This window comes from Nicotiana tomentosiformis, chromosome 4 (genome assembly GCF_000390325.3).
Source record: "Nicotiana tomentosiformis chromosome 4, ASM39032v3, whole genome shotgun sequence".
NCBI classification, from domain to species: Eukaryota; Viridiplantae; Streptophyta; class Magnoliopsida; order Solanales; family Solanaceae; genus Nicotiana; species Nicotiana tomentosiformis.
The window spans coordinates 20,720,203-20,781,150 of NC_090815.1; the positions used below are offsets into that span (position 1 = coordinate 20,720,203).

General features: G+C 37.4%; 3 protein-coding genes and 1 non-coding gene across 6 annotated transcripts; all 4 read right to left on the reverse strand.

Annotated features, from left to right (window-relative positions):
* Positions 1 to 13,585: 13,585 nt before the first annotated feature.
* On the reverse strand, positions 13,586 to 47,976 carry LOC104109292 (ADP-ribosylation factor GTPase-activating protein AGD4-like). 3 transcript variants are annotated; one of them, XM_009618548.4, is made up of 19 exons: positions 47,758 to 47,975; positions 47,595 to 47,671; positions 46,817 to 46,912; positions 45,459 to 45,529; positions 43,348 to 43,410; positions 42,025 to 42,069; positions 41,807 to 41,872; positions 40,832 to 40,879; positions 40,636 to 40,731; positions 40,514 to 40,555; positions 28,090 to 28,305; positions 27,778 to 27,906; positions 21,327 to 21,539; positions 20,695 to 20,778; positions 20,347 to 20,619; positions 17,723 to 17,844; positions 17,287 to 17,374; positions 15,318 to 15,763; positions 13,586 to 14,049 (listed from the first exon to the last, which is right to left on the reverse strand). In XM_009618548.4, the coding sequence occupies exons 2-19, from the start codon at positions 47,644 to 47,646 to the stop codon at positions 13,935 to 13,937; spliced, it is 2,265 nt and encodes a 754-aa protein (XP_009616843.1). In that variant the 5' UTR covers positions 47,647 to 47,671; positions 47,758 to 47,975; the 3' UTR covers positions 13,586 to 13,934. The 3 variants fall into 3 exon arrangements, with proteins under 3 accessions (XP_009616843.1, XP_009616841.1, XP_009616842.1); XM_009618546.4 differs by having other exon boundaries at positions 46,817 to 46,917; XM_009618547.4 differs by lacking the exon at positions 41,807 to 41,872 and having other exon boundaries at positions 46,817 to 46,917; positions 47,758 to 47,976.
* LOC117279842 (small nucleolar RNA R71) lies at positions 32,552 to 32,654 on the reverse strand. The gene has a single exon (XR_004510269.1). It is a non-coding gene; the product is annotated as a small nucleolar RNA R71 (small nucleolar RNA).
* A 1,957-nt stretch (positions 47,977 to 49,933) lies between the features above and the next one.
* LOC104109291 (inactive leucine-rich repeat receptor-like serine/threonine-protein kinase At1g60630) lies at positions 49,934 to 56,572 on the reverse strand. Its single transcript, XM_009618545.4, has 2 exons — positions 53,989 to 56,572; positions 49,934 to 50,896 (listed from the first exon to the last, which is right to left on the reverse strand). The coding sequence occupies exons 1-2, from the start codon at positions 55,364 to 55,366 to the stop codon at positions 50,238 to 50,240; spliced, it is 2,037 nt and encodes a 678-aa protein (XP_009616840.1). The 5' UTR covers positions 55,367 to 56,572; the 3' UTR covers positions 49,934 to 50,237.
* A 3,752-nt stretch (positions 56,573 to 60,324) lies between these two features.
* Positions 60,325 to 60,645, reverse strand: LOC138909346 (uncharacterized). The gene has a single exon (XM_070200540.1). It carries the CDS (start codon positions 60,643 to 60,645, stop codon positions 60,325 to 60,327), a length of 321 nt encoding a protein of 106 aa, XP_070056641.1.
* Between the last annotated feature and the right edge of the window lie 303 nt (positions 60,646 to 60,948).

The following is a 60,948-nucleotide window of genomic DNA, read 5'->3' on the forward strand; positions in this document are numbered from 1 at the left end:
ACTCTAACTACCTCTGTTGCCGCAAGTTAAGATCCTTCTATTTGAACAGATGATGTAAACTCTGGTGGTCGGTGTAGACCTCATAAGGGACACCGTACAAATAGTGCCGCCAAATCTTCAAGGCATGAACAATAGCTGCTAACTGAAAGTCGTGGATAGAATAGTTCTTTTTGTGCACCTTCAACTGTCTAGACACGTAGGCAATCACCTTACCGTCCTGCATCAACACTGCGCCGAGACCAATGCGTGACGCATCACAATACACAGTATAAGGCCCCGAACCTGAAGGCAACACCAACACCGGGGTTGTGGTCAAAGCTGTCTTGAGCTTTTGAAAGCTCTCCTCACACTCCTCGGTCCACCTGAACGGAGAACCCTTATGGGTCAATATGGTCATAGGTGCCACAATAGACGAGAAACCCTCTACAAATCGACGGTAATACCCCGCCAAATCTAGAAAACTCCGGATCTCCGTAGCTGAAGACGATCTGGGCCAACTCTGCACCGCTTCAATCTTCTTCGGATCCACCTTGATCCCCTCACTTGATGCTACATGACCCAAAAATGCCACTTAATCTAGCCAAAATTCGCACTTTGAAAATTTTGCATATAACTTATTTTCTCTCAAGGTCTGAAGCACAGCCCTCAGGTGCTGCTCATAATCCTCCCGGCTCCGGGAGCACACCAGAATGTCGTCAATAAACACAATGACGAATAAGTCAAGATAGGCCTGAAATACACTATTCATCAAGTGCATGAATGCTACTAGGGCGTTGGTCATCCCAAAAGACATCATAAGAACTCATAATGTCCATACCGAGTCCTGAAGGCAGTCTTTGAGATATCTGGCTCCCGAATCTTCATCTAATGATAGCCTGAACGCAAGTCAATCTTAGATAACACTTTAGCACCATGTAGTTGATCAAATGGTTCATCAATAAGTGGCAATGGATACATGTTCTTCGTTGTAACCTTGTTCAACTGGTGATAATCAATACACATGCGCATAGAACCATCCTTCTTCTTTACAGACAAGACTGGAGCACCCCAAGGTGACACACTAGGCTGAATGAAGCCCTTATCAAGCAACTCTTGCAACTTCTCCTTAAACTCTTTAAACTCTGTTGGGGCCATACGATAGGGTGGAATAGAAATGGGCTGAGTGCACGGTAACAAATTAATACCAAAGTCGATATTTCTGTCGGGCGACATGCCCGGAAAATTTGTCGGGAATACATCTGGATAATCCCTCACTACAGGAACTGACTCAACGGTAGGAGTATACACACTGATATCTCTCACGTATGCCAGATATGCATCACACTGGCCAAAATGCTATACTTTTAGCACATTACTCACCCTATATTTTGTTGTTCTGATGAGTTATTGTGCAACATTTGAGCTAAATTGGATTGTTTTATGTGTAGGAACATCGAAAGGAATTGTCAAACGAAAGTTGTACAAAAAGAGGACAAAAATACAAGAAAAGAGCACAAAAGCATCAAGTATCCAAACAGTGCTATAGACCAGGCTTTGCAAGGTCTATAGCCAGGTTGACCGTGCTATAGACCAGGCTTTGCGAGGTCTATAGCCAGGTCAACCGCGCTATAGACCAGGCTTCACGAATTCTATAGCCATGTTGACCGTGCTATAGACCAGACTTCGCGAGGTTTCGACCGCGCTATAGACCAGGCTTCGCGAGGTTTATAGCACGGAAATTAAAAATTGCGGGTTAAAAAGACCCCAACCCGGATTTGGATCGGGGATTGACATAAATACACTCCAAACGAGTTATTCTAGGGTTGGACATGATTTTGGAGAAGAAAAAGGCTGCCAATAACTGTGGAGCAAGAATCAAACGAGTTTTTCCTTCCTTTATCTCTTTACTTTGTAGTTTCATGTCTTTTAACATTATGTTGATTGTTGTTGTATTTATGAGTAGCTAAACTCTTTAATCTAAGATTTGATGGAATCTATTGGAGGATGATTTTCTACTGCGTTTAATATAGATTTACCTTTGATTTTTCTCTACTTGTTCAACTATATTTTTATTATTGTTAATTGAAGAGCTCTCAATTAATTGGTCCTATTTAGTGTGTATATTGCTCGAGAGAGAGAGAGAGTACACATTTAGGGAGTTGTTGAACAACACCACTCCTAACGTAGTTGAGAGATCGATACAGATGAGTTTAAAGGCGGGATTAGAGATAACGAAGTCTTGGTGTGATCGTAATGAGCAGTAAATTAATGCGAGCTAGCATAGTTCGAGAGAATACGTCAAGTAAATTGTGGTAGTTGCTCGAGAGATAGCTACGACAATCAAAGTACTCACGATTGGTATAGAATATTCAGGCAAATTCATAGAAAACGTAGCGGGAAAGATTATAGCAATAGGGGAAATCATAACCTTAGACTCTTCCAAATCTTGTCTACAATATTTGCTTTGTTAGTGATAAATTACTGAATTTTTTAAGTAATTTGATCTTAGTCAGTAAACTCTCAAATTGTTATATAATATTTCTGAAGGTTGATTACTTGAATTCGTGCAAAACTATTAGTTGTAATTAGCATATTATTGTTCTGTGGGATTCGACTACGGACTTGTAAACCGGATCATATTTGCAACGACCGCTAGACCTCTTAGGAGGCATAGTTGGGCGTGATCACACACCCATTATCAACCATCTGTCATGACCCAAAATCCGACTAGTCATGATGGCACCTAACTCAACCCGCTAGGTAAGCCAATTAACCACTAACCAATTCCAATAACAATTAATTAAGTAAAGAAATATCTGAATCTAGTACATTCCCCAAGAACTGGTAGTACAAATCATGAGCTTCTAAGAATAGAGTTTACAAAGCGGAAATGAAATAAATACATAATCTGTTTGAATAGTACATAAACATAGTTTTATGGACCTAGAGCTACCACGAACAAGGGGCAGCTACAACCGGGACGCAGGTACATCTTCAATCCAGCTCACATCGAACATAGCAACATCAGTAGCCAACATCTGCATGCAAGGTGCAGAAGTGTAGTATGAGTACAACCGACCCCATGTACTCAATAAGTAACTTACCTAACCTTAGGTTGAAAGTAGTGACGAGCTAACAGAAAGGTCGGGTCCAACACCAATATTTCACAACAGTTCATAGCAGCATAGTACAAGTAACAAAATAAGTATCTCAAAATAAAAAAAGCTCAGTCCGTTCATAGTTCCATAAAAAAAATAGGCATTTCTTTTCAAGTACCTCAGTGAAAATCCAAATCTTTTACCGAAAAAGCCAAAATACGAGTAAGTTTGAAAACTGTGATTTTTTCCAAAACTCCTTTCAACAAATAGTAAGATGTCTCATTTTCAGATAGCATGAGGAAAGTACTTCTCTATGCCTACATGTTAAGATACAGGTAAAATCATAAATGTCCCCAAAACTGGGTAACATAAGGAAATACACCTCTATACATGTATCTCAAGTACGCATGTCAAATGCAATGCATCTCGATGATGAACTCATGTACTCACACTCTCAGTGTACTCAATATCACTGTCTCGCATTCTCTCTTACTATGCTCAGCACACTCAATCACTCAGCATTGTACAATACCCGTTGCGGCGTATAACCCGATTCATATTTATAGTCGACTGCGCTCACTGGGGTGTGTAGACTCCTAGAGGGACTCTTTTTAGCCCGAGCGATATATCGCTGCGGCGTGTAGCCCGATCCCATAAAATGTAATCCATATAACATGCTACGGCGTGCAACCCGATCCCAAAATATCAATATAACATGCTGCGGCATGAAACCAATCCCAAAATATCAATATAACATGTTGCGACGTGTAGGCCGATCCCAAAATATCAATCTCACTCAGGCCCTCGGCCTCACTCAGTCATCACTCTCCAATCTCACTCACGGGCTCACAATGCCATGAAACTAGCCCGACAACAAAGATATTATGTATCAATAAATAACTGAGACTGAGATATGATATGAATGCATAAATATGACTGAGTACGAAATATCAATGAGATCAGTGAAATAACAGCAAAAAACGACCACTATGGGTCCTAGTAATATCGTCATAAAGCCTAAACATGGTATCTAGCATGATTGACATCTTAATTATTTTATCACATGGTGAAAATACGAACATTAACAAAGTAGGATCACTATACAGTGCCATGGAAATAGCAGAGTCCCAATTCACATGGTGCACGCACACACGCCCGTCACCTAGCATGTGCGTCACCTCAACACAAATCACATAACACGTATTTTGGGATTTCATACCCTCATCATCAAGATTAGAAGAGTTACTTATCTCGAACAAGTCAATACCAATGCCGAGCAAGCCAAGCGATGCTCCAAAGATGCCATCCCGTGCATTCCGACCTCCGAACGGCTAGAAACTAACCAAAAGCAACTCAAATACATCAAACAATGCTAAAGGAACCAATCCCGGTCGAAAAAGATCAAATCTTGAATCAAAAGCCCGAAATCAGCCAAAAGCCCAACCCGAGCCCGCACCTCGGAACCAAAATATTTTACAAAATCCAACAACCCATTCAATTACGAGTCCAACCATACTAGTTTCACTCAAATCCGACTCCAATTCGATATTCAAAACTCAAAAATTCATATTATGAAACTTTAGTCCAAAACCCCCAATTTCCTCTTTACAATTCACAATCCAATTACCAAAAAATGAAGGTAGATTCATGAAATATAACCAAAACCGAGTAGAGAACACTTACCCCAATTCATAAGGTCAAAATTGCCTCAAGAATCGCCTCAATCCAAGCTTGGAAATGTTAAAATAAAGCCAAAATCGCGAACCCTTGTATTTAACATTCTGCCCAGCACTTTCGCACCTGTGCCACATTAGCCACTTCTGCAGCGTCGTATTTGCGACCAAAAACACGCTTCTGCGGAGAAGCACTGGAGGTCTGCCTTTGCACCTGCGGTAAAATACCCGTATCTGCGCACTCGCAGGTGCGCACCCACTTGTCGCTTCTGCGCTTCCAACCGCTTCTGCACTCAACTCATCGCATTTGCGCCTTCGCAGATGTGAAGCAATCTCCGCTTCTGCGGAACCTTGCTCCCAGCAATATCTCCGCTCCTTCGACCCCTTCGTCGCTTTTGCGACCCTCGCACTTGCGCAAACCAGCCGCATGTGCGGTCACACCATAACCAGCAATAGCAACATTGAAGAAAATGATCCGAAATCAATCTGAAACACGCCCGAGCCCCTCAGGACCCCACCCGAATATACCAACAAGTCCAATAATAGATCTACGCCTCAAATCACGCATAACGATACCGAAATGACGAATCGCGTCTCAAGTCAAAATCTATGAACTTTGAACTTTCAAATTCAATAACTCGTATCGAAACATAGCAAATCAATCCGGAATGACTTCAAATTTTGCGCTCAAGTCCCAAATAACATAACGAAGCTATTTCAATTCCCGAAATCACAATCCGAATCCGATATAAAAAAAGTCCACTCCCGGTCAAACTTTCCAAAATTTTAACTTCCGCCATTTCAAGCCAAATTTCACTACGGATCTCCAAATCAGAGTCCGGACGCACTTCTAAGTCTGATATCACCCAACGGAGCTAGTGAAACAATCAAAACTCCGTCCCGGTTTCAAATTGACTAAAGGTCAAACTTGGTCAACTCTCCCAATTTAAAGCTTCGACTATGAAATCCATTCTTCTAATTCGATTCTGAATAACCTGAAAATCAAAACCAATGATTCACATATGTCATAATGCATCATATGGAGCTACTCATGCCCGTAAACTACCGAGCAAAGTGAAAATACTCAAAACGACTGGTTGGGTCGTTACACCATCCGCTGAGCCTTTAGATATGAAATAATCATGCTAGGAACGTAATTTAAAGTACCTCTCCACTCTAACAACGGCAGACCTGGCATAGACAACGTCACCATCTTGGCATGACAATCAAGGATAGTATGATAGGGAGACAACCAGTCCATCCCTAAAATAACATCAAAATCTACCATACTGAGCAACAATAAATCGGCTCTGATCTCAAAACCACTAAGAATAACCAAACACGACCGATACACATAGTCAACAACAATAGAATATCCCACAGGTGTGGACACATAGACAGGAGAACATAAAGAATCACGGGATATACCCAAATACGGTGCAAATTAAGATAACACATAGGAATAAGTGGAGCTTGGATCAAATAAGACCGATGCATCTCTATGACAGACCGAAACAATACTTGTGATGACTGGGTCGAAAGCAACTGCCTCCGTCCTAGCAGGAAGAGCATAATATCTGGCATGGCCTCCCCTTCTAGGGCAACCTCTGCCTGCCCGACCTCCACCTCTAGCTGGTTGTGTAGATGGGGTGGCAGCTGGTACGACGACTATGGACTGAGAAGCCTGAGGACTCGGCGGAATACGCGGAGCCTGAGTAGTCTATGGAGGTGCACCCCTCCTGAATCTGGGCAATCCCTCACCATATGACGAGTGTCACCACACTCAAAATAAGCTCTCGGAGGACGTGGCTGTTGTGGCTGGTTCGGGCCTGATCGGTTGGATTGACCGCTGAAAGCACCCCGTACAGAAGGTGCACTAGATAATGGCAGTGCATAGTAGGGATACTAAGGCCTAGGAGTGGCAAGAATACCGCTGGAAGATGGAAGTGCTGAATGAACAAGGCGACTCACATAGCCCCTACCATGACGAGTTGCAGCTGGGACACGGGTACCACTACATATGCCAGACTCTCGAGACCTCTTGGCCTCCCTCTACTCTCTCTCCTGGGTCAGCATACCATCTAATCTCCTAATGATCCCCACTACATGCTGGTATGCGATGTTCATCTCCAACTCACGGGGCCTTGCTAAATCTGATACTGGGTTGAGCCCCTCGATAAATCGACGGACCCGCTCTATAACAATAGCAACCAAGGCTGGTGCATACCTAGCCAAATCACTGAACCGGACCGCATTCTCCGTCAGTGTCATAGAAACCTGGCGACAACTGCTCAAACTCTGTGCGCCATGCATCTCTGAGACTTTGGGAACACATTCCCTCAAGAACATATCTGAGAACTGAGTCTAAGTGAGTGAAGTTGCCTCAGCCGGACTACCCAACTCATATGCTCGCCACCACTTATAGGCCGCTCCCTTAAGCTGGAACGCACTGAAAGTAACCCCACTAGACTCCGCAATACCCATAGTACGGAGGATACAGTGGCACTCCTCAAGAAAACTCTGGGCATCCTGTGATGCTAAGCCACTAAAAGTAGGAGGGTAAGACTTCTTGTACCTCTCGAGCCTGAGTTGCTCCCCCTCAGAAGTTGCTTCCCTAACCTCGGGTTGAACTAGGGCTACTGGTTGTAATGGTATGACCTTTAGGACCTGATCAACCTAAACTCGCTGCTCTGGGGTACGGGCGGCGGGAGTCTGCGCTCCTCCCTCGGCCTGAGATGTGGAAGGAGCAAGTGGAATCAACCCTGCTTGAGCTAAAGTGCCGAACATGCTCAGGAACTGGGTGACAGTCTCCTAGAGAGATGGTGTAGTAACAACCATCTCAAGTGCCTGCCCTCCAACTGGAGCTACTTGTGGCTCCTTTGTAGCAGCTTGTGTTGGTGCTCTAGCTGCACCACGTGGACGGCCTCGGCCTCTACACCGGCCCCGGCCTCTCGCGGCTCTAGCAATGGGTACGGGTGTCTGGTCATCTGATCTAGTTGTGCGTGCCCTCACCATCTATGAGAGAATAGAAAGACAGAAATTTAGAATCCGCAGTCAAAGATTTCGCACAATAAGGAATCAAAGAAGTGAAGCTTTTCCTAACAGTTACATAGCCTCCCAAAGATAAGTACAGACGTCTCTATACCGATCCGCGAGACTCTACTAAACATGTTTGTGACTCACAACACCTATGAACCTAGAGCTATGATACCAACTTGTCACAACCCCAAATCCCCTCCGTAGGATGTCGTGATGGCACCTAGTCTCTAAGATTAGGTAAGCCTAACAAAATATGAGGAATAACGGAATAATAACTTAAATATCAAAACATCAACAACTATATGAAATGAAATCTATAACTCAACATGTAAATCTCCCAAAACCCGGTGTAAGTACAAGTCACAAGCTCTAAATACGGTACTGAATAATCCCACACATCATTGTTTATAAAGATGTAAAGAAATAAGAAAAGAACAGGATAGAAGGGGTCTCTGAGGCCTGCGGACGCGGGCAAATGTACCTTGAAGTCTCCAATAAGCAAGCCACACAATGCTCTGACACCGAGGCTGATAGAATGTACCTGGATCTGCACAAAATATGTGCAGAAGCTTAGTATGAGTACACCACAATGGTGCCTAGTAAGTGTCAGGCCTAACCTCGGTAGAGTAGTGACAGAGTCAGATCAAGGCCCTACTGGAGATAATAAGAAACAAGACATAAGATATAATGATATAATGAAAATGACAGGAAAGTGAACAATAAAGAATTTACGGGAAATAACAACACAGAATCAAGGAAAGTCAATACAACATGAAAGGAAAACAAGAATTTTACATGTTAAGGAAATAAGAACCAAACAATACAGCAAATAAAGAAGATCAACAAGGGTACTCCCGAGGCACCGCCTCGTAGTCCCAAATCGTAAAAATAAATCAGTCTTTTCTTATATCACCGCGAGAGCCTTTATATGTGATTTTGAAAATCATTTTCCCAAAATAGCATCACGCGGTTTAGCCCACTTTATCACAACGCATTGTTTCTAGTAGTTCTCCTACTAGCCATGCGTATCAAACCCAACTTATCTCACAGCATGTGTTTCCATACCCAGACCTTATACCACCACATGCATATCAATAATCACAACGACACGGCAGAAATCTCGTGCAAACAATAACAACTGCAAGGCAGAAACCTCGTGCAAACAACCAAACAATCACCTCAACAATAACACGAAAGTCAAAACACAACAACTAAATAAATGATATTTCATAACTTACACCCTGCTTCAAAAGAACCACGGCCTTACAATTCAACACCAAACTCAACAACAAGATATTTCAAGGATAGCAATTTCAAGTAAAGAATTCCATAGTTAAGTAATGAATACGGAAATCAAGAAAAGCAAGTAATTCAATTAAACATGTGATACAAGTTGCAAATAGGAGATAAGACAAGTAGACATGTGAAATTAGGCTACACATGATGGCTACAACATGTTAAAGTAACTCAATTAAGGCATGAAAAAGGAAACTACGTAGCTAAAATCGGGATTTCCAATATTTAGCCCGTGTACGCACTCGTTACCTTGCATACACAACCTTCACATTTCACAAATTATCGCCACAGTATCAAATTCTAAGGAGAATTTCCCACACACAAGGTTAGACAAGTCACTTACCTCAAACCACGCTCAATCAATCAATTAGAAGGCTTTTTCCTCGATTTTCCAACTCCGAACGGCTCGAACCTAGCTAAAATAATTTCATACTATAAATATAACCATAGGAAACTAATTTAAATAATGAAATAATGATCTTAGCTAAGAATTAAAAATTCGCTCCAAGATTCGACCCGGGTCCGCATCTCGAAACCCGGCCAAAATTATAAAATCTGAACGCCCATTCGATATCGAGTCTAACCATACAAGAATTACACAAATCTGATACCACAATCTCGCTCAAATCCTCAAAATTCAGCCTAAGTTTCCTCCATTTTTCCCAATTCTTCTACCCAAATCCCTAATTAAATGACGAAATCAAAGATAGATTAGTGAAATTTAATCAAAAACGAGTTAAGAACTCTTACTCCAACAATCCCTCTGAAAACCCCTCGAAAAATCGCCTTAAACCGAGCTCTCAAAGTCCAAATTGTGAAATAAGAAAATAAACCCTCATTTTGAAATTTTAGTCTGCTGCCCAGTGATTTACACATCGCGATCGCGGAAATTCCTTCTTACACATCGCGATCGCGGAAATCCCTTCTCGATCGCGTAACACAATTTCTGCCTAGCTCAAATTTACTCACCGCGACCGCGTGAAAGCAATCGGGAACGCGATTAACAAGCTGCCTCAACTCTGCGATCGCATCCTAGTCCACGCCATCGCGTAGCACGAACTGCTTCAGCCCCAGCGTCGCCATTCCTTCTTCACGAACACGGCTTCCTACATGCATTCGCGATTCACTGTAAACCAACCTTCCGCGATTGCATACACAACCTCGCGATCGCATAGAGCAAAATCCCTCCAGTGCCACACTACTCTTCGCGATCGCGTTATTCCACTCGCGATCGCGCATAAGGAAACTAAAAGCACCAAATTCAGCAATCTTCAATGTTCCGAAAAGCGTCGAACATGGTCCGAATTACACCCGAGGCCCCCGGGACCTCAACCAAACATATCAACAAGTCCTAAAATATCATACGAGCACGCTCGAATCGTCAATTCACATCAAACAATGCTAAAATCACGAATCGCGCCCCAATTCAAGCCTAATGAACTTATAAAGTTTTAACTTCTACATTCGATGCCGAACCCTATCAAATCAAGTCCGAGTGACCTCAAATTTTGCACACAAGTCATAAACGACATTACATACCTACTCCAACTTTCGGAATTAGAATCTGACCCCGATATCAAAAAGTCCACTCTCCGTCAAACTTTCCAAAACCTTCCAACTTTCCAACTTTCGCCAATTAACGCTGAAATGACCTACAGACCTCCAAATCAACATTCGGACATGCTTCTAAGACCAAAATCACCCCACGGAGCTATTGGAACCGTCAAAACTCCATTCCGGAGTCGTCTTCACACAAGTCAAACTACGGTCAACTCCTACGACTTAAACTTCCAATTTAGGGACTATGTGTCCCATTTCACTCCGAAACTCTCCCGAACCCGACACCAAGCTCCCCGGCAAGTCACATAATCGTAAAAATGAAGTAGAGGGAGCAATAATTAGGGTATTGGGGCTAATACTCTCAAAACAACTGACCGCATCGTTATAATATATTTATATATTTAAAGAAGAGTCGATATACAAATAAAATGATTACGCAAACAAAATACAACTACACTAGAGAGCAACAAGAGTATATGAAGAGAAGTCTAGGAGTACCCTATTTTTTGGATGAAACATTTTATCATGGTTCCTTTGGGAATACATCGCAACTTAGACCATTTAAAAATTGCATTCACGAGGAAACTGAAAAAGAACTTTATGTAATAACTTTGTATTTAATTTAAAATTTATGGTCAACAACTGTATTAACAATAATGAAAAAGATAAACAAAACATCATAATCTCTGAATAAGGAAAGCCATTTTCTAAAGGCAGCATTATCGAGTATTGATTCTGAGGCCTAAGATATACCCTATAATCCCTAACCTTTCTTGTAGGGCGGCAAGAACAGGTTCAAAGTGAATATTTAATACAAGGCCCCTCTTTGCAAATCAGAATATTTGTATATTATGTTATATTTTTTTGATTTTCCATTCATTTTCGATCCCCGGTATTCGCATTGGAACATACTAAGTCCCTGTTTGGCCATAAAAAAATATCGGATTAGCCATGAAATTTTTAAATTTCACTTGAAGTTGAATTTCAGATTTTTTCAGAAATTTTAAAAACTCCAAAAAACTATTTTTCAAAATTTTCACTTCAAATCACTCACAAAAATTTAAAAATAGCTCCATAATGTATTTATGTTCAAATACAACTTTCATCTTCAAATACTATTTTCATTTGAAAAAGAATTCTACTTTTTTTCGGAATTTCACAATTCTTATGTCCATTTGCAATGGAATATAATCCAATAGAATACCCAAATATACAACTATAGTAAATCCATACACATAATATTACTATATATAGATAGGTGGGGGAGGTAGCTACTTTTTTGGAGTAACATCTTATCATGTTCCTTTTGGAATACATTCCAAAATTTAAAAATTACATCCACGAGTGGAGCTAAAAGAGAACTTTATGGGAAATGCTTTGTGTTATATACTAATAAATATTTGAAGTCAAATAATTAATTAATATTTTAAAAAAGATGGGAGACAAAAACATCAGAATCTTATAGTAATACAGAAAGCCAATGTCTAAACTAAGCTTTATTTGGTTTTGATTTGAGGGCCCTAAATATATCATTTCGGACGGCAAAAGGCACAAAGTCTTGCATGATTTTATCTAGATCCCTTCTTAATTTTATTTTTGTCTTAATATCTAACACTATGGTAGTTCTTTTGTTCCATATTATTGAGTTAGGTGCATCTTGTCATCACTAATTGGACCATGACTTCTAGTCTTAATCGCTCTTACCTCCCAATCTGAAATTTGAATCTACGACCTAAAATAACTTTTGATCTACTAATCAAGCTCAACTACACCTCTAAATGGGCAAGAACCTATGTCGATGAGACTTAACAATTTATATATTTACAAAGAGAATTACTTTTATGACGAAGATTTTCTTTACTTGTATGATTAAAATGATTCGATTGATGATTTAGGATCTTCTGTATATAATCCTGCATAGTCTTGAACGTTATCAATTAACTTATGCAAGCAAAGTTCCTATTTTAATTGCTTCCATCCCGATTTGGATTTTTTGTTTCACGTTTCGAATGTAGAACTTGGTCATGTTTCTGCAAAAGAAATTTTTAATCGTTTGCACATCGTTTGAGTAAAAAATGAAATATCACATATACATAATGCAATCGAGTTGCGGGTTGTAACTCGTAGTGTTCCTCGGTCGGTACGGTATTTAGACATTTTAATTCGGTATTCGGTTTCTTAAAATGTTATACCAATACCGTACCTAATTAAAGTGAGTATAATTCGATTTTTCTCCTTTCAATTTCAGTTTATTCGGTTCAGTAACTTCACTTTATTCGATTTGAATACTAACTAGTGCATAGAGTCGGACGATAATATTCTTAATTAAAGTACTCGAAACTACAAAACTAAAAAAAGTTTGTTGACAAAAGTTATATCCAAAACCAGCAACCAACCCAGAGAGAAAATTGTACATAAAAGAATAAATTTGATCAATAGAAATGTCTTATTACTTGCTTAGAATTAATTGATAAACTTAGAGAATAAAGGAAAGTAAAATTTTAGATTTCTTATAATTATGTTATAACTAATAATATGTGTATTGTATAATATAATATATATTTCGGTACGGTATCGGTATTTTGGTATTTTATTTTAAAATACCAAATACCATACCTAATACCAATTATTTTTTAAAACTTCAACCAAATACCATACCGAATACCAAATATCAAAATTTTCGGTTTCGGTACGGTAATTCGATATTTACCAAATTATGCACAGCTCTACTAACTCGTGCCTGTTGATTGAAGTGCTACAAAAGTCGATGAGCATTTTATTGTCCACATAACTTAATAAATTAAATAAGATATGCAAAACAAAGTGCTTGTGTATTATTTAAACAACGTAATTATTTGAACTTAAAAGGAAAAAAATCAGAACAGGAGGGTTTAGAATTGATAGAAAACATTAGATGAAGATAGTAGCAGAACTTTCCAGTTCCTAAGAAATTGTAAAACTTCAGATTGACATACTTTACCAAAGAGAATCTGATGAAAAAACAAACTTCCAGTTCCTCTCAGGAAGGTTTACAGCTTTTTACTCTTAATATCTAGAATGGTTGTTTCAAAAACTAACAATGTGAAAAAAGGATCTGTGAACACTGCACTGGTTCTTGTTTTTTTCAGGAACTTCACCAAACATCGACAACGTAAACCGGAGAGAGGGAGAGACAAATTGAATTTCAAATAGTAGAGGAGAAAATAGTAAGCATTTATAGAAAAACATGCTTTACAATTTAAAGAAGTTGGAAGCTGAGGAGCTGCCAATTAAAAAAAAAATGCCCATTTCACTCACTCTTGGTAAGCAGGATAAATAACTCCTCATCTTTGATTCCACCCATCTCCATGGCCCTTTCCAGCACACTGAGTCCACCGTAATCCTTGATCGATGCACGGGCACCTCTGAAAACATACATGCCAGGCAAAGCATAAATATGAGACTCGGAAAAATTTAAGAGTTCGATATTTGGTTTACAAAGCATAAGCTCAACATCAAGTCATCAACCCCTTTGAAATTGGGAGCCACGAGTACTAGCAGTAACAAAAGAGAGTTAGTAGAGAATGTAAAATATCAAAAACTTTATGTCCTTTGGATGTGAACTTTCCCCCAGAGTATGAACTTATAGAAGTCGCTAAAGTACAACACAATTTCTTGAAATAAACCACTATGTGAAAAGCTACTTGGTATAGGCTGAGCTGGAAATACGCATGTCACTTCTGAGCTCCAATGAGGTCAACTTATCATGCTGTTATGACATAACATAGGCACTAGTACAGGATAATTTATTAGTTGGATACTTGAATTTTTCTAAGCTCAGAATAGTCAAAGTAGTAGATTTTTGTTAAAGTGCACATAAATTGCTCAATATGAACTTACTTACAATCAGAACTTTTCCTCCTAACCTTAAGATTACTGTGTCCCCCCTTATACCAAAGGAATGGTCATTCTTTATGTCAAGAGGCTAGATAGTGAAACATTATATGCATATAACCTAAATTTTCATGCTTATCAGCCATATCCTATCACCTGCATCTAGTGTGTTACTCACACATGTCTATCCTTGATATAAAGGCTATGGCAACTCTGACGCCTCGACATGCACCATGTCTAACAGCCATAGCCCAGTCCAACTAACATAGATGATTAGGAAGTCTATTTTCCAAAGAAGACTAGGATGTTAGAAAACTAGTGCTACGAAGTCGGTTGGCTGAAAGTAGTTGAACCAGAAAGCACCGTCAATCTTGCGTGCATTCGCCAATACTTTGTTTAGGTTCAAGACAACTTTACCACATTATGTCCAAGAAGGTACACAAGTTATTAGCATTAGATCTGAATTTAAAATGATATGTTCACGCATAGATGAATACAGCATAAGTATTATGGTTCCTTTTTAAAAACCAAGAGCAAAGGAACAAATGATGGAGGTAAGCATATAGTAACTAAAAGCAAGAAAGAGTATAATCTTGAATTCAGTTTAATGTGGAACCATGGAAGTCATCTTGTCATGAATTCAAATAATTTTAGCCAACTGTAAGAAAGAACTACAGATCTAAATGCTGAGAAAATGTAACCAAATTAAATATTGGGAGAACTAATAGAAATATATGTTGCTGAGAGGTCAGATTATCAACCATGCTACGTAAAAATGACTCTGAATTAAATATATCACCTTCTAAGCAAAAATTTTGCCAAGTGGTGTCTCCCCATGCAGATACAATGTTGTAGAGGAGTCCTTCCATGAAAATCACGCCTATTTATATCTGCACCAAATTGCAGAAGAAGCTCAAGCATCACTGGACTGTCACCGTTGCATGCTAGATGTAACAAAGAACATCCTTGACGGCAAAGCTTGATGTCCTGACAGCCTGCTGGGTTTTGATGTTTCTTTTTGGAATCATCAAAGCCTAGTTTTGAATCATTTTCATGGATTTCATGGTATATTTTAGCACCTTTGACCTCATCATAGGTAGTGTTGATTATATTCACATCTGACATTACAATAATTCGATAGACTTCCTTCACGTTATTACTCCTAACTGCTTCCCAGATGCCGGTGGCACGATTGTTGTTGTAAGGTGCAAGAGCTTCTTTATTCACAACCTGCTTTTCAACATACTGGACAACATGAAGCAAGTTAATATAGCAAATATTCATAGAAACTTTGCATACATTCTCATTTCTAGCAGCGATTGTTTTTTTTTTTTTTTTGATGTAGTAGTTAATAAAATAGGCATCAAGAAGATGCAAGAAGTACAACAGTGGGGTAAAGAGTCAGCTTTGATACAAAAAATGTTTAGCTAAAGCAAATAAGCTGACAAAATCCAAATTGTTAAGAGCTTTGATTTTTGATGATATACATTTTCTATATGGTTAATTGTAACTTGACTCAGATTTATCTCCATTAATTTTTACTCTAGTACAAGTATTTGTACTATAAAGACTAATATACTTTATATATGAACTGTCCGTGACGGAATTCTTATGATTGATCATCTTAGTTTGGTTAATGATACTAACTTAAAGAATTTCTGTTACAAATACTTCTAGTAACTTAACAAATTACTGTTACAAATATTTCTAGTAACAGTATCAAGCACAATGACATGAAATTTCCACTCTAGTTCAATCATTTGATGTGTTATGCAAAAAATAACACAGATGGATATGAACTACTAAATTCATTTCAAGTTTTAATGGTGAACTAAACAAAAATGTAATAGAGCAAAAACAATTAAACGAATATTTGGCCTGTGCTGGAAAGTGGGCCTAATGTCGGAGGACAGCCTTGTTCAGATAGATGATGTATGTCCAGGAACCTACATTCAGGGAAATGGAACAACGGTGGCACAGCATATAGCAGATCCAGGCTAAAGATTTGCAGCTACACTGAAGATATTGACGTGGAAAAGGATAGCAAAAGAACTAAAATGAGAATAGGAATGATGCTTATGGATTCAGAGCTAAAAATGAAATAGGCAGATCCCTCTTTAAGGAAGATAGAATAAGGTCTGAAAGATAAACTACAAACAAAGTAATAGCTGAGGAGATCAAGAAAAAGTATACAAGACGTGGTGGAACCAAATAGAAAAAACTTATAGAAGGCAATATTTTTTAAATTTTTTAAATTTATTTTTTTTAACTTTAAAATTATTTTAAAAACTAAAAAAATATAGAAGGCAATATTCTTCTTTTCTTTTTTAAAAAGGTAAGATTTATAGAAGGCAGTCTTCTTGACAAAATTAGAATTGAATACGAAGAACTTATAGCTATAATGGAAATATCAAGATTAATTTGGAAACAATCTAATGAATTTTCAGAATCTTATGAAGAAGATAACTGGGGAAGGTAGTTATTTGACTCAAGGCTACCTAGGTTGTTTCAAGAGGGTCATCACAAGTCTAAGGAGGTGTTGGATCCCATTTTATAGTTCATAGGGATTGGAGGGGCAAATGAATCTCCCAAAAGGGGTTTTGGGCATAACTCAAGCACCTAAACACATACTAAGGTATTTTTCACATGACTTCCTTTGAGATTATATCAAATCTCAGTAACTGTAAACAGAATTTTCAGGCTTAGCACAAGGGAAAAAATGTATGACATGGAGAAGGAAAGTCCTTAAAACATGCAAGAAAGTATACCTTTGCCAAAATGTACTTCTCCTTTTCATGAAAGCCATCTTTCGGGCTTGGCTTGGAAACAGATTGAATAGCATCAACATTTGTTGATCTGAACAAATTGATCATTCAACACGAGTTATACTAGTAAAACATAGTTTACAAATCATTAGAGCTAAATGCATGTAATATAATCCTGGCACGTGGGGACATTATCTACTTGTTTCTTACATTTGTTATCAAAAGATGAATTGTCCGACAATGTACTGAAATAGTAGATAGGGACATAGATAGTTCTGTTATCTGTAAAGCGGGAATTTTATGATCTTTCACATCTCTTAACATTTCTTTTCTTGACTGACTGGAGGACCTTTCACATTAAATCTGAACTCGAAGATCTACAGAAATTTATACCATGCAAGAATGCCTTTCTTGTATGTTATCAACTAAAGGAACATACCTGCCACTTGGAAGTAGAAGCAGCTCCTCCCACACCGAGTTACAGTAAGAATTACCCAATGTGCGAAAAAGATCCAAAATGGTAGGCTCCCAAACCCTGACATCTAACGTGATGGACCTGACCTGTAAATAATAAGTATCTCAAGAATAAATACAGGCCCATAGATCTTTCAATTTTTTTTGCAGCGACAGCAAAAACGGTATTAACTCAAAATACATTTCCAGAAAAGATTCAATAGCTACTAACAACAACAATAACAACCCAGTAAAATCCCACAAGTGGGGTCTGGGGAGGGTAGAGTGTACGCAGACCTTACCCCTACCCCGAGGGAGTAGAGAAGCTGTTTCCGGAAGACCTTCGGTTCAAGAAGACGAAAAGAGAGACAATATATCAGTACTATCGACAAAAAACAAAATAAATGATGACAGCAACATAAGAATCAGAGAATAGATGCAAAACACTAACAATAATCCGTAGATAAGGTCCGGCACAAAGAAAAATAGTAGAATAGTGTGAACACAACATGACCACTAGCAGTCTAAGACAAAGCCCTATCAGACTAGCCTCACACTTGTACAAAGAAGAACAATGTTCAACTACCTCCTAACCTACAACCCCAATGCTCGACTTTCACACCTTCCTATCAAGGGCCATGTTCTCGAAAATCTGAAGTCACGCCATGTCCTGTCTGATCACCTCTCCCCAATACTTCTTAGGCCGCCCTCTACCTCTCCTCGTACCCTTCAAAACCAACCGCTCACACCTCCTTACCGGGGCATCTGGGCTTCTCCTCCGTACGTGCCCGAACCATCTGAGCCTCGTTTCCCGCATCTTGTCATCCATAGGAGCTACGCCCACCTTCTTCCGAATAACTTCGTTCCTAATCTTATCCATCCTAGTATGCCCGCACATCCACCTCAACATCCTCATTTCTGGTACCTTCATCTTCTGGATGTGTGATTGCTTAATTAACCAACACTCAGCCCCATACAACATGGCCGGTCTAACCACCGCCCTATAAAACTTACCTTTGAGTGACAGAGGCACTTTCTTGTCACACAGTACTCCATATGCTAGTCTCCATTAGATCCACCTCACCCCTATACGGTGCGTAACATGCTCGTCTATCTCCTCATCCCCAGGATAACCGACCCAAGGTACTTGAAACTGCCACGCTTGAGGATGACCTGTGATTCAAGCCTCACTTCCGTGCACGCTTCCCTCGGCTCCGCGCCGAACTTGCACTCTAGGTATTCCGTCTTAGTTCTGCTCAACTTGAAACCCTTAGACTCAAGGGTCTGTCTCCAAACCCCCAACCTCTCGTTAACGCTGCCTCGCGTCTCATCGATCATATCAATGTCATCAGCGAATAACATACACCATGGCACTTCCCATTGAATGTGGCGTGTCAGTGCGTCCATAACCAATGCAAATAAGAACGGGCTGAGCGCAAATTCTTGATGTAACCCCATAACAACCGGAAAATGCTCTAAGTTGCCTCCCACTGTCCTAACCCGAGTCTTAGCTCCATCATACATGTCCTTAATCGCCCTAAAGGCAACCGGCACACCTTTAGCCTCCAAGTATCTCCAAAGAACCTCTCTAGGGATCTTGTCATACGCTTTCTCCATGTCAATAAACACCATGTGCAAATCCTTTTTGTTTCCCTATACTGCTCCACCAACCTCCTAATAAGGTAAATAGCTTCCCTAGTCGAACGACCCGGCGTGAACCCGAAATGGTTGTCGGATATAGACATCGTCCCCCTCACCCTCACTTATACCACCCTCTCCCAGACTTTCATAGTATGACTTAGTAATTTGATACCCCTATAATTGTTACAACTCTAGATATCACCTTTGTTCTTGTACAGTGGAACCACCATGCTCCACCTCCACTCATCCGGCATCCTCTTCGTCCTGAAAATAACATTGAACAGCCCAGTCAACCACTCCAAGTCTGCTCTACCCTACACTCCTCCAAAATTCTACCGGGATTTCGTCCGGCCTGATTGCTCTACCCCTACTCATCTTACGCATAGCCCCCACGACCTCCCTGACCTTAATGCGCCTGCAGTACCTAAAGTCTCGGTGCCTCTCGGAGTGCCCCAATTCACCTAGCATAATGTCCCGATCCCCCTCTTCATTCAGGAATTTATGAAAGTAAGTATGTCATCTCCTCTTAATATGCTCCTCTCCCATCAATACTCTACCGTCCTCGTCTTTGACCCCCCTCACCTGGTCCAGATCTCGAGCCTTCCTCTCTTTCGCCTTGGCCAGTCGGAATAACTTCTTCTCCCGGCCTTTGTCCCCCAGATCCTCGTACAGACGGCCAAATGCCGCAGTCTTAGCCTCCGTGACCGCCAACTTCGCCTCCTTCCTAGCTACCTTATACCTCTATATGTTCGCTCTCCTCTCATTCAATAGCTACTAACCTCCGGAACTAACAATGGATCATCATGAAAGTAATGCAAAAAATTATATTCGCAGATATACATGCATGTGGACCAGTAGAAAATTGAACAAACACCATGAACTAAAGTGGTCTATTTTTTGTTGCAAAAATAAGACGGATATTTGTACACAAAAGGAACAAAAGAAATTTCAGTATTGACAAATATGTACCTTTGAGATATGAACACCAAGGTTCCGATGAATTCCCGAGCATTCTATGCAAATTAAGATACCAAGATTTAGAGATGCCCAATCAGGTTCTAAAGCACCACAGTCAGCACACGTGTCATTTCCAGGAACTTCTCTGAGAATCCTAGAAACAGAATCGGCCTGATTGACTCTCATGGTAGCTAGTGCATTTTCGCCACTAACAGCCCCTTGAACATTTAAAGAAGCAGCATAGGTACCGTTGCTACTATCAACGTCATTTTTACTAGGATCAAACTGCAAAAACAAGACGACGCTCAAGATGACTTCAGAAAATTATTTTGTACAGAAAACTAGATTTCAAGATTCAACCTTATGTAGATGAGAATTCAAAAGGGACGCAATCACTCCGGTGATTTTATTCATCCAGTCAACTCTTTCAGCTTCACTTTCAGCCTGCCAGTGAAAATAAAGGGCAATTGTTATACATAATGGATCAGCCCTTGTTAAAGTGTTGTAGAATCTGGTAACACATTAGTGCAACTACAGAAGAGCTTGCACCGTTCATGGTTCTTTCTGCTGAAGCAAATAAAGAAGCCAATTGTGACTATTGTTCAGCCCATTACTATAAAGTGCCAAAGCATAAGACTTGACAAACGCACAGTTGACAGATCTTTTATTTACTTGATGAAGATTAAAACAAAATATACTGTGCATAAGCTTAAAAAATGGTAACCTGAATCAATTTGACTAAAAGATAGATAGCCAAATGAAACAATTACACTATATCGTCAAAAAGTTGTAGCATTCCTCCATTCAGTAATCAGATACAGATCTAATGCATCAAAACAATAGTAGACTTAAAACTCAAACTTCCTAATAAAACAGTTTAAAATATTGAGTTACTCTAACTCTTTCTTCTTTGAAATGTTCTTCCCTTCTAGCATTGACATATTACTATCAATTTAGCATTGAGAACAAAGATCGACTATTCTATGCTTTACCTGCAATGTATAAGTTTTTAACGGCGAAATAATTCTGAAGCAAAGCCTCAGGTCTGTGTCCTCCGCATCAGGTTTTATAGTAGAAGTATGAAGATCAACAGTACGACAGCCTAAATTCTCCTCTCCAAGGGATGACGACCTATACCTTGTCCGGAATCTGCCAAATACACTACTATTGTTATCAACGCCGGAGGGATGAGATGACGGGGAGCTCTGCCAATAAGATAAAATTTGAAGGAGTAAGCAAAAGAATGTCCTGGAAATAACTTTACGGCTAAAATACTCTAGCACTTAGTTAAAAAACATCCACCACAGTTGAGGAAAGTGTAATTTTTACATTAACCATAGGTGCTTTCCAAAGTGCTTCGGATACCATAAAGTACCATTAGTTTGTATAAGTTTTGTTCCAAATTTTCTTTTCAAAAAGCTAAAGTTTAGAGCTTTTAAGTACTTTCCAGTTTTGAACAAAGAAGGTAATTTTAAACCAAAAATTAGGTACCAGATATTTTTCCTTTTTGATCAAGTAATAAGATTTTATTAAGAAAGGGCATAAATACACGCATACAAGAAGTATAGCAAAAACTAGAAAATCTTACAGCGCGCCAGATCTTTTTTATTATCATTGTTTCAAAGAAAACTTTGCCCCGCTATGATGGAATCACATCAAAGACTTCAAAGTTAAAAGATGCTCTTTTGACTGAGGTGGCAAAGGGTTGCCTTTCAGATATAGAAAATGAGCACAATGTAAACCTACTATAGACAGTCATTAGTAGACCACATCTATATCAGCAAATATAGACATATTTCAGTCGTTCTGTCTCGTCAAAGTAGATTCATGTTGATTTTCCAATTCTACACAAACATCAGCTTTTGAAACAAATAATATTCTTAGCAATCCAAGGAGTTCACACAGAAGTAAGCCTACTCATGAAGATGTTAGAGAAAGTCGTAAAGAATCAGCAACATTACATTTGGCCTTAAGGTTTTTCTCCCACATAATTCATAAATTTCTACCAAATGATTGTACTTTACCAGTTTACCTTATTATACTAATTGTGAGAAAGCACGGGAGAAAATATATTATTGATATTAGATACTCAGTACAATACAAGAGATCCTTATTTATAACTATACTCTACAAGAACATATTACTCCTATTCCAATGTGGGACAGGACTATATTATGTACATATCTGTAAACTAACACTCCCCCTCATGCCGGTGCATACAAATCATATGTACCGAGCTTGTTACATATATAACCAATACGAGAATCAGTGAGGGAATTGGAGAAAATATCTGCAAGCTGATCATTCGACCTCACAAACTTTGTAGCAATCTCTCCTAAAAGTATCTTTTCTCTGACGAAGTTACAATCAATCTCAATGTGTTTAGTTCTCTCACGGAACACCGGATTTGATGCAATATGAAGGGCAGCTTGATTATCGCACACAAGTTCCATCCGACTGATTTCACCAAATTTCAACGCCTTGAGCAATTGTTTGGTCCAGACTAACTCACATGTTGTCATAGCCATTGCTCGATATTCTGCTTCTGCACTAGACCGAGCAACTACATTGTGTTTCTTGCTCTTCCAAAGACACCAAATTTTCTCCTACTAAAACACAATATTCAGACGTAGAACGTCTATCAGAAGGTGATCCTGCCCAATCAGCATCTGAGTATCCAACGATCTGCTCATGACCTCGATCCCTAAACAGTAGCCCTTTGCCTGGAGCCGATTTTATATACCGAATAATGCGGACAACTGCATCCCAATGACTATCACAGGGAGAATTCATAAACTGACTTACAACACTCACAGGATAAGAAATGTCGGGTCTAGTCACTGTGAGATAATTTAATTTACCAACCAGCCGCCTATAGCTTGCAGGATCGCTAAGCGGCTCACCTTGTCCTGGCAGAAGTTTAGAATTCGGATCCATCGGAGTGTCAACAGCTCTGCAACCTATCATCATTATCTCCTCAAGAATGTCTAAAGCATATTTTCTTTGAGAAATAACAATAACTGAGCTAGACTGAGCAACCTCAATACCTAAAAAGTACTTCAATCTGCCTAGATCCTTAGTTTGGAAGTGCTGGAAGAGATGCTGCTTTATATTGGTAATATCATCCTGATCATTACCAGTAATAACAATATCATCAACATAGACAACTAGATAAATACAGAGACGAGAAGCAGAGTGCCGATAAAACACAGAGTGATCAGCTTCACTACGAGTCATGCCAAACTCCTGGATAACCATGTTGAACTTACCAATCCAGGCTCGAGGAGATTGCTTTAGACCATAAAGTGACTGACGCAAGCGACATACAAGGTCACGAGACTCCCCCTGAGCAACAAAACCAGGTGGTTGCTCCATATAAACCTCATCCTCAAGATCACAGTGAAGAAAGGCATTCTTAATGTCCAGCTAATAAAGAGGCCAATGACAAACTGCAGCCATGGATAGAAAAAGGCGGACTGATGCGACTTTAGCCACGGGAGAGAAGGTATCACTGTAATCGAGCCCAAATATCTGAGTATATATTTTGGCAACAAGACGGGCCTTAAGTCGATCAACCTGGCCATCGGGACCAACTTTGACTGCATAAACCCAACGACAACCACCAGTAGATTTACCTGAAGGAAGAGGAACAAGCTCCCAAGTACCACTTGAATGTAAAGCAGACATCTCATCACTCATAACATGTCGCCATCCTGGATGAGACAACGCTTCACCTGTAGACTTAGGAATGGAAATCAAGGACAAAGAAGATATAAAAGCATAATTGGGAGATGACAGACGATGATAACTTAAACCGACATAATGGGGATTAGAATTAAGTGTGGTCCGTATACCTTTTCGAAGTGCAATCGGTGTACTAGGAAGAGACAAGTCTGCAGTAGGAGCAGGGTCAGGTGCAGGACGAGAACCAGTTGGGCCTGATGTACGGTGCGGACGACTATGATAAGTCAAGAGTGGTGTTCCTGTGGCTGAGGATCTAGGAGGAACAATACTAGACTCCTCAACGGTTGGTATGGGTGAAACTTTTGTGGTCAAAGGTGGAGGAAGAGCTATAGTAAACTCCTCAATAAGACCTCGGATATATCATGGTAGTTAGCAGAGGTAAATAAAAGGTTTAGACTCAAAAAATGTGACGTCAGCTGACATAAGGTACCTACGAAGATTAGGGAATAACAACGATATCCCTTCTGAACATGAGAATAACCAAGGAAGACACACTTGAGAGCACGAGGAGCTAACTTATCTTTCCCAGGGGCTAAATTATGAACAAAACACGTGCTCCCAAAAACACGAGGTGGAAGAGAGTATAAGGGTGACTGGGGAAACAATACTGAATGCGGAATCTGATCCTTGATGGGAGATGAAGGCATCTGATTAATCAAATAACAAGCTGTGAGAACTGCATCACCCCAAAAACATAACGGAACACGAGATTCAATTACAAGTGTGCGAGCAGTCTCAATAAGGTGCCTATTCTTTCTCTCTGCAACCCCATTTTGCTGAGGGGTATAAGGACAAGATGTCTGATGAATAATTACTTGAGAAGTCATAAACAGCTGAAACTGAGAAGATAAATATTCCAAGTCATTATCACTGCGAAAAATGCGAATAGAAACACCAAATTGGTTTTTGATTTCAGCACAGAAACTCTGGAATATATAAAATAACTCAGAACGATCTTTCATTAAGAAAAGCCAAGTACATCTTGAATAATCATCAATAAAACTAACAAAATAACGAAATCCCAAGGTTGAACTGACTCTACTAGGACCCCATATATCAGAATGAACTAAGGAGAAAACAGACTCTGCATGACTCTCGACACTACACGGAAATGAGGCTCGGGTATGTATCCCAAGCTGACACGACTCACAATCTAATGTAGACAAACTAGATAAACTAGGCACCATCTTTTGAAATTTCGATAAACTCGGTTGTCCTAAACGTATGTGGATTAGGTCTGGAGGATTTGTAACTAGACATGATGTGGAAGGACTGAGTGAGTTAAGGTAGTAAAGGCCTTCTAATTCACGTCCTGTACCAATTGTCTGTCCCGTGCTGCGGTCCTGCATAATAAAAGAATCGTCAATAAAATATATGCCACAATGGAGGACACGAGTCAAACGACTAACAGATGCAAAACTAAAAGGACAACCAGGGACATAAAGAACGGAATCTAGGGTGATAGAAGACAAGAGATTAGCTTGTCCAACTCCTTTTGCCTTAGTTTGACATCCATTGACTAAAGTAACAGTGGGAAGAGACTGTGAATATACAATATTCGACAAAAGTGATATATTACCAGAGATGTGATCAGAAGCGCCCGAGTCTATGACCCATGGTCCAAGAGTACTAGACTGGGAAACACAAGCAAAAGAATTACCAGCAACAAAAGTATCAGTCTGAGCAACCGAGGCTACTTGTGGAGATGTCTGCTTACATGCTCGATACTGAAGGAGCTCATCATTTAGTTTGACATCCATTGGCTAAAGTAACAGTGGGAAGAGACTGCGAATATACAATATTCGACAAAAGTGATATATTACCAGAGATGTGATCAGAAGCGCCTGAGTCCATGACCCATGGTCCAAGAGTACTAGATTGGGAAACACAAGCAAAAGAATTACCAGCAACAAAAGTATCAGTCTGAACAACCGAGGCTACTTGTGGAGATGTCTGCTTACATGCTCGATACTGAAGGAGCTCATTATATTTTTCTTTAGATAAAGAAAATCCCCGGTTACCTGTAGTCTCGGTCTGAGCAATGTAAGCATTTTTGGGTGGACGACCATGTAAGGAATAGCACATTTCACGGGTGTGTCCAAGTTTGTGATAATAAGAACACTTGAGTCTAGATCTTCCAAAACGACCTCCTCCTCGTCTATTCTCCATAGTTTGAGACGCCCGAACATCCACTGTCTGGGATGCGAGAACAGAGGAATCAAGTATCTGTGATGAGATCACTGGGTGACTTAGTGCTGCAGCAAGGCGGAGTAATCGAGAGAATAATTCATCAACTGTGGGGACAGTCGGACTAGCCAAAATCTGGTCGCGTACTGAATCAAGATCATTAGGAAGTCCAACGAGGGTAAGAACTAGAAACATCTTCTGTCGCTGCTCTTGTTGTTTTTCAACGCTAGCAGAAACTGGCATCAACTTCTCAAATTCCTCCATGACTGCATGTACTTGACCCAAGTAAGTAGACATATCTAATTCCTGCTTCTTTAAGTTTGTCATCCGCGATATCACATCATAGAAGCGAGATATGTCATTAGTGTATAAGGTACGAGCCTTTGCCCAAACCAAATAACATGTCTGGAATGGACGAAACAAGAGCATCAACTTGGAATCAATAGATCGCCACAAGATGCTACATAACTGAGCATCGATCTTTGCCCAAAGTGTTATCGCATTTTCATCTCCTTCGCTAGACTGTTTGATTAGATGATCTTGAACACTTTGACCTTTACACCACAACTCGACAGATGAAGCCCAAACTAAGTAGTTTGAACTTCCCATTAAAGGTACCGAGGTAATCATAACACTAGAGCTTCCAGAACTCATGTTTCTAGACCCAAAAACATCAAATCCCAAAGACATCGTTGCAAATTATTACCAAATAAGAGAAAAATCAACTGTAATCCACTGAAACAGAATAAGGGAATATTGTAGTCGTCGGAATCTTACTGTAGCTGCCGCAAAAACTCAAAGTGTTTGGAATGAAACGAAAACAGTAAGGGTAGGATCGGAATTACCAGGCGACCCAACTGTTCTGAAGGAATTTTTTCAAAAAATGGCTGGAAATGGTCGTAAGCGCCGGCGCGTGAGCTTCTGGTGGCGCGTGGGTGCGCGTGAGGAGGCTGCTGCCAGAGATTTTCACTGGGGTTTGGTCGCCGGACAATGACGACTCTTGTGGTAGTGTTGGATTTTGCACAACACTGACGGAGACAAAGAAGACGCAAACAGCCTTGAAAAAAACTAAAAAGAGTCGCAGGAAAAAGATTTTCGGTGACTTATTTCTCTTCCCGGAGTCGCTGGAATTTATGCACAGCGATAAATCTCTCACGATTGCTCTGATACCATGTGAGAAAGCACGGGAGAAAATATATTATTGATATTAGATATTCAATGCAATACAAGAGGTCCTTATTTATAGCTATACTCTACAAGGACATATTACTCCTATTCCAATGTGGGACAAGACTACATTATGTACATATCTGTAAACTAACACTAATCATTGCACTTAAGATTCAATTATACGACCTTGATTTTCATGTCAACTGAGAATCAGAAAAGTAACACTAAACAAGTAGGACTGATTCACACAAGGCGTCTAAGAAAAACTTAGAAAAAGAAAAATAAAGCAGAATAAAGGCATGAAAATGACTTATATTAGGAAGGTGAAAAAATTAAGAATACCATCTGTGCACCCTTGAGCCTGTAATAATATAAATTGCCAAGACTGTCAAGTACGAAAAACCGTCTCTTCCAATCTGCCCTCAAACTGGAAGATCTTTTCAAAAGATATCCCTGCTTAATAGTTTGGACCTGGAAGAATGTAAGAAAAAGTATCCAGAGTTTAATGTCTAGTATTTACAATAAAATTAATCTACAAAATCAGGAGACATTTCAGGGATTCCTATACTTAAATCTAGTGCTATATTTATTGTAGAGCTCTCCACCCCTACACTGACAAATAACAGACAGAAATGACATTGATATATTACTTACCGCTCCTTCTGCACTGGACTGCATAATTGCTTCTATATTTTTGTCTGAATTCATACCAACACCATTTGAGGCTATAGAACTAGTTGAAGTACCAAGGTTACTGGATCCCCGCATATGATTAAGCTCAGCTTGTGTCCTGAACTCTTGGATTCTTTTGGCAAGTTTGTCTTGTTCTATGCAGGCCTGTTCCTTCGACTGCTGAGCATATGTCAAAACCTGATTTGAGGAGTTAATATTAGCACCAAAAATATGCAAAAAGAAGAAAGATATCACACACAAACTGCAAATTTTTAATCATTTTGACTGTTGTCAATGTCAATAATCAAGCAAGCTGCAAATCATCCATTTTATGTTTATAAATGCAGCAAAAGAGGCAGTGCAAGACATATAGATCTGAATGTAATCAGTGGAGGTGGCAAATGAGCAGGTTGGGCTACATTGTGTAGTTGAAGAAGGTTAGGTAGCCAACGGGTCATAAGCAACCCATCCAATGCTGGTCCGCTGCGGTTTAGGCCAAAACTGGTCGAGTAACCTGTAGTATTTGAAATTCATCCTAAATAAGTTTTCACTAATATATACTTTTTATATATGCTCAGTTTATGCCTTTCACTGAGGTACTAGTGAAGTATCATTTATACCAGAGACTATACATTTTCTCCTTCAAGAAACTTTGCAGTGATTAAAGAGATTTTCAAAACAAAAAAGCAAAAGAAATGAGAAGCAAAGCAAATAAACACCAGCTCCTCAACAAGCCCAATGCTTACATTATGCTTGGCTTTGTCAACTTTGGCTGGTAGGGTGGATCTCCCAAGAAGGGTGTCATGATTGACATCGTTAGTAATCAGCATGTGACTGATCCCCTCTCTCTCCGTGTAAAAAAAGGTATTTCTAAAATGAAATAGCCATCTCTCTCCTTATCAAAAAATAAACACCAACTATATCTCAATCCCTACAAACAAGTTAGGGTCTGCTATATGAATCCTCTCTGACCACGTTACTCCGTTTAAACTCATCTCATGCCAATATTATGCAAATACAAATAAAAAGCATTAGAAGTTCTGTATATTTTCGAAACTTATAAACCTCCGGAAGGCTAACCCACTCCTAGAAAGCATATGACCGATGATAAAAGTGCTAATATCTAAAACATATACTCAACTAATATGTATCGCCTACATATATCTTTTTTCCCATTATGCCATATCTTTTGCTAAGTCTGAATAGATTCCCAAAAATTGTAGGTCTTTCGAGACAACTTTCTTCCATGTGATTTTGGATGTACCTCGTTCTCTTTTAATACCTTCATTTACCATGGTTTCACACCTACGGACTGTGCGAAGTGGTCTAACTTTGCTCTTCGTTAATATTTGGGGCCAAATGAGCCCTTGCGGTTAGCAAAAGGGTTCATCTACGACCCCTTTTTTTTGTTGCTAACAGAGCATTATTGAGCTAAAACTAGATTTTAAATACAATGATTAGCACTTGAGGCTGCTACATAGCTATCTTTAAAGGCACTATTTTTAACCAGCCCCAACCCCTCCTCTATTTTACCCACCCTTGACACCAACAACCACCACCTCTCCACAGGGTTACCACCATCACTGTCCCTTTCAGAAATAATAGAGAAGGAGAATATGGTAGATGGTGGACGGTGAAGGTTGTTGCCTTTTGGATGAAGGAGGTTATTTCGAGGGTGGATAAAAAGGGGGAGGGGAATACCAGTGGAGACAAAAAACAAAATACAGTAGGTGATTTCTTCCCGTTTGTTCAAGCATTGCTGGACAGAGTTACCTGGTACCTGTTGTTGGTGGGAGGTAGCAGGTATCCCGCGAAATTAGTCGAGGTGCACGCAAACTGGTCCCGACACCACGATATTTAGAAGAAAAAAGAAGGGGGGTTGTTAAAAAATCAGGGGCTTAAATGATAGGACACATGGCATCTTCCGGTGCTAATCATGATAATTAGAGATAAGTTGATCTCAAAGCTTCCGCCGTTAGCAAATAAGGGCATTGGTAAGCTCTTTTGCTAACGACAGGGGCTTCTACCGCAACTATTAATTGAGGGAAAAGTTAGAATATTTTGCATAGTTCAAGCACAAATTTGGTCCATTGCCCTAAAAAATAGCCATCTTTCTAGTAATTCTCAATTGCAGCTTTTAAATGAGGTAGAAATACCTTAAAATAAGCAAGCACATTAGCACAAAACCCAAGATGCTCTTAAAAGACATGAATCAGCTATTCTATGCAAAGATTAATCTCCTTAAATATAATTTGCGCATATTTCAATTGATGGTAGGCTAGAAACCCGTGTTTTAGCCATAAGATTGCACTCTAATTACTGCATTTTACGTTGTTTGAGCTTAAACGAAAGTAATTTACACTTATTATGTATTTTGTGCCTTGTAGGAAACGATTCCGAGCTATTAAGGTAATTTGGAGCTAAATCGAACAAGTTGGAGCTTTGAAGTCTGAGTAGAAGCCCAAGCAATTAAGCCGGGATCACGTTCAGGAGGTCGAGAGCCAAGTCCGGATGTAAAAAAAATGACGAAACGAATTTACTCTGTAAAAATTGCACAGTCGCGCCGCATGGGGCGCCGCGAGGCGTGCAATGCAAAATATGCCAAGATTGTATTTTTGCAAAGTGTTCTGCAATTTTCCACAAGCGCGCGGGGTGCGGCGCGGTAGTATAAAATTGTTAGAGTGTTTTCCTATTTCAGCTAAAAAAGGATAGTTTCGTCCGGATTTATTTTTTTGGGGAGGCTTAAATACACCAGAAAACAACATTTTCGGGACTTTTGGACACATTTTCGACCTAAGGAGGCTTGGGAAGAACACAAGCAAAAGGATTTCATCATTCCTTCTTCACTCAAAATCCTGGTTTGGATTGAATTTATGTTTTCCTATACTTTAATTATATTTGTGAAGAACTTCGCCATGTCTATGGAGTAGTTCCTTTTATGCTTTGATGGATTTGGTGTATTGATGATTGTTTGTGGATTATAACTCTATTTTTATGTATTTGAATCGTTTTAGAAGATTTAATTGTTGCATCAATATTTACTAGTTCATGTAATCGAGAGAGGCATAACTTGTGATATCTTTGCATTATATAGTTGGTTGAGTTCATAGATTCTTCTAAGTAATCGAAAGAGGCTAGTTGAATCATTGATTAAACCTAGTTAGAAAAATAATCGAAAGAAGTTTTCCTAAAGACCGATCTGTTATGCATTCTTGCACATTTTCACAGTGCTTAAATTGGTTCATCTCGTGAGGTTAAGACTTAATCGAGAGAGGAGTTTTTGCTGAACGTTTGAACTAATAATAGAGTAAATTCGAGAGACTCACTTGAATATTATAAGTGAATTATCTAGAGTTAGATCCCGAACAATTATCTTGCACCTATCCTGTCAAAACCCTATCCTCTCCCACTGACAACCTTAGTTTCTTACTCCTTGTCTCGATAATCATTAGTCAATAGCCTTAGATTCTTAGTTAATTTCACTTCTTAGTCATATAAATCTCAATTGTTGATCCTCCTCGATAGCAATCAAGCTAGAAACTACGAGAATACTGTTTAAATTCAATCCATGTGGATACGATATTATACTATACTATCTTTGATTAGCGAGCACAATTTAAGTGTGTGTTTTGCGCTCGTCAAATTTTGGTGTCGTTGCCGGCGATTGGCAATCAATAGTGTTTGAAATAGTTTGTAGTACTAATTCAGGAAACTTTTTTTTTTTTTTTCTTCACGGGTATATCTTCCTTGTGCAGGCAACAGGTTAAGTTTGTGGTGTATGACTCGATTTTCTTCAAAAGAAGTAATACCCTACAACCCGGAATTGGAAAAACACCTGCGGCAACTTAGGAAAGAGAAAGAGTGCACCGAAAAGTTCTTGGGGCAACCTTCAACCCAAGAACACATGGCTAATAACGGCGACGACGAGGTAGATGTAGCTGCAAGAGAGGAAGCACAACAAGAACAACAAGAAGTTGCACGGAGAATTGCTGATGAGACTGTCGAACATAACGGGGGTCGAAGATTCAATCTAAATCGACCTTTGGTTGAAGACCAATTCGAGAATGCGGTACCCAGGCCTGGTAGAGCGTTGGGTGATTATGCCAGACCAGTCTACAATCAAGGATTATCAAGTGTTAGACCACCTACAATTGCAGCAAACAATTTCGAGTTGAAGCAAATCCTTGCTTCAAACCATTCAGAACTACTGTGTCTTCAGAGGGAAGATGAACGAAGATCCAAACATGCATCTAATGGACTTTGAGGAGATTATGAATACCTTTCAATACAATGGGGTATCATGCAATGCAGTGTACTTAAGGGCATTTCCCTTTTCACTTAAAGATGATGCTAAGCAGTGGCTTCGAAGCTTGCCCAATGGATCGATTAGAACATGGGAGGAGATGACCAGAAAATTCCTGGATACTCCTCCGCTAAGACAGGTAAGTTTAGAAGAGAAATCCTTACTTCTTCTAGAAAGATATTGAAACTGTTTTTGAAGCATGTGAGAGGTTTAAGGAGATAGTTAGAAAGTATCAACATAACGGAATTGAACTCTGGATGCAACTCCAGGACTTTTGGGAAGGATTGACACCGACCTCGCGTAAAACATTGAGCAATGCAGTTGGAGGCCCTTTGATGAAGAAAACTCCAGAGCAGATAGTTATAATTCTTGATGAGCTATCTGAAGATGCTAATCAGTGGCCCTCTGAGAATGCTGAAAGAAGAAGATCGACTGGTGTTCACCAAGTTGATGCTAATACATATGTGCAAGTGCAGCTTGATACTATGGCTAAAGAAATACGAAAGCTAACCTCAGCCACGATGCAAAATGAGCATCACGTAGCTTGTGATATATGTGGAAGAGGACACCCTACTCATGAATGTCAAACCTCAACTGAGGAAGTGAATGTTGTAGGAAACTATAATTTTAATACAATGGGTCAGAGGCACCCCGGTTTTTCATGGAGTTCACCTGGGGGTACTGCAAATGCATAGCAACAAAACAACCCCAGATTCCAGGGACAAGGAGCTCCAGGTTTCAAAATCAGGTTTCAAAATCAGCAGAGGCAGCAGTACCAACCTCTACAGTCTAATCAGTCTAGCATGGAAGAACTAACAAAGGCCTTCATTATCAAGACATATGAGAGGCTTGACGCCCATGGTGCAGCTATCAAAGAACTGGGCATATCTTTTCGAAACCTAGAAAGACAGGTTGGGAAACTAGCTACTCTAATTTCTGAGAGGGTCCTAGGAACGCTCCCGGCTAATACAGAAAGAAATTCCAAAGAAACAGTGAATGTTGTAACTTTGAGAAGTGGGCAAGTGTTGAAAGATCTCACCCCAATCCAAAAAGATATGAGACTTGAAAAAGAAAGTGGGGAGCAGCTGAAAAGTGATGTTGATAAGAAGAAGAAAGGCCAGATGGGAGCTGAGAAAAGAAGAAGGAAAAAAACTCGAGAAGGGAGGAACCTGAGGTGAGCAAGCATATGCATGCTCTACCTCTTTCCCAAAAGCTAAGTAGAGAAAAGTTGGACAAGCAGTTTGAGAGATTTTTGGATGTGCTGAAACAAATTCATGTAAACTTACCATTCACAAGTGCTCTCACAGATGCCTGCTTATGATAAATTCTTGAAAGAGATCCTTACGAAGAAGAGGAAAATAGAGGAGACCTCAGTGGTAAAGCTCACAAAGCATTACAGCGCGATATTGCAAAATAAACTCCCACAAAAGTATGGAGATCCAGGGAGTTTTACTATGTCTTGCTCTTTAGGAACTATTAATTTTGATAAATCCTTATGTGATTTTGGTGCTTCAATTAACTTAATGCCTCTATCTATCTACAAGAAACTGGAGAAGGAGATTGGAGAGATAAGGTCTGGACCCATATCTTTGCAGCTGGCAAACCAAAAGACTATAACACTCGAGGGGATAGTGGAAGATGTGTTAGTTCGGGTGGATAAGTTCGTATTTCCTGTGGATTTTATAGTGGTAAATATGGAAGAAAATAAGGAAGTCCCCCTCATCCTAGGAATACCATTCTTAGCGACGGGTAGAGCTATATTAGATATACAAGAGAGAAAACTCATGCTTAGAGTGGGTGATAAAACTGTGAATTTTAAGATGGATGTAGCAAAGGGGGAACAAAAGGACAAACCAGATGCGAGTGTTGAATGGAAAGTAAAGAGCGCGAAAGAGAAGGCTGCGGTGAGCGAGAAAGATAAGTGTGGGATGTACCCAAAGAAGGCCGCGAAGAAGCTGTCCGTATGGATGTGTGCATTAGTTCGGGCGCGAGGGATGAAGCCCAACTTCGACTCAGACCCCGACTACATGTTCAGGGAAGTTTCCTTCACTTTATGCTTTTTAATTGTGTGCCATGGGGACATGCCACGATTTAAAGTGTGGGGTGGGGAATGTATATGTGTGTTTGTAATCGTCTCTTTTGATTGGAAATTTTGACTTTTCCCGACAATGGATTTCCTCGGCTGTCTTCTTGAGGGATTTTTCTTAGGTAGTGTAATAAATCCCCCTTGGTTTTTCTTCGTGCCGCGGTTCTTTTTCAAGGGTTTTGTTTGAACCGGGTGTAGTTATTTTTTATTTTTTTTAGGAGTAGGAAACCTTGTGCTATGATTTGAAATAAAAGCAATATCTCTTGACTTTATTATGCCTAGAGAATAATAAGTGTTTTAGTTGTGACGCTTAGGCCCAGTTTTGACTCTTGTATAAGTACCTTAAATTGTATGATCTTAACTTTGCTTAACTGATTTGACTAGGGTGTCTTGATGAGTCTGATCCTGAGTGAGTTATGTGCCATGTGTGTGTGAGGTTTTGTGTATTCTGTGCATTGAATTTGATGTCTAGAACTTGCCCCGTGTGTTTGCAAAGCGAAATAGAAGTTGTATTCAGTCTTGGAAATGATATAGGCGTCTCTTTGTTGAGCCAGTTATATGCTTTTAACCACCTAATTGTTATGCATCTTAGTTAACCCCTTCGAGCCTGTAATCCTGTTTCTTTGGCAACCACATTACAAGCCTTACCCATTTGTTTGAATTGACCATCTATTTGAACCTTTCACCTCTCGTGAGCACTTGAATTGGTTATGAACTTTGTAAAAGTTAAAGTGTGGGGTGTTGGTTTGGTTTTTGAGTGGAACTATTGAAATAATGAGAAAGGTGCACTGTTTTGAAAAAGTAAGAGACACTTGAATTAAAAAAGAAAATGAAAAAAAAAACTAGTTGTATTGTTGTGAAAAAAAATATTCATTGATAGTGGTAATTCTTGATGTATTTGTGCTTAAAGAAGTTGGGAGTTGACGTATATTTATGTGAAGGTGGAGTTATGTGTTGACATAAGTGTGGGGTTTAAATTGTGAAATTGTTGTATTAAAGTGCTTAAGGAGGTGTAGTCACTATTCCATATATATACTACACGTCCCGCAGCATGCATTTCAACCAAAATAAAGTCCTACTTGATCTTGGCAAGCTTATGGTACATTCTTTGTGGCACATGAATTTCATTTCTGAGAGAGTTAATCTTTTCTATCATGAGTTCCTATTTGTTTTTGAATTTTATTGTGTAATTTTATTATGTGTGGAACTACTCTTTATTGTTTGTGTGACGGCACATAATTTACGAAGGTAAGGTAAAGTCTTTGACCTCTGAGTTAGAGTAAGTGAGCAGGTTGTGAAAATTGCATGGTGCTTATGAGTCGAGTTTTGAGGCTAGGATGTCATGATATGGTGCTTAGTCTATTTTAAATATTCTTGGCATGATGCGTTAGGGAAGTTGTCTGATAAGAAAGTCGTCTCTATGCGAAGTGCAGTTTGATTGCTCGAGGACGAGCAATGGTTTAAGTGTGGGGTGTTGATGGTAGGCTAGAAACCCATGTTTTAGCCATAAGATTGCACTCTAATTACTAAATTTTACGTGTTTGAGCTTAAACGATAGTGATTTACACTTATTATGTGTTTTGCGCCTCGTAGGAAACGATTTCGAGCTATTAAGGTAATTTGGAGCTAAATCGAACAAGTTGGAGCTTTAAAGTCTGAGTAGAAGCCCAAGTAATTAAGCCGGGATCACGTTCAGGGGGTCGAGAACCAAGTCCGGATGTAAAAAAATGACGAAACGAATTTACTATGTAAAAATTCACGGCGCGACAGTGCAAAATATGCCCAGATTGTATTTTGCAAAGTGTTCTACAATTTTCCACAAGCGCGCCGCATGGCGCGGCGCGGTAGTACAAAATTGCTAGTGTTTTCCTATTTCAGATAAAAAAGGGTAGTTTCGTCCGGATTTATTTTGGGAAGGCTTAAATACACCAAAAAACACCATTTTCGGGATTTTGGACACATTTTCGACCTAAGGAGGCTTGGGAAGAACACAAGCAAAAGGATTTCATCATTCCTTCTTCACTTAAGATCCTGGTTTGGATTGAATTTATGTTTTCCTATACTTTAGTTATACTAGTATCTATGAACGTGCGTTGCACGTTAATAATGACACGTGATGATTTAAATATTTATTTATATGAAAGAACAATAAAATTTAATTAATAAGAGAAATTTTATGTATTATTATACAACAACCATCCAAATGCCGAAAAATATTATTACATTAGAATAATACATGAATTTAAAATAAAAGGACATCATCAAAATTTAAACAAATGATCAATTTTGTCATGTTAGTTAAATAATTATGTATTATAGTTTAAAAATATTTAATGTGATGGTATCTTAAAGAACACTTCTTTGTGGACAATATTTTTTTGAGTATGTTTCCTCCTAATGCTTTGATTGCTCTGCCTTAACCAAAACTCTTGTTGTCGATCTTGATATCCCTCTTGAAAGTGCAACATACAGTTGTTCGTACAAGAAAATATATTGCGGTAAATATAGTCCAATATTTATGATGTTTGTCCTTGTGCTTTGTTTATTATATTTGCAAAACATAAACATACTAAAAAATATTTTCACACAAATTTAAAAGGAAATTCCTTAGTTTCGGAAGACGAAAGTTGAATTCAGGGATAAGAATATACTTAGAAGCACATTGACCAGTATCATAATTTTTGTATGTATGACGTTATTGTCAAAACTTCTATATACCATCTGTGTGATATTACATAAGCTATTTGGCGTATTTAAGTTTTCAGTAGCATGACAGGCATATTTTTCTTCAAAATCAATCTATATACAATGGAAGATCAACTTAGTCTATTATATATACGGTGACACTAACATACGTAAGAAATAATAAACTTGACAACAAACATGTATGGTAGAAGGTTGTTTGGTATTAAAGTATTTAAATATTCTTCTTGGTAGTAATTATTGGTATCATTTTCTGCTAAGTCAAAAACAGGAAAACATTTTGTTCTTACTATAAAATTTTGCAAACAACCTTTTATTTAGTTGATCAACATATTCATTTCTGCTAGCTAAAATGTCTTTTTAATTCTATCATGCGATTTGCACAAATTACGGTTTAATCTAATGATAGAAATATTTCTCTTATTAAATGCACTACTATTACCATTGGGATTGATAACCAAGTGTTCAGGAATAACCAAATCATCTTTTATTGGATGCTCTTATTCGTTTCTGACACAAAGCAAGAAAACACTGAATACTGGATCTGTTCTTACTTTATATTTCTTGTCAGTTGAATCTTTTTCATTTGAGGCCAGAAGTATAACTTTGGCAAGCTGCCTTTTACAGTCTCTGCTTTTGTCGATTTTGGAACTACTGGTAGTACTTGACACAAATTACCTCCCAAACTATTAATTTTTCACCAAACGGTTCATTAATATCCAATATATCTCTAGAACTCCGTTTGCCACTTAGCCATAAGTGCTTCATCCCATATTATCAATTTTGCTTTTCTTATAAATTTAGCACCATTGCTCTGCTTTGATATATTTGTGATGGTTATTTAAGTTACTTGAAGAGGTATATCAAATCTAAAGTGGGTGGCCTCACAATAAAATCATTGTTGGTACACCACTTGCTATTATTGCTAACAGCGCCATGCCTCTTGATATGATATTTGCAAGTAATGCATGACATAGAAATATTATTTCGATTCCGCCGGATGCATCTACAAAGAATAATCCTGTTATAGCAAAGTCGACTCTTTATAATATAGTATTGAAAGCTTATTCTTGTTTAATATTTAGCTTTGATTGTACTTCCTCAGACACTTGTATAACATTTTGATTCTTAATAATATATTAACCTTTTTTACTTTATGTTCTAACGCTCTTTTTAAGGAATAAATTTATGTACCCTAAGATTCTTTTTGCTTGAATAAGAATTTTATTCATGTGATGAATTTAAAAAAATAATTGAATTGGATTCTCTTGCTAAATAATTAATTAAAAGATTTAATTATTTAATTTTAACATAAAAAATAATTTCTTCTATGTTGATTTAGATCTTAATATTAGTTCATCTCTTGTTTTGAATATTTAGTCTTAATTATAATTTTATCCACCATAAATTTTAAGTAAAAGATTGATATGACATTTCACGTTTAGATCTTTATGTCTGTAGAATAATTAGTGGTATTGAGTCTTACCAACCATTATTTTCTCTCTTTCTCACACATTTATATTCTTAAATATTTTCTTAGTTGTAGTTTAATAATTGGGTATTTTTAAATATTACACGAAAAGTTGATAAAAAAATATTATTTGAGTAGGAAAATAGTTCAAATATAATATAAAAATATATTATCATGGGCGTATCTTTTTTTCTCAATGTCAACTCTTTATGCAGTCCATTTAATATTATTTATTTTTTTTGGTATTGGACATTATGGAGTGGTAACGTATTGCCAATACGGAATATTCTGATGAAATTGATTTTATTAAACCTTCCCACATATTTTAATAAGAATTTAATAGACAAATTTTATTAATTTTAAAGTATTAAATATTAAAAATTAGCATATAAGGTATTGTAGTCCAAAAAATAAGTTATTGCGGTTATGTCCTTTCCGTATGAGTTCTCCCGTTTAATATTTGTGGGCTATTCTGGTATATTAATATTGTATTTATAATTTTATAATAATATAGGCTCTCCTTTTTCTAAATGGATTTGGACAATATAATACATTCTTAAATTAAATTAGTAATAGGACATTATAATACGTTTTCAAATTAAATTAGTAATAAGAATTTTTAAGAAGTATATCCTAGAAGTAATAGGATTACATGAATAAATATATTTACTTGTTCAATTTTATATGAATTAGACAACCGAAAAGTAATTATACTAATAGGATTCCTAAAGGTAATCATGTAGGATTCCTAACGTGTAGTATTATGTTCTAAAACTAATAGGATTATAAGGCTAATATCTAGAATTCCGATTATGTCCTTTTATTATGAGTTATTATGCTTAATATTATAAGGTTATTTTTGTAAACCGACATTGTATTCATGCTTTTATAATAATATAGATTTGTGAAGAACTTCGCCATGTCTATGGGGTAGTTCCTTTTATGCTTTGATGGATTTGGTGTATTGATGATTGTTTGTGGATTATAACTCTATTTTTATGTATTTGAATCGTTTTAGAAGATTTAATTATTGCATCTATATTTACTAGTTCATGTAATCGAGAGAGGCATAACTTGTGATATCTTTGCATTATATTGTTGGTTGAGTTCATAGATTCTTCTAAGTAATCGAAAGAGGCTAGTTAAATCATTGATTAAACCTAGTTAGGAAAATAATCGAAAGAGGTTTTCCTAAAGACCGATCCACTACGCATTCTTGCACATTTTCACAGTGCTTAAATTGGTTCATCTCGTGAGGTTAAGACTTAATCGAGAGAGGAGTTTTTGCTGAACGTTTGAACTAATAATAGAGTAAATTCGAGAGACTCACTTGAATATTATAAGTGAATTATCTAGAGTTAGATCCCGAACAATTATCTTGCACCTATCCTGTCAAAACCCTATCCTCTCCCACTGACAACCTTAGTTGCTTACTCCTTGCCTCGATAGTCATTAGTCAATAGCCTTAGATTCTTAGTTAATTTCACTTCTTAGTCATATAAATCTCAATTGTCGATCCTCCTCGATAGCAATCAAACTAGAAACTACGAGAATACTGTTTAAATCCAATCCCTGTGGATACGATATTATACTATATTATCTTTTATTAGCGAGCACAATTTAAATGTGTGTTTTGAGCTCGTCAGCAATCAGAAAACAGAAAACAATGAAAGAGTTCTCAAGAAAGAAGTAAGGAACAAGAATCAAATTGCAGCATAAGAGGACCAGTAGTCTGCCACATCCAAAATAATAAAAATGACAGCATCCTGATGTGATACTACCTCTTCCCAGTCAATGTCCTCTATCACAATATAAGGAAAAAGTAACTTATATAATGGGGTACCTGATGGATGAACGGCTCCATTTGGCTTAATAAGTCATAACCCTACATGAAACAAGTACTGAAATTTGTTAGTTTGATGACGGAAACATAACTGCATTAAAGAGAACATCAAAAAGACATACCAGCTTGAAGTATCTCAGATGTGCATCCATAATAGCACTAAAGGATTCTAAGAACTCGTACTTCTTTTTGGCTTCAACATTCGTGAGAGCATTTACCTGAAATCCTTGAGGGCACCAAGGCTATAAACTAGAACCTAGAGGCAAGAAACTTTTGCTAAATCAGTGTAGAAAAAATTCTTGTATGCATTATACATACTAGATTGAAACGGCTTCTCTCAAAAGTGGACTTCGAGTTATGTAGGTCCTGTCACAGAACAAGTTAACGATCCTCAGTGTATTTAACTAAGCATGGTAAAATGTCCATTCCCAGTTTTGACTCTTAACTAGGTCGATCATTTTTCTTGTCAGATAAGTGCTAATAGAAAACACAGAGGGAATATATGTTCCATAAAATCCTGAATAGGATATCATTAGCACAAAAACAGCAATGGGATACACGTTAAATGCTTCAATATTAATTTATCACAATTTGTTCCCTGGACTTGGGAGCAAAGTAAATATATGTAAAGCCTCTGAGAAATGCTTCATGAAAAAGGCTACCAATAAGTTGCCTCGGCGAGCTTTACCTGAACACGTAGAACTTTTTCCTTTCGTGCAGGTCATTTAACAACCAATAAAAAGGGGAACAAAGAATGGGCTACAATGTGTTTCCCCAAAGCTTGAGGTTTAGTTTCTTATCCCATTCCCTAGTTTAATATCCCACATATAGCATTATCAGTAGCAATAAGGATGATGTGTTTACCCAAAGCATGACCGAATGAGTTTCTCATCCAGTTCTCTTGTTATACCCCAATATCTACAAATAAATAAATGGTAGCAATTTGGATCGTCCATGATCGAAAATCAGAAAATGAGGATGAATTTTCTTATAGTTTCTTCCCAAAGCATCACCTTTCCATCTCTATTTTTTTTCTTCAAGGTAAAAAAGCATGCAAATGATTCCTCAGAGGTGTTCTATAGAAAAAGACCTATTGCCAACGAAGTTTGGAGATTCTCTGGGACACAATTTTATTTGGACAAATAGTGATCAGGCTGCCAAGCACCTTTGGTTGGTAACTTTAGCAACATGTATTAATTGTCATTGGGTTATACATTATCAAGTTAGAGAGAAAGAGAGAGACATGAGGATGAACAATCCACAAAGAGAACCTTTTTCAGAGAAAGGGCTTACTTCTTCTATTTCAGCAACAACTTCATCCCGTGCATTCTTCTTCAGAGAAGCAAACCTTTCACGTGTCTGGCAGTTTAGCAACTCAAGAATGAAATTAATAACAAAGTGAAGTGGAAGTGTTATCTTCCCATCGAGCCAGCATAGGATTTTGTATATGAAATCTTCTAAGCATTTAAAAGGCAGTTTTCCACCTGTTTTAATTCAGACATCTCCATTACCTGGTCATAAGTGGATGCAGCTTTATCAAACCGGCGACGAGATTCCTGCAAAATTAGAGACGAGTAATCTGCATCATTAACACTTAAGTACAAAAACTTTTATGTCAAAACCCACTCACAGGCATCCATGTGACAGACTGACACCTAAAGTTGCGCTGGCCATGTTCAACAAACAGATGGTTAAATGACTAGCAGAAGTTCATGGATGCCAAAACAATTGTCCCAATTGCAGGATTTGGCAACATAGAATAATTCCTAATTTACATAGTCATTCCAAAGAGGAGTTGATCTCAAAACTTTTTACCCCCCCCCCCCCCACAAACACACACACACACCAAAAAAAAAAAAAAAAGAGGGAAAAGAAACCATCACTTTTGGGTTAAATAAATAAAGGATTAACTAGTACTCCCTCCATTTCAATTTATGTGAACCTATTTAACTAGGCACGGAGTTTAAGGAAAAAAGATAAAACTTTTGAACTTGTGGTGTAAAATGAGGCACATATATTTTGTGTGGCTATAAATCATTGCATAAAGGTAAATTGTTTCCAAATATGGAAAGAGGTCATTCTCTTTGGCACGGACTAAAAAGGTAATAGGTTCACATAACTTGAAACGGAGGGAGTATTGAATATTGGAAACAGAATTAGAGGGTAACCTTGGGCAGGAATAAAGAAGAAACGAATAGGTTTACATATCAAGTTATAAACAACATAAAGCCTCTCTATTATACATATCAGTTATGTCTAGAACTACAAAGATATTGTGCCTGTTCAATGTAATAGCAGCAGTAATAATAACTTGCTGGAATTTGAATCTGCTAAAGAACATGACTTATCCTGGCACTATAAGGATTGTTGTTGCAGTTGTGGTTATTGTTGTAGCTGTTGTATCAGAGCTTTGATGGCAAATTACTCGCTACAGTAAAGTCTCGAAGAAGAAATTTCCTTGCCTCCCAAGTTTTTGTCTAATGCTAAATCTGCCTGAGGTGTTCTTGTTGAGTGTTGCTCATAAATAGGGGTATCTCGTATCTTTTAGATTATCAAGTAATCAATACATCTCTTCCCTTCTCTTATTTTCTCACACTTACTAACACCCGTAGGATTTTAGGGCCACATATGGGATTGAATGTCACATAAAACAGAAAATAACAGAAACAATTCATCAGATATATACTTATCCTATGTAATTGAGGCAATTTTCTCGCTAATATATCAAATAGTAGGCAAAACGTAACATCTAAAAGTAGGAATATTATAAAAGCTCTTTAATTCTATAAAGCAAACATATAGAAAGTTTCATCTACAGTGCCAAATGTGGTTACCTTTACATCCTGCAAATCAACAGACAAAAATTGGCTCACGCGATCCACGAGCACATGTTCTACCTGCAAAAGTTATAGCTTGTCTTACTTTTTCAATCAAGTATATCTGAACAAATATTGACAAATCTTTCACATAAAATGAAGCGATATAATCAGACAAGCTTAGCTCATCCAATTACAGGAGGTCCCAAGAACTTCATTCTGCAGTGTCAGAGAGAGCTCATAATAGCTTGTTCTAAAATTGCAAGTCCACACTATCTACTTATGATTCTCCACTTTCATGGCATTTAAACGAAACAAAATTAATGGCGATCTCAGAAATATCAAATTTGGATTAGTTTAAATAGTTATACTTGTAATTATAGAAAACTCAATTGTGTATTAGGTTGGTGTAGAAAACGCCACTTCCACGGCAACTACAGAAAGATTTGGTGTTTGATGAGAATGGTTGTTCTTCCACTCAGGATGATGTTTCTATGCGCGTGGATCTGAAGAGAACAACTTCAGAGCTTTACTGACAAATATTGACAAATCTTTCACATAAATGGAGTGACATAATCAGACAAGCTTAGCTCATCCAATTATAGGAGGTCCCAAGAACTTCATTCAGTGCCAGAGAAAGCTCATAATAGCTTGTTCTAAAATTGCAAGTCCAAGCTATCTACTTATGATTCTCCATTTCCACGGCATTTAAACGGGAAAAAAACTATTGGCGATCTCAGAAATATCAAATTTGGATTAGTTTAAAAAGTTATACTTGTACTTATAGAAAACTCAATTGTGTATTAGGTTGGTGTAGAAAACTCCACTCCCACGGCAACTACAGAAAGAATTGGTGTTTGATGAGAATGGTTCTTGTTCCACTCAAGGTGATGTTTCTATGCGCGTGGACCTGAAGAGAACAACTTCAGAACTTAACTGACATTTTTCTTTTTTCTCTTTTTGATAACTGATGGCATAATACTTAAAGAACAGAAGCAAGTAGGTGTTAAATGTATACAAACAAGAAAATGTATCACTTCCCTTTTTCCTATGTACCAAGCCAGTGACATCCATCAAAACATATGTAGCATTCAGGTTTTGAATTACACCAAAGTTAATAGAGCATGGAATTGGACTTCAGCCAGTGTAGAGCCTTAAATACCATAATCTCACTTGAACTTCAGCAAGTGCAGAGTCTCAATCTTCCTTCAGAGCACTTATGATTTATCTTTCTCCGCATTCCCTACCAAATTCATGCTGGACTCCATATCTTCTGATGTATTTATGAGCATTCCTTCCTCTCCAACAGAATAGAGTGTCTTTTTAGTGTGTTCCGCCACTCAGTGGAATGCATATAAAAAGAGATTATAGGATATTCCAACTCTCTTCAACAGTTGGGACATGTTTTACACAAAATAACATGCCCTTTTCCAGATTATTCTGAGGGAGACAAGCTTGTGATCCAACCAAAACTTTTAAGGGCTGCTCTGATCTTCTAGAGCATTTGGCAAGACCACTGAGTTGAGCTGTTCCCAAGATTCAACAATGTGTTATAGCAGGCCTTCACTGTGAGTCTGTGAGGATTCCCCTTTTATCACAGTTCATCAAAGAACCTTCTTTTTTTTTCAAGTTTCCCTATGATAATAGCCAGTCATTCTCCCAATCCTAATGATTCCTCACGAATCTGAAGTCCCAACCATTAGTAGATCTGCATCCAGCTACGGTTGCTTCAGGATATGATGCAAAGTTGTATAAATTTGGTATCCCTCAAGGGTTTATGTCTCAGCCATGCATCATATTAGAATCTTATCTTTATACCATCACCCACCCTGAATTGTATTTTGAGATGGAACCCATCCCACTGATAACTTATTACCTCCATGATCCCAATCCATGAGTTGTTGACACAGGTTTAGTTCACCAAAATTGTTTGATTAACTATTATAGGTGTATTCAAGTAAAACGGAACAGAGCACACACAAAGCAACAGGCTTTGATAGAAGAGTACAATGTTTCTAACTAAAGGCTCAAGAGTAAATTACAGCGAAAATTACAAAAGAAACAGCAATGGTGCATTCCAATTTGTTACCAAATAGAGAACTACTCTACTATACGATGCATCCACTTACTTGAGATCGGATAAGTTCCTTGTATGTAGCAAGCTCACGCAACGCAGTGATGAACTTCGTAATGATTGGACCTGACATATGGATGCATTTAAGAGTGAAAATAATCTTAACGTTTGATTCGAGTTAACAATGAAGCTTCACAATGTGATCATGGAGAAAACATTATCAATTACATTACGTAATCGTACTTTGGAAATACAAATGGAGTAACAACAGACGAAGTGTCCACGTCAACTCCATCAAGTGACACCCAGAACTACAGCATGAAATTTCACATATGAGCATGCATAGTATGAAAAATAGAACTACAAACACTTTTTCTTTAATCAAGACTTCACGGAATTCTGATACATTAACAATTGGAGTTAGAACTTAGGAAGACCAACAAGCAACAGGGAATTGATTTTCTTTTCTTTTTTTCTAATAACAGAGAAATCTCTGAGAGCCAATGGCACATGATTCAAAACTTGGTGGATAATGGTAAATTGATTATAACTTCCAACAATATAATGAACCATCACTAAATGGTGGTTTCGCTTCAAATTATGTTATATTCCAGCAATAACACGCAACACAATCTTTGGAGCCTGTTAGATCCAACATACTTTTTTTCTTCATTTTGTTAATAGCTGTACATACTTTTTTTCTTCATTTTGTTAATAGCTGTAATTTTTAATGACCAAAAAAAAAAACTAAATGCCCATCACATACCAACTAGCCTACAAAACTACAAGCCATCTGAAACCCATCCAATCATCTATTTGAGCTGGCAAGTCTTCCATCCCACACAGCACCCAGGGAAAGAAACCAAAGAGTTGCCTTCTCAACAACATCCATGTAATATTATAGCACTAGGTGACCACTTTCAGGCTTTAAGTACTCTGACATCAATAGTGACTCAGGAGCTCCCTAACAGAATGAGAGATGGCCCAGAAAGCAATTAAGAATGCAGTGAATCCCTTTAGCTAAAATGCCCCCTTCAGGAAGAAGAAAATTTGGTTTTCACATAGTTTTAGGACATGCAAGACCAGCTTATATAACTGGTATTTCTCCATATAGAGATCAGGCTTCCTTGCAGTGCTAATATACAGATAAGAAGTCAGCTGTTTGGGGCCACAGAATTCAAGAGCCTTGGCAGGGATATATTTTTGCATTCACGTGAAGTCTCAACCAAACTTAATGCGAACCTCAGGGTGATCATTTATATGAGAATTCTGAAATCCAGCAACATTGAAGAGAAAAAAAACACCTTCTTCAAGAAAATAAACCGCATGCACAATGCAGTAATTGACAGTTGCAAATAAAATTAGCAAAAATGAGTAACTTTGTAATAGGTTGAATCAGAAAAATTAACTAACCTCCAAGGGACACACTGAGAGGGTCGTCTAGACCACCACCAAATGCCTCTAATGATTCGGCAAAGATGATATCCCCATTGTGCGCTTCTCCAAGAACTTCCCTGAGATAACAAAGTATCAATAATAGCCTCTACCTAAACCAATAAATGCTAATGAATAAATCAAAACTTTCAGACAGAACAAGAGAATAAAAATTTCGCAGAGCAACAAACTCGGCAACAGCATATTTACACATACATTTCTATTCTCTGTACCTTGTGTGCATCTGTGAGAGAGAGAAAGAGAGAGACAGAGAGAGAGAGAGATGACTGTTCAAAAACCTCTGGTTTCTAGAGAACCACTGCCTACGCTTGATGACTACAGTTACTTGGTACCTGGTGAGAGGTAGCATGTATCTGTTGCCGGTGGGAGCTAGCAGGTACGTGTACTATTGGTTAGACTAACATGTTTTTGTGATGGTGAGAATTAGTAAGTGCGCCGTGAAATAGTAGAGGTGCGAGCAAGCTTGGCCCAGCTACCACCATCATTAATTTAAAAAACTAAAAACTAAAAAAGAGAACTCCCAATTTGCCAAAACAAATTATTTAGTACTCCTTGAATAAAACTGACCTAATAGATTATAATAGAATGTACATGATTATATAGCCAACTCTAATAGTGTGGATTGAAATGTAGTTCATTGGACTAAAAATGTCAGCTTTACAATCATTTCAAGTTATTACAGTAAAAAAAGTTATTGCACTAACTGAATTCTGAAATGATAAAACTGGGTACTCACATGTACTTCTTACAGCCTTTGTATAGCTTTTGACATCGATCTCTAAGCTCATCCGTATTCTGTTCAACAGACCGCACCTAAAAAACAACAAATTTTGGAAAAAATAAATAAATTTTACAAGAAAAAAAAAAAGGAGAGAAGGGGATTAAAAGCAAAATCTAACTTGTTTCTGGAACATAGGAGAATCTTCCAGCTTAATAAACGCAGCCATTGACATATTTCTCTTTCAAAAAACTCCAACTTGTTTAGAATCAGAAACGCGAATGGATCTATCCGATTTTGATATTACTGTACTTTCCCAAATGAAGAAGCTTTTTAGGATCAGATCTTAATTCATAGTGGCAGATACGTCATTTTAAGGTTGTTTTTTGGTAGGTTGTCAAATGCTATATGGAGCCACTTTTGTATAACTATAATATTCATTCTTGAGAGTGGAATTATGTGTATTTGAGCTGGTTAGGACCCTATTTTATTTCAAGGATTGTTTAAAAAAAAATAGTAAATCATCAATAAGAATAATCCAAAATTTTACTGTTAACTTTATACATTCACCTTTTGTTTTTTATTACAACAACCATTCTAAATTAGTTGGACTCGGCTATATAAATTCTCATTAATTCATTATTCATATTACTTAATTTAAGTTGAGATTATGTATACACTCTAAATCTTGAATTCATCTAAAGACAGTCAAAACATCTAAATTCATTATGTTAAAATTTTCATCGGTGCAATTTGACCAGCTTTAACATGTTACTAAAGGCGAAACAAGGATTTTAACTTTTTGAACTCTAGATTTTAGAGCAACAATCAAGTGCTAATAACTTGGTTCTAAATTTAATTTTTTTTTAATGAATTTCTTAATTCAAATACATTGTTAAAGCAAAAACTCATGGGTTCGGCCGAACCCATATTCGGGCTTCTAGCTCCGCCCACGGCATGTTACTCACTATCTCTTTCAAGTAAGTAGTACATACTTAGTAGACAGTTATTAATAGTAAATAGTTTTATATTGATACAATTTTGTAAATATTTTTATACCAATGTTAGATAAAACTTAATTCTTTTTAAAATTTTATCAAACAGCTTTTTAAAAAAAACTGTTAACTGTTGCATTTAATATGGAAGCTGTAAAAGAAGTGGAAATAAGGGAAGTGAAGTGCTACAATTTATTAGATTTAATGTAGGTGTAGAGGAAACTGTATAATGTGATTTGGTGATATCTCTCTCTCACAAAACACTTGATAGTGTTTTCTTGCTCAATTTTCTCCACTTCCTTTGTGGTGTTCTTGACTAGTAAGTAGAAAACACCAACACATTCAGAACAACTGGAAAACTACTTGGCAATACGAAGCATGCAAAATATTAAGTGACAGTTGATTCTTATTTCTTTGGGTAAATAACTCAATATTCAATCAAGTGCATCATTCAACCAAAGCTAATATAAGAACAATTTTTAAAAATATGTATATAAAATACTTAATTTGACGGAAAAAAAATATAGGTTCAAGTGCACCATGGGCTATAAATTAAGCCAATGTAACATTTTTCGTTTTCACATAGTTATTAGTTAATATAAGGTAGGAAATCAATTGAATAGTAATAGTCAAAAATATGAATAGAATTTGTAGCATCTGACTCCGTAACTACTCTTTTAATCATCTCTCGGATCCACCACCGGAGGCATAACCAACCATTGGATAGTAAACAAGTCTAAAGACTTGTCCCACCCAAGATTTTATATATATATATCGTCACATGGCTTGAATAGAAATGATTCTCTTTTATTTGTCGTTTTGCAATTATTTTCTCCACTCGCTAATTATTTTCAAAGTTTGTTGCAAGTCTATTTGAGCTTTGTTGCAAGTCTTCTTCAGCTATTTTCAGTCTTCTTTTTGAAATGTCTCTGTATTACTTAATTTATGTCATTTCCCCTTTTGGTAGTTGTATTATTGTACTCTTGTATCAGATAGCAATTCTTGTATTTTTATGTGTCAAGATTGTATAGTGCTACTGAATCAAAGCTATCTCTGAATCATCGTTTGGGTCTTGAGCATCTTGATAATAGTTTTCGTCTTCGTAATTACCATCTTCTCCTGATCTTTGTGACATTTCTGGACTAGGACTTGGACTGTTTCTATATATATACACATACGAGAAATCTTGAGGACTTTGTCACACGGTTTGAAACTCGATTGAATAATTAGTCTGCATTTTTATCTCTCTCTCTTATCACAGAACCAAAAGCCATAAGGGCAGATTATCACTTTCTTCTGCAGCATGGAACTATTCTATCAGCCATTTCATTAGGAGGGATAATATTGAATGAAAGCATGAAGTTGGATACAAACAAGATATTTCCTAAAAAAGAGTTGGAACCTCAATTACAATTACATCCTCACAAAACAAGCTGGCAACAAACTTTTGACTCAGGAATGGATCTTAAACTAGTGAATGTCAATGAAGTGGTATAAAGCAAATCTCCTAGATACTAACAACTAAACCTAGAAACAAGAAAAATAAAAAGCCCTTGGTCTTTACAAGAACTGAATCAACAAATCCATTATAACTCATATTCATTGATGCTTCAAAGATTCAAAAGAATCAAGCCACGTTATTCAAACCCTTCAAAAAGTATACAACTCATATGCTCAAATGTTCGTCTCTCGGCAAGCTCTGGACAGTATCTGACCATCTTCCTGGCGAATGGTCACTGCTATTAGAAGACCCTTGAGCTTCTGCTCTAGCATCCCGAATCATCCTTAAAACATCCTTCATCGTGGGACGATTCTCAGCTACAAGTGAAACACAAGCCATGGCTATGTTTAAAAGAGCACCAAGTTTCTCTTCTGAGGCTTCATTACTAGATGCAGGTTCATCACCCGATTCAGTTTCTTCTTCTCGAACAGATCTCACCCATTTCGGTATGTCAGATCCATGTTCTTGAACAAGATCTTGGAAAGGGGTCTTTCCGGTGAGGAGCTCCAACAGGAGGACGCCAAAGCTATAGACATCAGCCTGATGGGTTACTGGCCTTCGAATGTCACGACATTCAGGAGCTCTGTAAAAGAGGGAAGAAGCACCGGATTCCTCTGGAGAATCTGGATTCCTAAATGGCATGAGGCCATAATCGGTGAGGCACGATTCAAAGTCGGCCCCCAAGAGTACATTTGATGATTTCAAGTTTCCATGAGTCAGACCAGGGTTCTGATGGATATGAAGCAATCCAGTAGCCACATCCTCTGCAATTTTGAGACAGGAGGTCCAGTGAAGTGGCTTTGAACCACTATTAGCCCTTGACCCTGCAAAAGTAATCACATAGTAACAATATAATATAGTTATCATCTGGAGCATTATTTGATTAACAAAACAAATTGGTTGTCGGAAAATACAAGAAAACAAGAAAATGATTAAAAAAGCCTCGGGCTAATTTTAGATGCGTTCTCTTCAAAAATACAATTGCCTCCCCCATTCCTAGCGATTAATAATTCTAAAACTCTAGAATTCGAAACATGACTATAAAAACACGATGTACTGTAGAACTTCAAATGTGGTCTTACACGACTGGTAAGAAGATTAAACCACACCAGAGGAAACACACTATTTGAGGTGGTGCGTCCATATACAATTGCTTGAGGCAAGAAGCATCCTCCACGTTCTTTTTGTTCCAACAAACTTAGGTATGCCTTTAGCCCTGTTCCTCAACAGTGCCTGAAATGGTCTAATGACCCCAAAGAGCAACTCACATTCAATGGCTTCACTGCATCCTTGGAACTTTATTTGAAGAGACTAGCATCTAAACTACATGATTTTTTATTATTCCCCAACTTGCTATTCCTACTCTAGAGTACTACAACTAGTGAATTGAGTATTCAGTATGTCAATTGACAATAGTTAATAAGATGAATAACTTTATTGTTCTTACTCGCTGGTGTAGTGTATTCTAGTTTTCCTATTGGAAAAAAATTAAGTATCACATCGGACACACTCTAGAATAGAACGGAATTGCAACTTCAGTTTACTTGGAACAGATCAACTTATAGGACATTTAGTTTTCGAGAAAAACTTAGGACAATTCAAACTATAATCACACACACACATACATAGACATATATACAGACTCCCTCTGTTTTATGTTATATGGTGATGCTTGAACTGGATGAAGTTTAAGAAAGAAAGAAAGACTTTGGCACATACAAGAAGTACCCTGGAACTTGTAGCACTAAACAAGCAATGACTTTTATATGGCTATAAGAGGATATCATTGAGGGCAAAATGAGAGTTTAAAGTAAACGAGTTTCCATATAAAGAAATATGTCATTCTTTTGGAACGAACTAAAAAGGAAAGAGTATCATATAAATGACAAAGGAAGTATGTATGTGTGTGTGTGTGTGTGTACACCAAACACAGTGTTGGAGCTACCCTGGGTGAAAGGGGTTCAATTGAATCCCCTTCGCTGGAAAATTTCATTGTGCAGGATAGAAACAAAAAATTGCATGTATATAAACCATTGAATCCCCTCGAGATAGATTGATATCTTAGGTGTGACATTTTTACATTTATTTAAATCCCCTTACTCAAATACCTAGCTTTGATACTGACCATACAAGTACATAAACACATAAATGTATAAAGAGCAAAAGAGATGTATATGTGTATCTGATGTATATATGTGTATCTATTTTGTGTGTATATACATAAGGAGAAACAATTTGAACTTTATTATTTCTATTCTGGAGAAACAATTTCCTTTTCCAGGTCTCCTTGAAAGTTCAATGGTCAATTTAGTTATTAGCAGCATAGTAAACAAGTTGCAAAATCAGCAGAAGGCAAAGAAACTCTTACATAAGCAAATTCGAGCAATATGCAGGGTCATTATAGTTGTATTGTTCAGAACTCAAAAAAACCAAGCAGAGCTGCTAATCCACCTTATAGGCAAGTTATTGCTGAAAACAATGATTTTGTCTTTCTAGTTTCAATGTAGCATGTGTTATCTCCATATGTGTGGACAACTATTTTGGCACTATGTTAGTATCTATAAATGGCAAGGTCGAAAAATGCGAGTGAAGTATTGACATCATTCTTTTGTTTCCTAATTCAAAATCTCTTCTCAGAATGACATCTTCTTCACAATCTATTTAAATGAAAAATCTTCCTTTTCTGTTTTCCCCCTAATGTAAGAATCAAAAGGCAGATCACTATACACCACTATTGTTCTTTGTCCTCTTCTTTCATAAATAAAATTCCATCTCTAGCTCTAAGGTTAGAAGAGGTTAGTTATTACTTATTTGAACTTCTTTTCTTTTCTTATTTGCCCAGTAATTTAACAAAATAAAATATTTCTATAATCCTCATATCAGTATACCAAAGTAAGTTTGGGACTTACTTTGTGATTTACATATTTGTCCTCACTTGGGCAGTTAACCTAATTCCTAAAAGCTTTATCTCCATGCTTTCCTCTTTTTTTGTCTCATTTTCTTTGTTGGCTCCTACACTCTTCCCTTGTTGTCCCTCTCTTCCCCACCATTACCAAACAAAATCCAACCAGAAAGTGATACACTACCAAACCAAATTATATGGGAGAAAATTCAAAATTAACAAAAAGACAGAAAACTGAAGAAGATCAAAGAAACATATTAAAAAGCAAAACAATTCAAGGAAAATATGTAAAGTTCACAAAGATGAACACAAAAAATAGGCCACTTAAGTCCTCTAATGTTCCATAAAACAGTCAAGAGGTCACAATTCGAACTCAAAAAAAGAAAAGGCCATGTCAAATAAGGAACCGACTTTTGGAGATTGAGCTATAACCAAGTGATTTCACGGACAAAAAAATTGTCCCCACGTGTATTTGCACCAAACTAAACTAGTTTAATCTAAAGAGGAGCACTAGGCATTAATTAACCATTGCAATACCTAATTTAGTAATAAACACATGCATGCATCTATTGATTCGATGCATATACAAGACGTAAATAAGTTATTTGCTTAATTAATTCCACGTTATACCACTTAAATGCAAGTTTATCCCGCTCCCGCCAAATCTATCCCCGTTATTTCTTCCCTTCACTATTCATGAGCTTAACTATCCCTGTTTTTACTTCGTTTCACTCTTCACGAGCTCAATTATCCTCGTTTTTTTCTTCCTTTCCCTACTCATGAGTCATGAGCTCAACTATGCTCGCGTTTTCTTGCTTCTACTATTCACGAACTCAACTATGCTCATTTTTTCTTACTTTTACTATTCACAAGCTCAATAACCCCTGTTTTTTCTTCCTTTCAATACTCATGAGCTTAACTATTCCCGTTGTTTTCTTTCACTATTCATGAGCTCACTCAACAACATAAATAATATGATAATATAAATGAATAAGTAACAAACATAATATGTACCATGAATGAGGGAGAAGAGGCTGCCATTAGGGAAATAATCATAGACAAGCAAACGTTCTTCCTTAGCTTGAAAATATGCTCGGAGTGGGACCAAGTTAGGATGTCTTAGCCTACCAATAATCTCCACGTGTCGCCGGAATTCCTCTAACCTAGGAAACCTCGAATCCCTCAGCCGCTTCACCGTCACAATGTAACCGGATTCCATCACTGCTTTGTATGTACTTCCCATTATACCCCTCCCTAATGTCTCAGCTGAAGCCTTCAACAAATCCTCTAAGCTGTAATTCATTTGTTGATCCCCTGGTCCGCAGAACACCAATGCCCCTAATCCTTCACTTCCTTGTTGATCCCATGAAAATGCCCCTTCTTTTCCTCCAAAATTACCACCACTGCCACCGCCGCCACTTGTCCCCTCTTCATCCCCGCCGGTGGCAGCGGCTTCAATTCCTTTGCTTTTTCCTTCATTATTTTTTCTTCTTCTTTTTCTCACACATGCTATGAAAATCGCCGTCAAAATGCAGAGCAGCAAAACTCCGGCAAGCGCCGAAACGATGATAATGACAAGCTTTTTGCTTCTTTTATGGTGAGATTCATTGTAAGGACTAATAGGATACGACGGGCTAATTGAAGGACCGGAGATTGTACATTTAGGGTTTAATTGGGCTCCGCACAAATTGACATTTCCGGCGAAAGACGATTCGTTGAACCGAGAAAGCGCCGGAGTATTAGGGATTCGGCCGGAGAGTTGATTGTTTGACACATTGAAGAATCTCAAACTCGGTTGATTCAACGGCGGGATTTCGCCGGTGAAGTGATTGTCCTGTAAATACAGCACGTAAAGCCGGGATAATTTCGTAAACGACGGCGGAATTTCGCCTGACAGATCGTTGCCGGCGAGTACCACGACTTTGATGCGGTGGAGGACAGTGATGGACGCCGGAAACTCACCGGAGAAGTTGTTGTTATTGAGGAAGAGGGATTTGAGGTTGAAAAGTCCGGCGAGGTTAGGAATTTGGCCGGAAATGGAGTTCTGTTTGAAGGATAAAACTCGTAATTGATCCAATTGATTGAGGGCATTTTCGTCCAATCTGCCACTCAAATTTAGATTTTCAACTACAAGCTTTGTAACTCTTTTTCCATTCATGCATTCTTTTACACCTTGCCATTGACATAAATCAGTCCCTTTTTTCCAATCAAGAATGTTTTTTGGGTCTACTGTGGCTTTCAATGCTAGTAAAGCTTCAGCATCTCCTGATTTTACAAGTGGGAAAAATATGGAAAATATTGAGAAGATTAAAAAGAACATTTTGTGACATGAATTGTACCTTAAGTACAAAAGTGGGTTCTTGATTCCCATTGAAATTGATAACATTTCCATTGTTGAATCAATGAACACTGAATTGTTCTTGTTCAACTCTACAGCCAAAAGGGGTTCTTGATTTTCACTAAAGTTGGCATTTTCATTGATGAATGAGCTCTAAAATGCTCAACTGCAGAGTTAAAATGGATTCTTGATTTGGATTTTCATGAATGAGCACTAAAAAGCTCAAATGCAGAGTAAAAATGGAGTCTTGATTTGGATTTCCATTGATGAATGAACACTGAAATGCTCAATTGAAGAGTAAAAATGGAGTCTTGATTTGGATTTCTACTTATGAATTAGCACTAAAATGTTGAACTGCAAGTTAAAAATGGAGTCTTGATTTGGATTTCTACTGATGAATGAAACACTAAAAAGTTGAACAGCAGATTAAAAATGGAGTCTTGATTTGGGTTTTGGTATGGTGGAGGAAAAAAGGTGGAAGTGTTTTTATTTGGTATTGAGGAGGACAAAAAAATCAGATAGAATCTTGAAAACTGAAAGATCCAAAAGACAATTAGCTTTCTATCTAAAGAGTTTTAACAAGATCACTTTCAACACCAGAATCTTCAGATCTACCACTTTAAAAGAATGTAATGAGGAAGTGTAACAGAAGGCGCCAATTAGTGTCATTATCATCAATGACAATAGCTTTGACTCACAAGCTATAAATCAAACTTGACAACACCTCCAAAACAGAAGCAAACAAAATCCACAACATATTTACTCTTTGTTCACTGTGCTAGTACTTTCACTTTTAATGGAACCTAAAAAAAAACTCAGTTACCATAAACAAAGAGAAATGGGATTAATAGTACAAAGAATTTCAAGATTTGGGGGGCTTCGTTTCTTGAATTTTTTTGGCTTAAACTTCACGTGACAGGGTTCAGAGTTTGCAGAGACACCCAAAAATGCTTCTCATTTTACTGGAACAATGATTTGGGTGTGTAATAAAATACATTTCTTTGCTGAATTTTAAAAGGAAAAACACATTGGACTACTAAAAACATTTATTTGAATTTTGAGGGGTGTTTTTGAAGCTTGAAAGGCATTGGATCCAATTCAAGTAATCTTATTTCTATAGTATTTTTCTTGCAATTTGGTCTGCAACCATGTTATGTTACATTGATATCAGTCTTTATAGGATAGAGGGACGAGAAAACTGTAGAAAGAAAGGGACAGAAAAAAAAAAGAGAGAGAAGAGGACAGGTGGGTTTTTTGGCTGAGATGAAAATGGGGTCTCAGGAAATAGGTGAAGAAATTGAAGGCGATAGTAGATTGTAATTAATGTATTCATGTTTGGTGACACGGGCAGTTTATTTGTCACAAACTTTACTCCGTTTCAGACATTGACTTACTAGTTACTAGTAACGTTTACTAGACAGTGATGCTGTCAAATATATTTTCATTTTTCTTGGAGGAAATAGTTTCGTTTCTTGGAATTAACATTTAGTAGGCGTTTGGACATAAAAATTATATATTTTAAAAAAAAATAGTATTTTGAGTTAAGTTGAAAAAAAGATATTTGAAATTTAAAATTATGCTTAGACATGTATTACAGTTTTGTGAGCGAGGAAAAAAGTTTTTCCAAAATTTCTGAAAAAGTGATTTTTGATAAACTTATCTTCGAAATTTTTTCAAGAACTTATAAAATTTCATGGACAAATACATTTTTGATTTATTTATTTATTTGAAAAAAGAGAAGTTTTTTTAATAAACGCGCCTTAGTAATGTTGACGGTTTTACTTTAAGTTTACTATTCAGTAAGAAGAAAAAAATTAGACTTGTTAAAGATCTATATAATAATAGAAGATATAGAGAACTTTTAGTTAAAAAAAATAAATTTTTAAATGTTTGATTAAGACGATTTTAAATGAAATGACATGAATATCAAATAATCATATAGGAATAGTATACTCCACTTTTGTTGCCTGTCGATAATAAAAGTTCTACCTATACGACCAAAATCGTCAATTACCACTAGTGTCCAACTGCCACCGCTGCTAGTGCTTCGTCAAGCAAATAATTTTTAAAATATCATATAATTAATATTTTCTATAATATTTATATGATTTACATATAAATAACTTGCATACATTCTGACCTTCAGAACAAGAAACAATCTTAATTATTTAATATTTATAGAGATAACATCTTAATAATTAGAGGTGTATTGTGAGTCAAACATCTTAATATTAAAATGATATTCGATATTTACATCATTTCAAAGTTATAACAATATTTGCACTACAATTAATCTTTTCGTTATTCAAAATCAACTAGTTCCACTAATCTTCATTCACGCTGGTTAGATTTAGATCAACAAGGGACGGGTCAGATGTAGCATACAATTATCGGGTTCAACTGAATCAAGTATTTTCGATGCGGAGCATAAATTTATAATAAATAGTAAATATAAATGCATAACTTTATAATATAATGGGTTCAATGCTAAAAAAATATAAAATTGAACCCATAGAATTAAAATCAAAAATCCGCGGACTCTACTAATTAGGAGGAAAGTATTACCTATCAAATATGCAGGTGAGTGACCTAACATTGAAGATTTTGTTTCTTTGGTGTGAAAAATAAAAAGGAACGAATTATAAAAGTCATAACAAAATTCATTTAATGTATAACGTCAAGGAGCATGGTATAAACCGTATAATAATAATAATAAATTCAATCTCATTTACTTTATAAGACAAAACAAATGCCCCCAACATAATAATGACCATGCAAAACCAGCTATCTCATTTAATAAATATTTATACTCTTTAAATTTTACAAGGTAGAGTAAATGATAATTTAAGTGGTCCAAGTTTTTGCAGTCTCTTTTCATTCATTCTATAGTTATTATAATGTTGCAACAAAAAGCCTTTTTCTGAAACGAGAAAAGCTGTAAAGGCATCAATGGTGAAACTGTCGTGGCATTAATTGAATTGAAAACTTTACGTAAAAGTTAGTATCGAGTAGTAATTAATGAGTAATGAATAATGACTAAGGTAAAGAGTATTAAGGACGTAATATGGACTAATAATCTGACATTTTATATTAGGTTTAATTGGAAGACAAGAAAAACAAAAGTAAGAAAACAAAATTAGTTGATAGGTATAATTTTATTAACCTTCCTTGAGATTTATCTTTGATTGTGCAAGGCATCTTTACAGTTTCTTGTATTTTTTTCCCTTCTTACACTAAATCCTTCTAAATTTTTTATTTGAGGGTTGTCCTGATATTTTTTTATTTTAAAAATAATCATTTGTCACTGTCTCATCAACAAGCGTGGATTAATAGAGAACTCTATCCTTTTGTACTTGTTAATTTGTATTACATTCTTCGGATATAGTTTTTCTTTGATCACGGATCGACAAGTGATCCGCCCTTTCTCCCTCTTTCGTCATAAGGCGTGGCCTGGATTACGTGCTAGTTGTCCATTAAAGGAGAAAATTCTCTCTATAAAAAAAATAATATTTTCAAAGCTTAAATCGGTTACCTCTAACTAAGAGTTGAAGGATTTCATCCGTCTCACCAAATATATCGGGGGTATCTTGACAATTCTTTATGAATAAACATAGGCATGAAATAAATGTTGACTGGTATTATGGACTTTTGTCCCTTCTAGTATAGGTCATTTGACATTTAAATTGAAAAGTGTGAATTCTTTTTGTTCTAATTTTCTCGGAAACTAAAAAAGCACCGAAAAAAAAAATTCTTTTCAAATCAAACACCAAGAGGAGTGTTGTAGTTTTTATAAAAATTGAAACATTGGTTGACTAGAAAACTTACTAATAACAACGATATGCTTAGTGTAATTTTCCAAGTGGGGTATGGGATCACACCGAAAGACTAAAAAATATTTTGAAAAAGTTTCAAGATTTTCAACATTTGGACAATATTTGATTGAAATTGAAAAAAATAATTGGAACATTTGGAGCCTTCTCTACATCTGGCCCCTTAGTGGGCCGTGAGACCATGAATAAGTACTATCTTCATCTGTATGGCCCAACACATCTTTTAAGCTTTCAAGACTGTGTGGGTCGGAATAGCGCTAACTAATGGACTAATTTCTTTGGTTACGTTGATCTTACATAAATAGTTGGTTAGATTTACTATTTATTTTTTTAGCAGTATACATAGATTATACACACCTACACACATATTATACATGAGTTAGCTTTACAATATAGAAGAATTAACCCAAATATCCCAACCTCTTAAACTAAAAATAGTCGTCGGATGTTTAATACATGTATAATATGCGCATAAATGTGTATAATCTATGTATATTTACTAAAAAAAATAAACAGCAACTCCAACCGGCTATTCATGTAAGGGTCTTTTTTATATATATATAATCGTGTAACCCCCATTTAATGCCTTACTGGGCCTACATTTATGAGCTCATGAATGAGTACGATCTTCATTTCAATGGCCCAAAACAAGCTTTTAAGCTTTCAAGCCCACATTGGGCCTCAATTGCGCTAACTAATAGGCTAATTTCTTTGATCACTTTCGATTATGGAAAAGGGATCTTTACACAAATAATCGGTCGGGTTCATTATTTATTTTTTCTAATCGGTATACATAGATTATAGATAGTTATTCACATATTATATAGGGTTAGTTATTCACGCCGAAATGACCTACGGGCCTCCAAATCGACATCCGGACATGCTCCTATGTCCAAAATCACCATACGAAACTGTTGGAACTGTTAAAGCTCCATTCCGGAGTCGTCTACATAAAAGTCAAACTACTGTTAGTCCTTTCAACTCAAAGCTCCAACTTAGGGACTATATGTCCCATTCCATTCCGAAACTCGCCCGAAACCAAAACCAAAAATCGTCGTCAAGTCAAATATCCATAATACAACATAGAGGAAGCAATAATTAGGGGATCAGGGCTAAAATACTCAAAACAACCGGCCGGATCATTACATCTTCCCCCTCTTAAGACAAACGTTCGCACTCGAACTAGTACAGAGACATACCCGAAGTAGTGAAAAGATGAGGATAACGGCTACACATATCATGCTCGGTCTCCCAGGTCACCTCCTTGACTGGTTGACCCCTCCACTGAACCTTCACTGAAGCAATGTTCTTCAACCTCAACTTTTGGACCCGACTGTCCAAAATGACCACCGGCTCCTTCACATAAGACAAATCCTTGTCCAACTGGACTGAGCTGAAATCTAACACATGAGACGGATCACCGTGATACTTTCGGAGAATAGAAACATGGAATACTGGACGAGTTGCAGCTAGGCTAGATGGCAGTGCAAGCTTGTAGGCCATCTCTCCAATTCTCTCAATAATTATAAAAGGCGTGATATACCTAGGGGTTAATTTGCCCTTCTTTCTGAACCTCATAACACCCTTCGTGGGCGAAACCCATAGCAAGATCCTAAACCATGAATGCAACGTCGCGAACCTTCTGATCCGCATAACTCTTATGTCTAGATTGGGCTGTGCGAACCCGATCTTGAATCAATTTAAGCTTTTCCGAAGCATCTTGAACCAAGTCTGTACCCAATAGCCTAGCCTTACCCGGATCAAACCAACCTACCAGACACCGACACCGTCTCCCATACAAGGCTT

Bases quoted from the DNA above. Each gene is read 5' to 3' on its own strand.
- LOC104109292 (XM_009618546.4), bottom strand. From the start codon at position 47,811: ATGTCAATGGCTGCGTTTATTAAGCTGGAAGATTCTCCTATGTTCCAG. The intron at 42,070-43,347 runs GTAACCACATTT...CTAATTTTGCAG, and splicing joins TTGATTTGCAGGATGTAAAG to GAATCTCGTCGCCGGTTTGA. The intron at 20,779-21,326 runs GTAAAGCATAGA...TTTCACTGGCAG, and splicing joins TAAAAACTTATACATTGCAG to GCTGAAAGTGAAGCTGAAAG.
- LOC104109291 (XM_009618545.4), bottom strand. From the start codon at position 55,366: ATGGAAATGTTATCAATTTCAATGGGAATCAAGAACCCACTTTTGTAC. The intron at 50,897-53,988 runs GTACATATTATG...TTACTTTTGCAG, and splicing joins CCTCTTCTCCCTCATTCATG to GGTCAAGGGCTAATAGTGGT.
- LOC138909346 (XM_070200540.1), bottom strand. From the start codon at position 60,645: ATGGCCTACAAGCTTGCACTGCCATCTAGCCTAGCTGCAACTCGTCCA.